Source organism: Uloborus diversus, chromosome 8 (assembly GCF_026930045.1).
Source record: "Uloborus diversus isolate 005 chromosome 8, Udiv.v.3.1, whole genome shotgun sequence".
NCBI classification, from domain to species: domain Eukaryota; kingdom Metazoa; phylum Arthropoda; class Arachnida; order Araneae; family Uloboridae; genus Uloborus; species Uloborus diversus.
Window position 1 is genome coordinate 85,570,645 of NC_072738.1, and position 60,948 is coordinate 85,631,592.

At 33.8% G+C, this 60,948-nt stretch overlaps 2 protein-coding genes across 2 annotated transcripts in view; both read left to right on the forward strand.

Annotated features, from left to right (window-relative positions):
• Positions 1–9,326, forward strand: part of LOC129227222 (bicaudal D-related protein homolog) — a 124,590-nt gene extending 115,264 nt beyond the window's left edge. The window contains exons 7-11 of the mRNA XM_054861730.1: positions 178–408; positions 1,864–1,989; positions 5,750–5,886; positions 6,593–6,713; positions 8,038–9,326. Of these exons, the coding sequence (XP_054717705.1) occupies positions 178–408; positions 1,864–1,989; positions 5,750–5,886; positions 6,593–6,713; positions 8,038–8,205 (783 nt within the window). The 3' untranslated portion in view covers positions 8,206–9,326. The remainder of the gene's footprint in view (positions 1–177; positions 409–1,863; positions 1,990–5,749; positions 5,887–6,592; positions 6,714–8,037) is intronic.
• A 21,243-nt stretch (positions 9,327–30,569) lies between these two features.
• Positions 30,570–47,428, forward strand: LOC129228306 (ras-related protein Rab-35-like). Its single transcript, XM_054862981.1, has 7 exons — positions 30,570–30,729; positions 32,819–32,869; positions 37,552–37,675; positions 39,167–39,291; positions 40,888–41,012; positions 41,789–41,918; positions 43,920–47,428. Exons 1-6 carry the CDS (start codon positions 30,678–30,680, stop codon positions 41,915–41,917), a joined length of 606 nt encoding a protein of 201 aa, XP_054718956.1. The 5' UTR covers positions 30,570–30,677; the 3' UTR covers position 41,918; positions 43,920–47,428.
• The last annotated feature ends 13,520 nt before the right edge of the window (positions 47,429–60,948 follow it).

Consider the following 60,948-nt stretch of genomic DNA (forward strand, 5'->3'; position numbering starts at 1 on the left):
GGGGTGTCTTCGCGAAATTTAGGAGGGTGCGCCCTTGCTCTTAGGGGGGTGGGCACCCCTGTTTTAACAAGTTATTTCCGTAGTTTTGTCCGACCCCTGTACATGAAGTACCTTTAACCATTAACTGACGAGCAATACTCATAGAAATTAAATGTACTTTGGCATTTATTTTGGCAGCACCTAGCACAGGAAGCCATCGATATTTATCACCAGCTACGCCGACTGTGTACGGAGCTCCGCCGGCGGCGTGACAACGTGTCCGTGGATAGTGGTATCTCAACAGGTGCCGCGGCCGTCTCTACACCAGAAGAATTGCAAGCCCAACAGGTGAGAGTGGGCATGTTCACCAACCTCCTGCAGGAATTCAGGGCCCTGGTGGAAGATCTCCTTTCCCAAGGCCCGGAAATGGTGAGTTAGTGGTTTGTCTTCATATTTATGGATAGTTATTGAGTAATTACAAGTTATTAAGTAACTGTTTATGAATTTTTATAAACGAGATACTGGAATTCACATGCTGTGGTTTTTTTTCCTACAAAAAGAATAGCCCGAACTGGAAATCATCTATAGATTTTATGTTGGGCTGTGGGTAGAGCATTGAACTCATAATCGGAGAGTCCTCAGCTCAACTCGACGTTAAATCCCGGTTATCACAAATTTGCCATTTCAACTGCGCTTGCGCGCGGACTTAGCTGATTTCAAAAATCTTGCTAAAATTAATTAAACATTTAAAATTTGTTAATAAATATGAGATGGCAACAGATAAAAATTAGAAATCACAAAGCTTTCTCTGATTCAGTTTTCAGGTCTTGGTAAAGATTGAGTTTTGTTATTAATGGATTCGGAGTTTGATTTTTCTATCAAAAGCATTTTCAGGGCCAAATTTTCAACCTCAGAAGAGCGTATTAGAATAGCAGCATCACTTCTAATACAAAGCCGAACCATCAAGCTGAAATAAAAATGTATAATACTGCAGTTTATGCCTAACGTAAAATATCCGCAAAAGACGCACATCTGTATTCATATTCCAGTACACAACATGTTTTACGTTTCCGTTAAGTAAATATTTTCAAACCAATAAATATTGAAGTGTCATTTTTCCTTTTACATTATAAAGATTATCAGGTATTCATATCCGTAGTTTCATATAATATATCACGAAATCGCTGTGAAAATATTCTAATCGCATTCATTAATTTGTTGGGACTCTAGCTCAGCCTAAATATAAACAAGCAACACAAAATCTTTAAACAGAAAGCCCAAAAAAGCTAAGTCTGCGCGCAAGCGCAGTTGAAATGGCAAATTTGTGATAACCGGGATTTAACGTCTACTCTAAGCTCTAGGACTGTTGTCCCCAAATACCCACAGAGTACAATTGCGGAGTACGTTCTAGTTAAATCCGTATATCCACAAAACTTGGGGTCGGTTGCTAAAATGGGTGAAGGGTTCCTAGAAAATTTTCTTTTACTTCAGACTAAGCTATGTTTAATTATACAGCTGGTGATAGATGGTACTCTCATAATCCAATCGAATCCAAAAGTAGTACTCTTCTTTTTACGGAGCCTCACTCTCATAAGAGCTGTTTCATTCAGCTTAATTCCTACTCCCTACGCAAGGGTAGATTATGTCCCCCAAGTGGCATTACTAAAGGAAACGTTTTAGACACCATTTTAAGTTAAATGCCTGTTAACTTTTCAAATGTCTAATTTGACGAAATCCAATCACACTACGTATACAATTTTCATTGCATTGTCACCAAGGTCATTAATTTCGATTGTTTTTAGTTTGAAATTAGAAGGTTGCTCTAAAATTTATTTTGTCCAATGCTTTGCCTCTTATTTTAACTTTTTTTTATTCTTTATTTAGCCGTGCATGTCATGTCAGTCCGTGGCTGACGACACGGAGAACTTGGAAAAACTACAAAAAGAACTGCAGGAAAAAACCACGACGCTTCAGCAGAAAAACGATGAGATATCGAAATTGAACACGAAGGTTTGTTACACACTTTTAACCCTCTTAAGTATACAGTTCAATGAAAGAAACTTGCTATTATCTTCTTTCATTGAACACAATGTGCAGGAAAATGATGCTCCATATTATACAGGGTGTTCCGTTTTAACCTGCAAGACCTTTATTTTCGCAACCATTTGTCCTAGATGTATTATTGGTCCTAGAAATTGAAAGTTTGAAGCAAAAATAAAAAGAAGCCAAAAAATACAAAATTCAACTTTTTATACGGGCTCCAGGTCCCCTAACTAATATTTAGAGAAATAATTTCCATTGAAAACAATTACTGACACAAAAAACTTGACATTTGTGCGATCAAAGTTCAAGGAGATATTCCAGTTCAAAAATTTAAAGGACCATACAAAAGATGAGATTGGTACTTATCGCCCTTTCAGAGGAATGTAGGTTGTCAAAGTAAAAAAAATAACTGTTGATATTTTTCAATGCTATTCAAAAATAAATGCAAATGTCATGCCATGATATGCAAAACCACACTACGAAACCTCGAACAATTTGAAAAATCACACTATATGCACACACATAATTTTAAACCCTTGTTAACCGCTATATTTCCCCCCAAAAGGTATTGATGGCTAGTGTAAAGTGGTGTAAGTCACAAAACGCTGCGTTTCATAGCTCGATGAATACTGGTCGTACTAATGTCAAACTTTTCTGTTCGAATGATTTTTCAATGAAGAAAATTTCCCTAAATATAAGTAAGGGGATTAGGAAGTTAAATTTTGTATTTTTTGACTTATTTTTATTTTTACTTCAAACTTTCGATATCTTCACTCTGCATCTGATTTTGAACATTTTTCCAACTGGAAGTATACATCTATTACTAACGGTTGCGAAAATGAAGCTCTTTCACCCTTTTAACCACCTTTGGTCCTCACCCTTTTAACACCTTTTTTAGGGTGTTATCACGGAACACCCTATATATATATATATATATATATATATATATATATATATATATATATATATATATATATATATATATATATATATATATATATATATATATATATATATATATATATATATATACCGCTCGACATTGAAAATGCAACACCAAGAAGGAGTGTTCAGAAATTTATGCAAATTTTAGAGTAGAAGTACATTACTGAGTTATGTAAATGATGTGAAATGCGTAGCTCTCCGACGCACGTGAAATAACATATAAGGGAAGGAACTTGCAGAATGGGCAATATTCGTGTCGTTATTTCTGACTGGAGAATTATCGAAGAAATTTTGTTTTTGTCTTGGAGGATACGTGTAACACGGGAGAATGCCATGCCGCCGTCAACGAAGGCACTTCCAGCAGATAGACGATTTTACGAGGGGTATGGTGAGGTTGGTCCGTACGTTAAATTGAAGCTGATACCCACATGGATGAGAGTACGGTGCATCGGCTGTGCCGAAGTTGGTTGGAACAACGAAATGTGGCAAGATTGAGGGGTGCAGGGACTGCCAGAGTGACGTCAGAACGCGTGGATCGAGCATTCACCGACAAGCTGTAGCAGACCCACAAGTCACTTGTTCCTCGATTCTGCAGCAGGTGCAAGATACCCTGAATATTCCCGTGTCAACCAGAAACATTTCCCGTCGTTTGGTCGCACGTGGTCTGCAATCACGGCGTCCGCTAAGAAGACTGCCATCGACCCCACAACATAGACAGCAACGTTTAGTATGGTGGACTAGAGCGACGTGGATGACAGAATGGCGAAATGTCGTGTTCTCAGATGAATCCCGCTTCTGTTTATCCAGTGATAGTCGCCGCATACGTGTGTTGCGTCGACGTGGATACAGATCTAATCCGGCAGTAACTGTGTCCCACCGCACGACAACGTGGCATAATGGCTTGGGGTGCAATTGCGTGCAATTCTATATCACCTCTAGTTCGTATTCAGGGCACTATGACGGCCCAACGATACTTGGATAATGTGCTGCGGCCGGTGGCAATCCCTTACCTTCAAGGGCCATCTAATGCAATTTTTCAGCAGGATAACGCCCGACCACACAGTGCTCGCATCTGCCAACATGCTCTCCAGGGCACACAAATGCTTCCCTGGCCACCATACTTTCCTGACCTGTCACCAATCGAACATGTGTGGGATGTGATTGGACGCCGTTTTCAGACTCTGTCCCTTACCTCGTTCAGAAGACGAACTGTGGCAAATGGTTGAAAGGGAATGGAGAACCATCCCTCTAGACACCATCCGCACCCTTACTGACTCTATGCCTAGACGTATTTCTTCGTGTATCGCTGTCCGCGGTGGTCCTACATCCTACTGAGCCGACGCCGTTCTCGTTCTGTATTCTGCCTATCATTTTGAAATTAAGATCATTTATAATTCCTTGCTGAGAGAAGTCTGACTATGATGGGGAGGTCCTGAGTTCGTTTCCTGGCCGCGCATGGATGTACTTTCTTTCTCCTGTTCTTGTCCTTTCTTTGTGTAGATGTGTTGTTATGCTGTGAATGGTTGCCTACCCTATAAACGGGTTCATATGGCATGCTTGTACTGTGGAAGTCGAACATCACACCAAATTACGATACAGTTTGAAAAGTGAAGCAGCGCACCTCAAATTGCCGATCTAGCTGGCACAAGACAATAACATGTGTTTGATGACTCAACCGAGAGACCAATGATACATGAGACTGAGCTGTAAGGCAACTTTTAGGTAGCTGTCCACATGAAAGTATTTCCAACCAAAATTATTTGACGTTTTGGCGAGTTGAAGAGTAACTTGCTGCTAGTGTGTTCCACTGACTTTTGATCCTGATATTGGTAAAAACGCCAAAGACAGTATTTTTGTGAGTTTCTTGGACCACAATTTTCCGCGTCATCTTGGCAGGTGATTTCTGTCTTTCTCACTATGGAAGACGCCGTCTACGTTAACGTTTGGTATGTGCATCTGCCCACTTAATCTCACTGGTAATAAGTTTCACCAATAAGATGATAATTGCATCTAAATTTAAATAGACTTTAACTTATTTCTTCATGAAATACTAAACTTTATAGAGTGTATAAACTTTTTTAAAAGTGTATTCGCTGTGACTTCAACCATTATTAACACATTATTATTGACCTCACTTTTCGTCTGTCGATCGGCACACTACTCTTTCTAGGTGCTGTAACAGAAGTCATCCATTTATTGTCCGTTTTTCACGAGAGATCACTTCGCCCCGCCTCCTTGAACGCAGAGTTCCATTTTACTCGGGAGTAATCTCTAAGCAATCCACGCGTTTCTAAAAGAGGCAACCAGACAGCCTGAACTTGAGCGTTCATTTTAATGTGCAAAAAAGTCTTAGTGTCCTTTACATCACTTGCTTCATTTATCTGTTGTCATTTTAGTTATTCTTACATTTTAAAAATTGTTGCTTTTACAACAAAATGCTGTGATCCGAATATACCTTCTACCGAAAACAGCGAAATAGAACCATCGGATACCACGTGACGAGGGAGGATTTAAGTGCCTTCTCGTTGGAAATAGACAATAAATACAATAAATACTTAGGGTAATCAGCTATTGACACCTGATGCTATTTTTGTATCAGCAGAAAGTTTGTTCAACTATCATTAAGCGTAATGGGCGAATGGGCATATTCACGTCAAAAGGACAGGAGCCTCATGTTCTTCAGAAGTTGTACTCATGCGTAATAAGTCTGAATTTTCGTCCAATCTATAAAAATTCGCATGGCATTTTAGCTTGAACCCATTTTCTTTGTCTCCTTTGCTAGCTGGCTCTTCAGGACACGGAGTTAGCCGCCCTAAGGGAAGAACGAGAGCACTTGCGGCAGGACGTGGATTGCAGCGACTGGGCAAAGGACGAGATCGTCAAACAGGCTTGGACCATGAGGGACAAGGCAGTTGCCAGGTGAGTACGAGAACTGTTGAAAAATATCGATGTGTAATTCTCCGTTCGATGCACTTAATAAACTGACGCTGTTTAAACTCAAATGAGCTATTAGATTTACGTGAAAGCCTACTTTTATTTATGTCTTCTAAATCCTTCTTGCCGCTGAAGAAACTGTCCATTGAAAAAGGTGTTCCTTGTAAAGCCTAAACACGTGTCTGCAATAATCTGCAATTTGTGCTTTTTGACGTTGTTATTTAGTTATTATTTTACTTTCTATCCACAAAGGTATTTATTTTACCAACCTTAAGAGAGTTGACTCTGACTTACGTTGCCAAAGTGAAGTCTCAGGATAGGAAACGTATTGTAAGATATGATTTGTAGCAAATAAAGAAGGGGGAGGGGGCAGATTATCACCACTTTTGGCGACTAAGATTTGATTTTTCGGTTGCCATTTTCAATGAAATGGTCGCCCGTTGGCAACTGGCGACCACTAACCTATTTCTTAACTTCAGTTTCTGGTTTTGTGTGCATGTAGTGTATCAACATTGCGCTTTCGACTATATGTATTCTTGCTTTTTTAGTTGTTTTCCGAGCAGTTTTCCGTTTAGTTCCTCGGAAGTATTCTCTTTAATGATCCAGTCATTGACTTTGTAATACCTTCCCCCTAATAGCCCCCTTTACCCTAGTAATTTTTTTGTGACGTGTTATTTCTTTGTTCTTTCAGGAAAAATACCGTAGAAATCGAGTTAGCCAAAACTCGCATCGAGTTGATGCATATTAATAGTCAACTGATGGAGGCCGTCCAACAAAAGGTTGAACTCTCACAACAGCTCGACCAGTGGCAGGTAAGATTCTAGAGCCCAGAAATAAAAATCCCAAAGTTATCATGGGAAAAGTTGCAAAGAATGTTTGGTGTATATATCTTGTTTTGATTCTAAAGTCTTTTCTACCCAATCCCCTCTGAAATCATCTGGAACAAAAGTTGAAGTTCTTTTGTCTTGTAAATAGCAAGCTTTAAGTTTTTTGTGCGAAACTAGTTGAAGAGAACAGCGTAATACGGGCACGATTCCTTGGGTGCTGTATTGATCGAACATCTTCAAAAATATTTATAGAGCTACTAGGCGAGACACCACAAACTTAAATTTTTGAGAAGGAGAAATTCAGAACGTACCGAATGGAACTCCGAATTTTATCAAATCATGAACGACTATTCAAGAAGTCATTTTTCAGGAATAAACTACATTATTATATTTCAATAACGAAAGATTCTCAAATAAATTTCCACAATTAAAACGAAGTGCTAATTTTACACAAATTATTTACTTACATGCTATAAATAATGAAATTATTTTCTCTAGGGACGGTGTTGAAATACTGAACGAGTAAATGGAAAGAGTCACAATCAGTATCCATACTAACAGCTTAGGGGGACTTAGTGGTGCTCACACATAATACTTCATATTTCTTCAAAGCACTCAAGAGCTTCAAGCATTTTTTTTTTTTTTTTTTGTGTGTTTATAGGAAGAGTATACGAAAAAAATAGAATAAAATAATAATTATTATTATAAACTTGAGATTAAAATACACAAAAGGTAAGAGCTTAGAGTTGCATATCGTTAGCGTTTGGATGTAGTTCAGTTATTTTGAAGCAATTTTGAAATGCATAGTGGCTCATTGAAAAATTTAGTCATCATATTCCATTATTCAAATCTACAGAAGCAAATGAATTTCACTTTTTTTCTTACCTCAAATTCAGCTAAAAGAAATATTACTTCAGAAACCAACGAGAAATTTTATCATAAGCCCTTTTGATGCATTTCAGTGCCTTCAGAAACCGAGAAAAGCAAAGAGATGTAAGTGCCAAAATTAAAAATTGTGAATAACCAATGAAAATGATAGGTGAACCTCTCCTCTGTTTTGGGGCAGGATATAGTACTAGTAGCCCTATTAGGTACTACTACACTGCATGATATAGAAAACTTTTCAATGAAACTCTACCTAGAACCGGAACTTTAAACGTTTTGCTCAAAACTTGAAAATGTCCACTTACATCCCTTTGCTTATCACTGTTTCAATTGTAAAATCTATATGCACAAGAAATTAATTTTACTGTTACGTACACTGACATATTTTTTTACTTAGGTTAACTTTTATGAATTTTCCTTTTAGCTGGATATGCAAGCTTTACTTGACGAACAGATGAAGAAGAAACTAAAAAACTATGAAGAAAGGGAAGAAAACGGCGGTAGTCGACGTTATAGCAGACAAGGGCAAGGTGCCCTCAAGCGCCCTGTCAGCACCTCCAAGAGTAAACTTTTCAATAAACTCTTCAGGTGATGGACACCGAAATCCAATAAAGATACACTGAATCGACCGCCTAGTTCCTTGCCCAGCTCGAAGTATTATATCCGGTACAGAACACTTTTGCTGCTTTAAGCAGAAACCTGATCCCGGTCTATTCTGAAATCTCAGCAGAACTTTTATGCCGGTGCTTTCTGATACTTAACGGAAGCTTTAAAAAAAGCATTGACAACATTAAGACCGTCCCTATTTTATTGTTACACGTTTGTTTTTGTTTTTTGATGTATCGATGCTTTTACATTCCCTGCTGAATTAGATCCGCTTTTATTAGAGATCTGACATCACGGATCTGCTCTGATTTTCTTTCTGGAATGAGACAATCAGAGAAATTTATGGTAAAGTTTGTTTTGTTGATCTGAACTGATTTCGGAGACTATCTTGTACAGCCTAAACTTTTTATCCAGAATCACAAAAACCGAAGTTTGTAGCTTTCAGGCGCGTTCACAAAGAAGATTCAATAAGGTTGCTTAAAGGAGGTTTGCAGGGGATTCAGAGAACACCCGTTTACATTGGAACCTGCAATGGACCAATACTGCCTCTAGATGGAATTGAGCTAACCAGCTTTCCGCCTGGTAGTTAGTAACTCAAAAATTCTACCCGCAATGAACCTCTTGATCAATTTATGTAAAGACATATTTTATACAGACGATAAATTTATGTCAACAATCCATAAAAATGGAATAATTTATTTATCATGCCCAAGAATTCTGGATAACTAGTACACTCTGTAAACCTGTTATTACTTGATAAAACTTTTCGGCTCACTTTTCACTCAACCATTATTTTTGGTTTCTCCTTATTGCTGAGATTTTCATTTTGTATGATCAACTTACTACGCAATTGACGATTTATTTTATAGTTGGCAAATAATTTTCAAAGATTATTATAAAGATTGATAGAGATATGAGAGAGATTGATAGATTTTATAAAGATCCATCATCTTCTAACGAAGTTCTGGGAGCATTTCTCAGATTTTTCAAACCCTACTTTTTTCTATGACAAACGTGAAAGTTGTTCTTCCAAATGAAGTTCGTTTTAATTGGTTGAGAGACACGATCTGATTGCCTTCCCAGGAAAACTTTTAAAATCAGGATTGTTCTTCGATTTGTACATTGACGTAATAGGGAGAAACTAGATAAATAAAAAGATGCATGAGAAGTTTTTTCAAGTGACTGTTTTGGACTCTGCGAGTCATTTTACGGTATGTTACATTCCTCCGTCGCGTTATTTCTTCGAGAGTTTCATCCCCTTTTTTGGGCGAGCTTTTGGAAATTAATACTATCTATTAGTGTCTGTTTAAACATCATAACTACGACGAAGAATGAAATTGTAAGTGCTGGAATATATTGCCACCTTGTTGTCTAACGTTTTTATCAAATAAATAATGGGACCACGTTTGCCTATTTAAGTGATAATTTATTACTATCTCAGCTAATGGGAAGTAGAAGAAATAGATAAATTATTTTAACAGGCGGACCATTTTAATATGAGTAGAGATAAACTATGATCTTTTGTGCAGGTAAGATTTTAAATATTTCCCTTTTAACGTTTTAGGTATCTTCTATCTGTTATGGCCCAAACTTTTTTTTGTAGCGTTTAAACGCGCTATTAATACTTTTGTACCCCCCTAAAAAAAGGGTTTTAAGTGCATTTTTGCATACAATTTCTCTCTCTTTTTTTAAAGTGCATATTATCCGAGGTCTAATTATCTTTACGAAATTAATAAGACTAATGAGGTTTCTGACTATTTGATTCCCTCATCATTTTGTTACATCTATTTGATCTATATATTATCATTTATTAAAGCTGTTTGGCTATTTATGACAAAAATAAATATGTATCCATAATTAATGCATACCTTTTTGTTATATCTAAAACATCTAATTTTGTTATATCTCGTCAACTGAGAACAATGGCAGGATATCTTACAGTTGTTTCTAGGCTTTGATGTTTTACAGTTGCTCTGGGGTGACGATACATTAAATTTGATTTCATTGTCATTATACCAAATGCAAATATCGTTTGATATGTGTGAATTGAGTCTATGAAGATTGTTAAGCAGTCTATAGAAACCACCTGAAACAAATTGATAATGTTAAATGAAAAACGTTTACAAAGTTTATAGGTAATAGCTATAGCGTGCTCTATTTCCATACAGAGTCTGGTAAAAGAATGTATTGTACTAACTTGAAGAAGAACGCATGCATTAAAATTTTATTTATCAATATTTTTACGGAATGCGTTGCGTATCAAAAAAACGTTGGTTTTGTCTTCAAAAATATGAAAATAATTAAATTATGGTTATAGGTAAAATAACGATGATAAATTTGTAGAGATGCAACTGAAGAACCCAATTCAATATCATTCCCAGTGTAGTCAAGACATACTCGCTAAGTTAGTTACATTTTCGAATAATAGTAATACTAAAATTTAAAAAACTCATCAAAATAGTGCTCTTTTTTTCTCAGTACACAAAAAGTTTAGGTGAGAACTAAATTTACAAGATAGTTTTGCAATTACTCTGTTTGCAATAAACTTAGTTCGCTAAAGTGGGAACAGAATGGGAGAGACACACATTTGTAGAACTTAACTGTTTTGTTCCGTCTTTCTACAACATAACTGTTTCAGTTGATCCATTCCTTTATGGTTCACAAACTTTGAATGAGTGTTTAATTATATAGGGTGTTTCAAAATGAATAGCGGGGTTTTAACATGTTATAATATTTATTACACCAAACTTACAGCCACAAGTGAGATATCAAATGAAAGAGAAACTCAAACAGTTTTACATAATAGCCTACAAGTGTTCAATGTGAGCACCATTCGTCACTCGGCACACGTCAAGACAATATACGAGTTCTTCCCAAACTTTGATGAGTGTCTCATTAGTAATTGCTGCAACAGCTGTTTCAATCCTATTCCTTAATTCGGGAAGGTCGACTGGCAGTGGAGGCACATACACACGGCGGAAACATTCCACGCGCATGCGCACTGGTGCCAACAAACAAAAAACTGTTTGAGTTTCTCTTTCATTTGATATATCACTTGTGGCTGTAAGTTTGGTGTAATAAATATTATAACATGTTAAAACCCCGCGCTATTCATTTTGAAACACCCTGTATTATCCACGTTATTAATAGTGATATACTGTATCTAAATCATATTTTGTGAAGAATAGCATATTTAGGCAGCAAATTTCAGGATGATTTATTACAGTTACTTCGAAATTCAAGGTTTTAAAAACATTTGTGAGTTGTTGACCTTTTTGCAGACCTAGTACGATTCCCTGATATAGCATCCACCTTTCACGTGGCAACACTATCGGTGGATGCTTTCTTACCACGAGAATTTTGACGCTCAGTTTTCCCACTAGATGGAGACACCCAGACTCTCTTCGATACGAAACTAAATGAAACTAATTTGAAAAGTTTGTTCGTGAAATATTGAAGACGAAACCCATCGAAGCAGCTGTATGTTTCTTGCGAACTTTAATCGTATATGCGTTTTCCTTCCAGAGTTAGTTAAACTGACTCTTGAGAATTCATCTTTGAAAAATGAAAAGAAATCGTTACTGTTAAAATTATTTGCAGCCTAAAAGCATTTCATGAGTATCTTTTTTTCTTTTTGAAAACAATTGTTATTTCTTATCAAAGGGGCCAATCTATTCTTCTATTTCTTTTATTATTTGTAACTAGTTCCAATATTTGTGATTGTTTTGATTCTGGTTGTGGACCAATGTAAAATAATGTTACAATAAAATGTTTATAAATTATTTCAAAATAATTTGTTATTTTGTTTCTTATTTCTACAAGACTGGCAGATGGCGGAGCGAGTTTTTAAATTCTGTTTTCAGGTCATTGACTAACTGGATTAACGAGAAAGGAAGAATTTCAGTACTCACGAGTTTTCATCTTAGTAAAGGCCAAGATGTTTTAAAAAAGACAAATCTTGAGAGTTGAAAGATGGGATTTGCATTCAAAACAGAAACTAAAGTTTGTGGCTCAAGGCACATTGATGTCTTGTACCTAGGACCATCTGTGATGTGTTTTTTTTTTTTTTTTTTTTTTTTTTTAACATTCTAGAAGATTGCTTCGTATTCCCTTTCCAACTATAGTCAGTTGTAAGCAAGGGCATAGCCAAGGGGGGTCCAACCCCCTTCCCCCCCTTTTACGAAAGACCACTGTCTGCTCTGTCAATTGCTGCACCTCACGTCAACAAAAATTTTTCAAAAGAGAAAAATTTTATGAAACCCGGTATTTTCCCCTTAAATATTCCCATTAATCGGCAATTTTCCCGCGTCCGAGTCGTTTCAGAACACGAGAACCTCGTGCAACTGCAGTTCCCTCTTGCCGCCTGTCTTTTGCTGTGTCGCGTACTCCGTCCAAAAATGTCGAATTGCCGTTTCTTCTTTCAACTCAGCTGGGTTGTGACCTTGAAATTCGGCCCCTTTCCCTTGGTCCAACAGATTGCCATCGGCAAAGTAATTGAAAACAAACATTCATTGTCACTTTCGCCGTACCCCAGTCTCATTGGCGTGGTTTTCTTTCTTTCTTTTTGTTTTGACTCTTTTTCCGTTTGGACTTGATTTCCTAGACACATGCTGCACGAAGGACAGCCAAAGTGGTGTGCATCCCTGGTGAATCAGTAATTGAAATTTCTATTATTTTCTGTTTTAACCCACAGTATTTTTCTACCACACACTTATAGGAAATATATCCAGAACAAATTTGTCATCAGAAGAAAATTAAATTTACACAAACTAGGTAAGCTGTAGTTCCCTTTTAAAGATTTCTTAGCAATACGAGCAATTTAATGTGTTAATGTGTTTTCCCATTTAAAAATTGAATTCAGACAGAAACGAAAAAAAAAAATTCTACACATTTCGTGTGTTTGAGGATGAGAAAAAATGAACATCAATTATTTATTAGTTTATTTTTGCTCTTTATATTTTTGGGATGATTCATTTCAGATTCATTTCATGTTTTGATTAATAATCTTATTTAAACTTTTACTTTATTTTTAACAATAATAGATTAGTTATGTCCCCAGAAGCTTACAACTTTTGAACTGTAATCCTGAAAAAAGTTCGTTTTCGTTTTGTTTTTTTGAGCAATCACGATTGCTTATTGCTTTCATTTGACTATTTTGATTTGCTATGATTTTATTTTCCCGCCAGCACCCTCTGCAGTATCACCGTTGACCGGATCCTCACGATGCTGCTCCTCCAGCGAAAACCGTCTCCAGCTTGCGTCCATATCCTACACCCACATACATACACAGCTACACACACACACACAAACACATACACACACATATATCTACACACATGCACAAACACATACATACTCGCATAAATACAGACACCTACACATACACACACAAACACATACGCACACAAACACATACGCACACACATACACACAACTACCCACACATTCATGCCTGCACACAGACACAAACACACATGCCTAACACACGTACACATCCCTTACACACAAACACACATACCCCCACACACAAGCACACGCCTACATACACACACAATCGTGATTGCGAAAAACGTAATTTGAATTCAAGATGACAAAATTCAATTTTTTTTTTTTTTTTTTTTTTTTTTTTTTGAACATTTTTGTCTTATTTTTAGCTCAAGATAACATTGAGAAACTTCAACTTCTCTCTCTTTTCTGAGAAAAAAACTAGATTTTTTACGGATGTTTTTCCACTCAATATTTAAACATTACCATAAAACATATTAAATGTCCAAAAAGAATTTGTATTTGAAGGTAAAATAAGTGAATAAATAAAATTTGAAGTTGATGCAACGAAATTACTTTTCGCTGTATCAAAATTTTACAAAACGAAGAATGAAATTGAAAATTACTCGAATATTTTACTGTGATCAGTTTGTGAAATTGCAAGTTCGGCTATATTGACACATGTAATTTAAAAGTAATTATTTGAAATTCGTACTTTTAAATCTTACTTAATTGTGAGTTTATGGTCCCAAGAGAAGAGCCGTTAGTCATTTTTAGCTAAAGAAAAAAATCTTTCTTCGATGTTCCGTTTTTCAAGTAAAGCATATTTGTATTTGCTTCATTGGAATAAATTTTCTGATTGTTATTTACCGTCTTTGTATTGAAGAATATTTAGTAAGCATTTATGCATCCATCATTAGTAAATTGCGAAAATAGCATTAAACGTAACAAAAGCAGAAATGTGCATTTAACCATAAATTACCAGGTGAAAATTTCTGCTTTTTTACTGCGTTACAAGCAAATAATTAAAAAAAGGTAAATGCGAGGTAAATTTTCTTGTGTTTATCACTTCTATATTAGTTTTTTTTTTTTTTTTGAGGAATCACGATTGCTTATTGCTTTCATTTGACTGTTTTTGGCGTGCTATCATTTTATTTTCCCACCGCCACCCTCCACACCATCACCGTCGACCGGCTCCTCACGATGCTGCTCCTATAGCGAAACCCGTCTCCAGGTTGCATCCATGTCCTACACGCACGCGCATACATACACAACTACACGCACACATACACACATACACCTACACACACATACATAAACACACACAAACACATACACACACGCATGCATACAGACACATACACACGCAAAAACATACACACACACCTACACACAACTACCCACACATTTATGCCTGCACACAGACACAAACACATATGCCTACACACACATTCATACACACAACTACCCACACGCTACTGCCAGAACACAGACACAAACACACATGCCTACACACACATACCCCCCACACACAAACACACATACTCCCCACACACAAACACACACTCGTGATTGCAAAAAACATAATTTGAATTCAAGATGTCAAGATTCAAATTAATTTTTTGAGCAATCGCGATTGCTTATTAATTTTATTTGACTGTTTTTGGCGTTCTTATGATTTTATTTTCCCGCCAGCACCCTCTGCAGCATCACCGTCGACCGGCTCCTCACGATGCTGCTCCTCTAGCGAAAGCCGTCTCGAGGTTGCGCCCATATCCTACATACACACGCATTCATACAGATACCTACACATACACACACACAAACACACAGGCACACATGTATACAGACGCACAAATACATACACACACCCACAGATATCCCCCCCACACACAGCTACCCATACACTCATGCCTGGAAACAAACACACATGCCTACATACACACACACTCGTGATTGCGAAAAACATAATTTGAATTCAAAATGTCAAACCTCAAATTAATTTTTTTCTTTTCTTTTTTTTTTTTTTTTTTTTACTCTTAATCTTTCTTCAAGTTAAAATTACTCGCTATTTCTTGCAATAGAATATATTTTACTAACATCACATAAAAGAACGAAAAAAAAGTCGATACCTACGTTATAAAATATGATATACTTTCGAGAATACAGGATGATTACAAAATTGCTCCTAGAATGGATGTTATATTAATTTGAAAATGACAGAATCACAAGTGTTGTTATTGTTATATTAATTTTGGAAGGTTGATTTAAATCATTACTGGATTTTTAACCACAATTATTCTAAGAGTTTTTATCAAAGGTTGTCTTTAGACTTTGGAACATCAGATGACTGAGGAGCAAAAAATTTTCAAACTGAGGCTATAAGAAACCTATAAGTTTTGTTTCCAAAAATTGGCTAGCTTTATGCACACATATTGTTGAAAATGTATCTAATTTGATGCTGCTGTATTATCGCGAAACGGGACAAAGATTACCTAAGTGATCAAAATTTGACGTTTGACTCCGAATTATGAAATTTTCGAATCTAACACTTACTTACTGCTAATAAAGACAGTAAAGTAACCAGGTTATAATCAAATATTGTCACGAAAATTCGTAACTGAACATATTGCCATTTTCCCTGTAGTTGTTTACAATTATTTTTTTTTTTTAAATTTGAAAGAGACTAATTTGTACAGAAGTTGTTTTGTGTCAGCAGAATAAACAAAACTCGTGTTTGGTGGTGAGATAGGTGGGCGCAATGCCTCCTCTGAGCAGGGGTGCCCATCCCCCCCAAGCTCAATGGCGCAAATTCCCCCCCCCCCCCCCAAAAAAATTTTCTCGCTTTCGAATTGGGTTAAACATAACAGTTTTTAGAGTGTATAATTTCCAGTCAAATTCACGGGGGGGGGGGGGGGGGGTAGCGCAAACAAATACCATTTGAATTGGAAGGTTGTTGGATTGCTGACCTGCCTTGCCTTCCCTAATTTTAAAACGTGGACCTTGACTAAACAAGTTTCGGGTACCCCTAAATTTAGCTACACCTTATTATTATTTTGTCAAACGTATTAATAATTACAGACACAACTTTCTGGCTTGGGATGGAGCCATTAATAGATGCATATACAATATGAACCGTGAAACGGAAATTTATTGTCCCTTAAATAGGGGGTGCGGGTAGTTTCTCCCCCGAAAAATTTTCGAAATTTTAATTTTAAAACCAGTTTTACACGATCTCTGGTGATGTTAGGGGAATAAAAGGTTTGGTGGTCCCTTCCCGGTAATTTTTCGATATTGAAACTTTAAAAGTGCAACTGTAAATAGTCTACCGTTGTGTTAAGGAGGACTTTCCTTTGTTTTCAAAATTGTAGTTCTAAAACCGCAGTTTTAGACTATCTGTGGTAAGGAAAGAAGAGATCATAGGGCTCGTCCCTGGAAAATTTTCAAAATTAAAGTCTTAAAAACGCTATCTATGGTTGGGGGACAAGCAGTTTTCTGAAACTGAAGTTCTAAAGTCGCAATTGTAGACGACCTTTGTGACGTTAAGAAAAAGAGTTTTCGGAAGCTCTCCCGGAAATTTCTCGATATTGAAGCCCTAAAAACCAAATTTAAGACGACTTTTTAATAATGTTGACGAGAGTGGGGAGGAGGGAGAGGGACGCTTCTCTTAAATTTCCGAACTGTAGCTTTAGAAACGCAGTTTTGATACATCTTGATAATGTTAGCGGAAGGTGAATTTCGGTGGCATTCCCCCGGCAATTTTTTGAAATTGATACTCCAAAAACGCAATTCTAGGCTTGTCTTTGATCGTGTTAAGGAAAGAGGGGGGAATCAGGGGTTATCTCCTATAAAGTTTTTAAAATTGCATTACTAGAAACGCTGTCTTAGATGACTCTTGATGATAAAGAGGGTGTCATTCTGGCGTTACAGTGGGGGCGCTCTTCTGGAAGTTTTCCAAAATTGAAGTCGCATAGCGAAAAAAGATGGATCACACACACCATGACAGATATTTTTCGGAAATCCTCAAAAATGAATTCAGCTCAACTATTCTGCACACATCGAAAATCAGAACTCAAGAATTTTAGCGAATCAAATATCCTTCTATACATATCAGCTATGGGAGAAAGTAAATATGATTTACGAAAAATAATTTAAACACCTTAAAACCAACATCACTGAAAGTTTTAATAAAAATCATCTAATGATAATTTGAAACGATCAGTTTAAAAATGGTAGAGAAGATGGGAGTAAAGTGAAATGAGAAAATTCTTTATAAGCTTAAGCTAGTTAATGAATAAAATATATAAATTGTCAATTGGAGGGATAAAAATGTGTAATTCGCAAACTTCAAAACTAGTTCTTAACGATTGAATCTATGAAAGACTAGAGCATACTGGTCAGACTTATAACAATCAATAAAACATTTTTGACCTCCCTCCCTCGCATCAATGTCACACGTATTCATCATGCAGAATAGTGCTACTTCCAGAAAATTTATCAGATACTGAAAACAAATCAAATCGTCTGATCAAACTTTGAAGCGGACACCAACTTTATGCGGTCTGTGATGCTCCTTTCATTGAAAAAGAGAAACGGTCATTAAATTTTGGAAAGGAGTACCAGGGCCGTCGCTAGTTCAAAAACTCGGGGGGGGGGGGGGCGCTTTTGGCGGCCCTTTAATTTTTTCAAACTTATGTTTAAAATGCAGAGAGAGAGAAGATTTGGCTTCTCGTTTAGCAGGGATAGTCATACTACTAGACTTTAGTACTAGTAATATAAATGATCGTAAGGATAATATTCAATCAGAATCAGGTGTCGGAGGGTTACCTTCTTGCATTATTTCGCAATTTGACGACATAAAAACGCAGCTTTAAACTATATTTTAAATTTGGGGGGGGGGGGAGAAGAGTTCCAGCATAGCCTCTCCCGATAATTTTTCCAAATTTAAGTTCCCAACACAATCGTACGTTATATTTATTATGTTCAGGAAGAGGGGTCCGGGAGCTCTCCCTCGGGAATTTTCAAGACTGCTATCTGAAAAACACAGTTTTAGACGATCTATGGCGCTGTTAAGGGAGGAAGAGACTCGGGGTCATCGTTCTATAATTTTTCAAAATGCAAACTGTAAGCACGCATTCCCAATTGTGAATAATTTGTGATTGTGACGAAAGGGGGGGGGGGGAGTTTGACGGGGCTCGCGACCAGAAATGTTTTCGTATTAAAGCACTAAAAGCGAGATTTAAGACATTTTTCGATGATGTTGTCGAGCACTCTCGAAAAAAATTTCGATCCGTAGAAACCGCAATTTTAGACAATTTTTGGTAATGTTAATGAGTGGAGAGATTCGCAGTCCTCCCTGGCAAATTTTCAAAATTGAATTCAATAAAGCTATCATAAAAGATTATTAATACTAGACGTTATGCTAAAAGATGGGGTCTGAGAACATTTTCCGGGATTTTTTTCAAATTTTAAAACTCATTTCTAGGCCAGCTTTGGTGACGTAAAAAGAAGGGTTAGGAGTTCCGCACTCTTCCTTTCAGTTTGGCTATGTCCTTCTTAGATTCGTTGCCAATTTAATTATTGATAAACCTATTGTGGTAATATTTTCTTCCAATTTTCCTTTGCCAAACACGATATTTGCTTGATTTTCCATAACAAAACTTTCAATTTCTCCCCTAATATTTTTGCTTTCTTGCAATACAAGCGTTTGCAGCCTTTAAAAAAAAAAAAAAAAAAAAATAGAACTTTTAATATTTTGAACAGATGTGGTAATTTTTTGCGATACCTTAGGTCTCTATTCCACTTTATTTTATTTTAAATATGCCACCTGCATCTCTTGATCAAGCTGTGATTTACATACGATTTTTACATTCAAAAATTAAGAACTTTTGGTGTGAGTTATTCATTTCAATACTTTGAATCTCTCTTTGCATTTAACTGTTATTATTATTTTTTTTTCCTCTCTATTTCAAATTTATTTCGGCAACCCATACATTTTTCTCCACTTAGCAATGATTTTCAGGACAATATTTTTCATTAAAAATAATAATAATAATAATAATTACATGTGGGGAATTTTTCTGCGAGCCCTGTTCTATGGGACTGTTCCACTGAAGCTGTCCTATTTATTTATGTTTTTTTTAAACTGAAGAACCATGAAGCATAGTTTTGTATAACCAAGGCCGCCGAGTGACAAGACGTGCATACCCATTCTGCGACCTAGTGAAAAGTGTATTTTACTGAATACTTTTTTTTTTTTTTTTTTTGCGTTAATAAAAATGTTTAAAGCGTACATTTCCGCGACTCTTAATAAAAGAAAATCGTGGATGTTCCTAAATGTGTATTTTAAAATTACATTTTCTATTCAAATTTTACAGAAAAAATACTTTTTGGCACTATTATTTCAATTGTTCATTTATAATTACTATTTTAATTTTTTAAAACAGCGAAGAGTTTTCCTTTCTTTTCGTTCGTTTTCATCGCTAAAATGAAATTGGCTGCCCCACCTCTGAAAAACTGGGGGGTGTAGCACCCCCGCCCCTTTTGGCGATGGCCCTGAAGAGTATGTGAAAAAAGTATTATTAATGCATCTATTTCTTGTTGAATAAGTTTAAATATTTTTTCTTTCCAAAATTCAAAAATTTCATGTTCTAAAGAAAAAAAAAGTTTAAAAAAAAATCCCCCCCCAAAAAATTTTGATGGCGCAACTTGCGCCATAATCCCCCCCTGTGGGCACCCCTGCCTCCTCTTGATCTTTTAAATGAAGCATCAAATTTGAAAACATCGGAGAAAAATTGCCAATAATGTTCAAATCATTTATGACCTTATAAAAAAGCATTTATAAAAAGCAATCATTTACATTTTTTCCAAAATGTTGTTAAAATAAAAATACATAGATACTTAATTTCATTCATTATAGATTCCATTACTCGCCAGGGTAAAAGATCTCTCAGATATTCGTTGGCTTGACAAAATTAAACTAGTGCAGTTTCGCATCGCAGAGAGCTCAAGTGTCTCCATCTGGTGGAAACTCGGCGTCAAAATTTCCTGTGCCAGTCACATCCGCGCCTAATGGTAACATATAAAAGACTAGATGCCATATCCGTGGTTCGCACCAGGTCCGAAAAAGGCTAAAGCCTCTAACGAAACCCCATTAGGAAAAAAAAATACCATAACGGATCCTAAGATAGCTTGTTTTACCAATTCGTTGCAAAAAAATAAAAACGATAAAAAAAATAAAAACGGGAAGGAATACGCCTTTTTTTTTTTTTTTTTTTTTTTTTTAATGATTGCAGCAAAGGAAGTCTCCGTCCCTCAAAGAGTTAATAGTTTGTTCAAGTTTTTAAATGATGGTTAGAAATGATAATTAGAAAACGGATAAAATTAGAAATTGCATCAATTTCGAATTATCAAGAGAATGTTATAAACGTAAATAAATAAGGAACTAGTTCAAGTTTTTTAAATGAAACTCTGATGATATTTTCGTCGAGAGGTTGGTTGAATTTTGCCAGAAATCTTGTTCGAATCGAATAAGGTGACGGAATTACGTTATATAGCATTCATACAGTTAGTTATACATTCGACTCGATAGATATAGATTTCTTTATTTTTTCAGATAAAACGACTTGTACATATTTTGTTGAAATATATTACAAAGCTTAAAAATATTGCATTAAATTATCACCTGCATTTTCAAAGTAATCCTGTAGAACAGTTTTCGTTTTCCGATTTTCTTTTATTGTGAACTTTTTATTAATAGGAATTATATCATTAATTTTCAAAGCATTAGAAACAGAGAAAACTTATGTGATGGAATTTTTCTATCCATGTTTGAAAACTTAGTGTGGGATAACTTTTAGTTTAATGTTAATTTTATAAACTGACAATTTCTTTGCCAATTAATATAAAATTTTTGTTAACTAATTCTAACTAATTGCTCTATCAATTTCAATTATTTAATTAATTTAGTAATTATCATATTTTCATAATTAGTTTTAATTGGATTTATTTTTTAACGTAAATATGAGCTACTAATTCTGCTTAAGCATGCCTCCTCTTTTGAAGTTCGTGGCAACCTTTGACCCCCCACCCCCCTTTAAAAAAGGTCTAGCTACGTGCCTGTTGTAAGGGTATTTGTTGTATGTCATTGGTCAGACCAGTCATATGATTTAATTTCGTTTGATATCAGATCCAAAAATAATCACACAACCTTGATTTTTATGTAAAAACTAGAGGGTCCGACAGAAATTGTTCTGTTCAACTTTGTAAATTGAAAAGTTAAAAAATTTCAATAAACTATCGAGTGTTTGAACGTTTTGTTGAAAAAAAAATAGGTAAAGAGAAAATGTGTGTGTGTGTGTGTGTGTGTGTGTGTGTGTGTTTTTAAGTCTGCTTGTATCAGAATGCGTATAGTATTTATTACAACTTGATTTATCTACTGCCCACTGAGCAGTTGTTTTAGTAACTATTTTTTCTTCCGTACTTGATGGTTTGTTCCTTCAGCCATACTCAAAGGATAAACGTCCTCAAGTATTAAGTGCGGAATTAAAACGGGAAATTCCGCTGCAAAGTCCGCCATATGAAAAGAACAAAACAATCGAAAGGATATAGTTTTAAAAAATGATAAAGGTAGAAACAGTTCTCTGAATAAGCGAAGCCCCCCCCCCCCCCCGATGTAAAATAAACACATTCTTCAACTAAAATGACTAAACACGCTCTAAAAATCATAAATAATTCTTTGCAATTCGAAATATTTCGCCAAATAAACAAAAATTCAATAAATTACATTAACAGTAGCTTTAAAATGTAAAAAATGATCACGCAACTCTATTGTTTATAGCCAAAGTCGCCAAGCCACCACGCTACTGTAATCCAGCCGATCAAGTGGAGCGAAGCTAATCCCGACCGATTAGCGGTCCGATCTTTTGAACGAAAACTTTTAAAACTTCATATATTGCCTAATTTGTTCTTTCCACCAAAGATAAAGATCTTCCCCACTGCACTGATCTTTTGTGGAGGATATTTTGATAATTGGGAATCTGTCGCGGTCGTCTCATTTTCAGTATAAATAATTTTATTTTGGTAACCCTGCTGATTTATAGTAACCCTATGTGAATGTGATTTATAGTAACCCTATGTGAATGTGATTTATAGTAACCCTATGTGAAATGGGGTTCATGTGTATTTTTTTGAAAAAGTTTAATGGAACGCAAATTCAGACGATCTTCGATGATGCTTCGCCAAAAGAGGTTAGGAGGTTAGTTTCTGCCCTGGAAATTTTGTCGAAATTGAAATTCTAAAGACTTAAATGTAGTATCCCTTTGATGACCGTTAAGCGTTAGTGGAAGGGTTTGGATTTGGAACTTTCTCCCGAACATTTTTCGAAATTGAAATTTCAAAAACGCAATTTTTGACGATAGTCGGTGATAGCAGAAAGGGGAGAGGTTCGCCTCTTCCCCCCGGACATTTTTAAAAACTAAAATTATGAATGAAAACACAATTGCAAGCCAGCTCTAACGATAGACGAAGAAATGGAATTCTGAAACTCTCCCCGGAAATTGTTCGAAATTGAAATCTCAAAATGCAATTTTTGACGATCTCCGATGATGTTAGGAGGATAAAGGAGGGCCGCCCCCGCTAGGAGGACCTTCCCCGCAGTTTTTGTATTACTGAATGTTAAAAAACGCAAATTTAGATGATCTTCGATAATAATCAGGGAAATGGGGTGGGAGGTCAGAGTTCTCATGCGGAACTGTTTCAGAATTGAAGACCTAAACATTCGTTATTAGCATGTGTGACCAGGATACGTATAAGATTAAAATCAATCGCTTCTCACTTGCAAATTTCTGTATCCGCTATTGAGAACGGGCAATTCTCATGATGTTGCACCCCTAGGGAGACGCAGACGCGCCCCATTCGTCGTTGGTTGAGGAACGGTGAATGAAGTTAAAAAATTTTTTTAATGTCTTTCTTCTGCACCCAGTTCCAAAACATTCCCTAAATTTAGAGGGACACTCATAAGATGCAGATATTGCGCCCGGTGAATGAACCAAATAAATTTTCCAAATGTCTTTCTTTTTACTTCTATACCAAATTACAAAACTTTTCCCCCTAAATTTAGAGCGAAAACTTATAAGTTGCGAATATTGAGCCCCCTACAATGGCGCGGAAGAGGCCCATTTCCCACTGGTTGAGAGCCGGTGAATGAGGCAAATAAATTTTCCAAGTATCTTTCTTTCTTTTATACCAAATTCCAAAACTTCCTCCCTAAATATCTTTCTAAATTTTCTAAATATTAATTTCTCCCTAATCTTCTCATATAAATTTCTCCCTAAATTTTCTAAGTATCTTTCTTTCTTTTATACCAAATTCCAAAACTTCCTCCCTAAATTTCAAAGGAAAACTTATTAGTTGCGGATATTGCGCAACCTAGGGGAACGCTCCCCACTCCCCACAGATTGAGAACAGGTGAATGAACCAAATAACTTTTCTGAATGTTTTTCTTCTGTACCCAATTTCAAAACTTTCCTCCAAAATTTAGAGGGAAAATTTATAAGTTGCGAATAGTGCGCCCCTAAGAGGGCGTAGAAGCGCTCTACTTGCTATTGGTTTAGAACCGGCAAATGAGACAAATAAATTTTCTAAGCATCTTTCTTTTGTACCTTATTCCAAAACTCCCCTCTTATATTTAGAAGGAACTCATTAGTTGCGGATATTACGCCCCTAGAGGACGCACCCTACTCCCCACACATCGAAGACTGGTGAATGAACCAAATAAATTTTCCAAATGTCTTTCTTCCTTTTGTGCCCAATTCCTAAATTTTCCTACCAAATTCAGAAAGAAAGCTCAAAACTTGCGGATATTGCGCCCCCTTGAGGGGCACGGAAGCGCCCCATTCCACACAGGTTGAGAAATGGTGAATGAGACAAAAAAAAATTCCAACTATCTTTCGTTGTTTCTTCTTGGTATTTAATTCTTCGTCCAGGGGGCTCCTCCGGCGCCCCTCATTTTTCCAGGGAAGGGCAATTGTCTCCATTACCCCTCCCCTTTGAATCCGCGCCTGCGTCCAATGTTCCCGGCGCCCAAAATGCTAGGCGCCCAATGTTCCCAACGCCCAATTGACTGCGCCCAATCGACGGCGCGCAATCTTCCTAGACAGGCACATATCAAGTCGATAGACCATCAGTTCTTCCCTTTAGATCATTGAGACATAGATAAAGCAAGTGGGAGTGGTTGTTGAGGCAGGAATCTTCATGAGGGGGGGGGGGAGTGAGGGAGACCACGTGACTGCTACCTTTCACGGAAGACGTTTCGCTAGAACTACACTAATTTTCGTAGGGATTTGAATAGTCGTTGATAGTCGTCGATTTTAATTTTTTACATTCTGTCTTAAATGTTTTGGCACATTTTTATTTTTTCTGTCACCCGCAAGCGCATAGTTTACTGATTCATGGATAAATGTTTTTTTTTTTTTTTTTCGATTTCTACAGTAAGGTTTTTGAGTTATGCCGATTTAAAAATGACTCTAAAAGTTGCACTCATTGAGAAATAGAGTTAGTATTTCACACACAATTTCGAAACGAAGTAAATAGCAGCAAAGTAGAGTTCTTTACAATGAATGGAAATTTCTTTATTCTTTTTAGCTTTCCTTTCATAGTGCAAGATAGTTTTTTTTTTTTTTTTTTTTTTTGAGTAATTCATTTACTATATCATGTCTAATAGAAATGAATAAAATATTAAATTTGTGAAAATGATGTTAAAAGTTTTAAATAGTAATGTATTTCAAACTACTTTTAGCCTATCTTCCGCGTAAAAGTTTTTTCTTTCTTTCTTTTTTTTTTCTTTTTTTTGTTTAAGAAAATTAATGAAAAGAATAAAGATTTTATCTATTGCAAAAGCAACCCCAAAAAAACAAAAAAATTTTCAAAAATAAATAAATTGAATGATGGAAGGAAAAAAAAAACTTTTAAAAGACGAACTGCATTTTTTCCTATTTAATTTGAATGTTTGAACCTTGTTTAAAGTTTTAATTTTCAGCAAAAGTGTTTTTTTTTTCTTAAAATTATATTGCTGAATGATAGAGGAAATTTTAGAAATTCTAAACATTTTCAATTCTTTGTGTTCAGAATTCGAAAAAAGTTCCTTGTGAATTCCGAAATGCAACTTTCCATAGATTTCATAAATCACAGGTTGGCTGATTTTAGGGAAGTGCATTCATTGCGCACATGATTTTATTGCGCGTAAAAGTGGTTGGTGAAATGAAAAAAGTGTTAATATTTGAAATACACCGTCAGCTAATTTGGTAAAAATCCTACGAAAAACGCCAAAATCCTAAAGGTCGTAGTCCCGTGGTACATGGCGGCGAAATTATTTGATGTTTTCCCCCGGAGATAAGACCTGTTGCCCTTACTCCTGCTTTAGCGTATACAATAGCGAATGAATTGGAGGCTTCGTCTATCTCCCAAAATGGTCCTACGCTGCTTAATGTTTGGTGTAATTGTTGCAACAGTTGTCTCAATACTATTTCTTAGGTCGGGTAGGTCACCTGGTAGTGATTGCACATACACCTAATCCTTTATGAACGCCCACAGGTAGAAATGACAGCAAGGGCGGATCCAGTTAAGGGGGGGGGGTCACCAAACGTGTACCCACAAACAACGGTATCTTGGTGGGGGGGGGGGGGTTACGACATGCTCGTCAAAAAAAGGGGGGTTTCTTCGATCTAAATCGTAGTTTTACCATATTTCGTTATGTATGAAGAATCTGAAAACGTTGATATTGAAATCTTGTGCTTGTTTCTTGAAAGCTTGTGCTTGTTACTTTCTAGTTGTTGTACAAATCGTTGTTGCATTTTTAGCATATATAAAACAAAAAATACAGTATGCTTCTAAGAAAACTATGTATATTCTAAATGTTACAATTTTTAAACTTTGTGGAGGCCTGATTTTTCTAATTTGAACTAGGAGCTGCAGCAGTCATTTATGTTGGTCAACGCACTAGATTATACTAAGATGAAAATTAAAAATTTATAAAACGAACAAGAATTTCAAATTATACAAATACCATACTGAATAGTCAGTAGCAGATTTTAAGGGAAGTCTAGGGGAGTCTAAGGGAAGTCTTTGGCCCCTCCCAAAGGAATAAAGTAATGCAGCTATTTCATTTAATTTTTAATTGACTTCTCTTTTACATAAATAAAAAACTTTCCGTCATGAAAAAGAACACAAAACACACAAAGCATATTTAATTAAAAGTATTTTGTTTGCTAAGGAAGTACAATATACTCTTTCTATTCTGAACACTCATTGGACAGAACGAAAGTCTTCAGTTTAAGAGGGTGTTCAGTATAGGGGGAGACGGAAGTAATGCATACGTGATTCCTGGACCATCAAAATCTGTTCAGAATATCTGGGTGTTCAGGTAAAAGAGTCAACTGTACTTCAGGAGTCAGAGGACAGAGCGGCACAATACATTTAATTCATCGAAGAACCTAATACCGCATTTCGTCTGTTAATTCCTCTTTGAAGGAATCAACTATTAACATTTTAAAATAATGTGTAGCCTAGAAGAGTCATTTCTATCCAAGAAGCTATTTTGCAAACAATAGATTTATTTTTTAGCTTATAAAAAATGTAGAATGAGAAAAATCGCATGGTAGTTTTCTTAGCTAAGCCATATAATATTAATAGAAACGGCATTTAGTATCAAAATGGTGTGTCATCTGTATCAGGGCATTAAGAACAAATCGACAACTACTTTGAAAGAAATAATTTCTACATGAAATAAAATATAATACAATACTACTAATGTAAATATACTATAAACTAAATACAATAAAACTTACACGTTATGAAGGTATGATTTTCTTAGTTACATAATATTTTATAGTTAACACATAAATTAATTTATAAAAACTCAAATGAAGTATGGGTATAATTAAAAACCTTAGCCTTGTGTTATAATCATTATGACAATGTTTCTAATTGAAAACGCTTATTTTATAGCATCTCGGTGAAATTATACAGGGTTTTTAGTAGGGGAATGTGGGGCAAAGTGAAATAGTTAACATGACAGAGCTTTTTCAAAATGAACAAATTGGAAGTTTGTTTTGAAAATTATAGTACATATAGAAAAAACATTGTATTTTATGACAAAACTTGCATTGAAACCTTATTTTTGAGCTTTGGCAGTAAAATTGTTTCTTCAAATAAAAAAGTGGAAAATGTTCACTTTTTTCCCCATGGGGTAAAGAGAAAATTGAAATATTTTTCGAATGAAATAGGTTCTATTCCATTGTAAAAAATATTTTTGATCAAATTACTAAGTAAATAAAACGCGGGTGATTTATTAGATGATTGAATGAGTGGCTTTGACTAATTGTGAGAAATATTAAAAACACAAGTAAACTAAATATTAACTAAATAAATACTGCACCGAATATTAGAAGGTCCCAATTCATCATTCGATAATATCAAAATAATTTTTGAGTTACAACAAAATATTACAATTTGAGTATCATTTTTTAAAAAATTGCTTGTATTATCATACGATTAGATTTTCGGAGGTAATTTTTTCTTGACTGGAATAGACTACACATGACACATCTTACTACATAATTGAAATATTACTAGTTAAGTAGCGCTAAAAAAGGAGTAGATATTTCACCATTTCTCTTTGCCCTGCTATTTCACTTCGCCCCACATTCCCCTACTAAATTGGCTTGAAATGTTAAACATATATAACTCCACATCAAAAGTGTGTTAGTGTGTAATATTTATGCATTAAAAAGTAGTTTAATTAACCTTAAGGGATCCTAAAAAACATTTGAAAATAAATTCATGAAAACTTTGTTATGAAAAATAACATTGGTGAAGGTGAGCACTTTTCAATTTCTGGGGTCCCCTCTAAACATTATTTTAGTATTTCTGAACGGTTTTCTTCCACACATTTTCTCACAAGACAAAGTTTAACTTCCTTTTCGACTTCTTTGCGAATCTAGTGATTATGTGGTCAATGTTTACATCAACGTCTCTGTGGATATTCAAGAGAGAAAGTCCCACAAGGCGTTTCTCACACATTGAGGCTCTTAACTAGGTTTTTAAACGCCGCAATGTCGAGAAGGTTTGCTCACTTGTGGCAATACTAACTGGCAATGTAGCTATGAGTCGAAGAAGGCAATTTATTCCAGGATACATGTCCTTGTCACATTCTTCGATAAGTTTTATGATACATGGAGGGAAATCATTAACTGGATTTTGATTCTTTTCCCAGGTCCACTTCGCGACCCACAGTTGATATTCAACTTGCAGCGATGATGTGTTAACTGGCAAAAGTCCTTTATAAAAATCCCCCACTTTGTGTAAAACTTCGTTATTAGTACCTGCTAGCAGAGTTTGCGGCAAAAATGCTTTAAGATTGAAAACTAACCACATTTCGCCAAAATTGTCGACGAGTGTCCCGTTTTAATGAGAGTAAAAAATCTTTTTACAAGAAAAGTTTTATCCGTGACCAAGTTTGAGAGTCTCCACTTTAATGAAGGGAAATTTAATGTTTTAATCCTAGAAAATGGAGGAAATAAAAAAAAAAAAAAACTGTCCGAAATGAGGGGTGTACGTTAAGCGAGGTTTCACTGTTTTACGCACACTTAAAGAAATTTATTTTCCGCAAAACAACTCTTTTGTGAATATTAATTGTTTATGTGCAAATATAGATGTAACCGCAATAGAGTTTTAGCAATGATCTGTTCAAACAATATATTCCTCTTAAAAAAAAAAATTTAAAAAAAATCCAATAAGTAATTCCAGGTTTTTAAAGAAAAACCTATTTGCCAGAATTTGTTTATAAATATCCAACAAAAATTACTTTAACCCCTGCCCCACCCCCCTCTTTACTTTTTTTTAAAGCAAAGCCTCTACATTGTCTCGTTTTTTAGAGGTACCAGGTATTTCGGGTTGAGATATGCATTGCAGTCTAGCAATATGCTGCTTCAAACTGCTTAAAGCCAGAGCTCTCAGTACGAAAATCATTCTAATTTAAATACAAAAACGCTTCCGACACTTCCTATTTTTGCGCTTGGATATAATTTAAATTTGTACACAAATTGGGTGATCCTCAATTTCTCCTTCGAAAAAAATCTGTAACTGGAAGATTAAAAAGGATCTGGTAGGTAATGTTTGGTTTGGTTAAGGGGGGTGGGGTCATGACCCTCATGATACCCCCCACCTGGACCCAGGCTTTTCCCCTTCGTAAATTTTGCGCTTGGATATAATTAAATTTTTTATACAAACTGGGTGATCCTCAATTTCTCCTTCGAAAAAATCTGTAACTGGAAGAATAAAAAGTATCTAATGGGTAATGTTTGGTCTGGTTAAGGGAAGTAGGCTCATGATCCCCATGACCCCCCCCCCTTGGATCCACACTTGCCCCCCCCCTTAATTTTGCACTTGGATATAATTTAAATTTGTTCATAAAGTGGGTGACCTTCAATTTCTCTTTCGAAAAATTCTGTAATTGGAAGATTAAAAAGGCTCTGTTGGGTTATGTTTGGTCTAGCTATGGGGGGGGGGGGTCATGACCCCATGACCTCCCCCTTGACCCACACTTGCTCCCCCCATAATTTTTGTGCTTGGATATAATTTAAATTTGCTCACAAACTGGGTGGTCCTCAATTTCTCCTTCGAAAAATTCAGTAACAGGAAGATTATAAAGGCCCTGTTGTGTAATGTTTGGTCTGGCTAAGGGGGGGTCATGACCCCCCCCCCCCCCATTGGATCCGCGCTTGAATGACAGGGCGTTCGTTGAGATCCGGTGAGTGGGAAAACTTGTTTCGCATGACGACCATGCTCACCGAAACTCACGGGGTTTTTCATGTGATTTCTACATGGGGTTTCATAAAGGATCGTGCGCCCGGGCCCCCCCTTTACATTGCTTACTACCCCCATATTTCACCCCTAATTTTAAAAAATATTGGGCCCAAATTACACCCAGACTGGCCCGAACCCACTGCTCAGACTGCACGGAAGCAAGCGAACAACTTGAAGTGAAATGATTTCTGATGTTGTATTACTTTTTCTTTCGGGTAAATATGGCAACATGTCTTGGTTGGATGATAACGATTTTTGATTAGTTTATATCGTGGTGATGTTTATAGAAGTGCATATAACAAGTGTTTAATTGTTTTCACTTTATGTAACATGGCACGGGAATATGATCATTTATTTAAGTTGCTTATCATAGGCGACAGTGGTTTGTGCACCTTTTCCTTTCTCAATTGCATGAATGTTTTTCCGTGCTGACCATACTTAGTAAATAAATAATGTTGCCGTATTGCTGTGTTTTGGAGTATGCAATCATGTATCGTGTCTTATGTTGACAGATAAATTTTGAGCAATGTTTATTTGTTTTTCGTTTATAAGTCCGAAAATGCATATTACATTGTTTGTACAATTTATCGTACTTTTTTCACTACTAATATAAAGTGACATTGAAAACATTAATTTTTATGATTGCTCTTGTTGAATTGAAAGTTGATTGCATATTATTATTTTTCTTTTTTTCTCTCGTACTATGCCTGTATTTTCTAGTTGCTCTGCTCGAATCACTTTTAATTGTTAGGTTCATTGAGTTTCTGATGTATGACTCAAGAGTGTTACACTCCAATGCTTTTTAGTGCCGTTTATGAAGTTTAATATCTCAAATAAGTTTGAAAATTATTATCCCCCCCCTAACTTCCTTTTTTTTTTGTTCTAAGAGAAAAAATCCTCTGGACAAATTTGTTTTGACAGTTCCTTTTCCCATTTGTAATAATTGACTCTCAAATTGCAGTTTGATTCAGCATATTTGTTTAACTCTGAAGACCATCTTGTTTGAAAGCCCTAGCTTTTCTTGTGAGTTAATGTAAGGTAAAAATTTTTAGTATCATAATAACAGCATTTTAAAAATTATAATTTTTTGTGGAAAAAAATTCAAGAAACCCATCATATTAACTAAAGGATTAGCTGCCTTTTGTGGTAAATTGGTGTATTTGATGCTAAATTAGTTTGAAGCTGGAAATATTTGTGTTCATGTTCATAATATGGTACAGGGTTACCACGCCACTGGGAAACCTGATAAAATAATAATAAAAAGAAAAAAAACGGAAAAATCCGCAGAGTTTTAAAAATTTCCTTAATAACTGGAAAAATGCAGGAAATTTTACTTTTTTTTTAAAGTTGTAAAAAGCAGTACCCAAATATATAAGCTACTAAAAAAAATAATAAAATGTCAAAAATAAAGAGCAATTCTAAAACCCTTCCTCATTTTTCTGAAACTTTTCTCTTTCAATTTCTATTGTCTGTTTTCCCTTGCTGATGATTGAAGATTCTGCATTTTGGGCTGTTTCTTTGAACAAGAAATAAATGTGAAATGTATTTTCTCTAAATTAATTTACGTTATGCATAAAATCATAGTGTATAATATGTCACAAAGATGATATAATTTGTAGAATTAACTGTTTTTAAAACTTGGTGAAAGATTTTTTTTTGTAATGTCTTAATTTATAATCATATGTTTTGTAATGAAAATATCACATTAAAATAATGGTAAATAAAGTAATTATCATTTCGATGCTTATTTTTTTACTTACTTTAAACAAACAAACATACATAATAATCAGATGCCACATAAAATTTTCCATTTTTTAAGGCATTTATTTCTTCTGCAGTGTTTTGCGTAATCTTGAGGATTTTACAAAGAAAGTGTGTGATGATGATCTGATAATAATAAAAGGATGAACTGGTAATAATAAATGAAGAAAATAAAAATAATAATTTTAATTTCAAGTTTTTTTTTTTTTTTTTTTTTTTGTTAAAGTAAATATTAAAGTCAATTATTATTAAAAAAAATATATTTTATCTGACATGCAGCCTGAATTTAAGACTAATTTAATTTAGAGAGCATGAGATCAGTCATTCAGTCATCATTTTTTATTGTTTTCCTTAACTGTTACATTTTTTCTTATCATGTAAGGTCCAAGTAATCAATGGTTAAAAGATATTTTTTAATGGAAAAGAAAATTATTTAGTCACCATACTATTACCAGTTTTAATGGATTCATCTTTTCTTCACCTTATTCTATTCTTGTGATGAAACTGTCAGGATATTAATGTTCTTATATCAATATCAGTGTTCTCTTATTGTTGATGCATATTCATGCTTGGGAATTCTCTCCCCCCCCCCCCCAAAAAAAAGGGACAGTCCTGTAGTTACTAATCCTAACCATTAATACTGCCAGTCAATTCATCTGTTTTATATTTATTAAGATACGTATGGTGCTAAGCATTTTCATTTTTGATAGGTGTTGGAAAAAGTAGTTTGCTACTAAGATTTGCTGACAATACATTTACAGGCAAGTATTAGAGTTTTTATTATTTATGCAGGAGGATTAGGAAAAACATGTTTCTTCATGTATAATAATAAATGTTTAAATAAATATTTTTTAAAGATTAATTTTGTAACACTCTTCAGGTCTGAGCTATTTCGACCTCATATCTCCCTCCAGACTGGGGTTTTTTGGCTCTTTGCATTATATTTTAAAAAATACTTGGAAGATGCGTGATTTAGTGATTTTTATTATATTACATGCTTTTCAAGATGTTTTCATTCTTTGGTGAAAGAACTATTTGAATGAAATAAGAATTGATTTTTGTAAGAACTTATTGGAAAAAGCTTGTTTGAAATTGAAAAAAAAAAAACAATACCGCATTTGAAAACATTTTTAACCATTACAGTTTATATAGATTAAAATAAATACTTAACTAAATATTGCTCAAGTATCTGAAAAAAGGTTTTATTTTGTAAATAAACAATATTTAATAAAATTTGCTTTTGTATGGTACATTTCAAAGCACGAACTCGAATTTAAACCCCAATTCTATCTTGTTTTATGTAGTTATTTCTGCTTGGTGCTGCTATCTATGGTTTTGTTTGAAAATGAAAGGTTTGCAGATAGTATCTAAAAAGGCTAAAAATGTATATAAATTGTACTTTTATAGCTAAAAGAGTAAAAATTTGTCCCCGAGAGAATCTCAGGCTTAGTTAACTTTGCCAAAAAAACGGCAACCTGAGTGACGCGTGGGCATAGATTTCAAAGTGTTAACTTACCCAATAAATTATTTAGTGGTTGTTAACTAACATATCGCACTCCAGGACCTGCCCTACCTGCTAGACCTATACCTGCTATTATTTGTGGTTTAACCAGTTGGATGGGCGATGGGACAGTGTAACACCTGGTTTTTTTTATTTATTTTTATCCATACCAGAAACTAGAATATCCCTGGTCGTACACTCCCACAGGTATTGATTCATTTGGAGGACTTAGTGATCATGACATATTTATTGAACACCGAAGGATCTTCGACCGGCTGGCATCAAACCTGGGACCCCCTTTGGATACGAGTCCTATACCTGACGGATCAGGCCACCACAGCCTCTTTATTAACTCACAGGCCCATAAAAGTATTTCATGTAAAGTTTGCACGAAATACTTTTAGTTAACAATCACTAAATACTTTATTGGATGAGATGAAATTTGGTCAACATGAAATAATGATCAGGATTCCATGAACTTCAGGTTATTGAGGATCGACTGTACTTGGCAAAACTACTGAATATAAGGTGGATGTTTTTGAGTTTTTATATTTTTGTCTATCTCATTGCTGACTATGTATATATAAAACATTTTAAGTAATAGCTAGTTGCCTGTGGTGGGTTGGTGTACCACCTCAGTTTTTCCCCAAATTTATTTCGAGAGCTCGGTCCCCCTACTTGCCACATGAGGCAGCTTAAGTTAGCTAAATTACTGTAATTCACCTTTTTGGGAGGTAAGCTACATTCCTTGAAAAGAAAAGATAAAAAACTCATCGCTTCCAAAAACGAGCCCCACTTTTGCTTTAAGTATGCATTACTGAAAGTCTACCGGCTGCTTGCATGGCCCCGGTACAAATGAAACATAGCTGAAAATTGCCATTTCAATTATTATCTCATCTCCACTAATTAAAATCCTACAAGAGTGACAGCACGCTTACAAGAGTCCCTGAGAAATTAATATTGCTTTTGATCTTGAAAGGTTTGTTTGAAATATATAAATAAATACAGTCGGATTTTAATATATAAGATACAGTTGACTCTCTGTTTAACGACTTTCAAGGACCACAAAAAATCGTCCTTAAGTAGAAATTATCCTTAAATAGAATGCTTTTAACACTATAGTGAGCCATCCGGGACTGAAAATCCATCGTTGAATAGAAATTCGTTAAATAAAGTGTCCTTAAACAGACAGCCAACTGTACTAGGTTTTTTTTTCTCTCATATTGCTCCATTTTTTGCACTGAAGAAAGGTAGCACCAAAACAGGTGTATTGTGTTCGCAATTTTAAATACAAATTAGCACTGAATTATGTGGATTTGCTAATGTGTCTTAACTGGCTCTAGCATATATATTAGGGTGGAGTGAAAAAAAATTAAAATCTGATAAACGCTTAGTAATAGCACGGAAAAGTCACCATTTGTAGAGATATTTGATCCTGCAAAATGATCTTGACCATCAAAAAATATCTTGAGGTTCCGCTCCGCGTAGAGTTTGACCTTTATTGCATATAAACTGGAAAAAGTTGCAATAATTTCATCAAAAATCAAACTTTGATGTAATATTACTTAAGAGTAGACTTTTTGTGTAGATTACAACCCGTATACAGTCATTTTAATAATAAATTGTAGTTTAAAGTTCCATATATGCTTTGAATTTGACCAATATAGCATCAAAATTGAATAACATTGCGATGCTCTGTACTTTTAGGAAAAGTATCAAAAGATACATATTTGTAAAAACTTGCTTTCCTATTAATTAATCCCAACATAGATACGGAAAGAATTATGTAACAAAAGCTTTTCTTACATAGCAAAAAGGAGAAAAAGGGTTTAATTTTTCACTTAGTGTAAAACTTTGGCGCAAAATATAAATTTTATATGTAACGAATGAAGGTAAAGCATAATAACTGGAAAATACAAATGTAGCTTGCAGCAGCTCACATAAGTCACACCTCGTAATAAAAGAAGTTACTAAATATATTTTAATGACTTCCGAGTCCATTTAAGGACTCATATCACATTGACTACAAGAAAACTTTATAATCATATTGACAAAAATACATAGTTTGCTTTCAAGTTGAGCTATTGTCTTGATTTCCGATACTTTTCGGTCTGGATATTTCTGGATTCTTATCTTAAGAATTTCAGATAATATTCTTAGTTTTTATTCCTCCATTCTTGTATATGCAGGGGTCTGGCCAGAGGATATTTGGGTCCGTTAACGGACCCTTCACAAAAATCCGATCAACCAAAACGGACCTTTCACAAAATCCCGATCAAACAAAACGGACCTTTCACAAAATCCCGATCAAACAAAACGGAACCTTCACCAAATTCTGATAAACAAGATTGGATCTGTCACAAATTGTTTATTGAAAGAGCAAATCTGAAAGAAAAATAACGCATATTTCTGTGTATAAACCGATAATTTTTGGAACCTTTTTTTAAGTCAAATTAGAGGGATCAGCTTATACAAAATCGGCTAATTTTGAAAAAAAAAAACGGCACTCTTGTGATGCTCCTGCAAGTGATAAATAATTGCTACTGCCAAATAAATATAATGGTTGTTTGTTTTATCACAGCTAATTAGCAGCGGTGTTGTTGTAAACTTTTCTGAAAAGGCATTGGTAAGCCTTTTCTCCGCTCATGATTTAATAAACAATAATAATATATATCTGCGAAATGGACTTAGAACTGCAAAGGGATAGTAAGGGTGAGGAAAAAATATGATTGCTTCAAATAGGGTTACCAACTTCAAAACTGTCACCATTTAGCATCTGGCGTTGAACCTTTATAATGACATGATTAGAAAATATTCTCATCATTTTGTTGGCTTGTCAATATTTGCATTTTTATGGTGCGGTGCGATGTTTAATTGTTATTTTGGGAGAAAATTATATGGGTTTTGATTTTTCGATGCTAACAAGGATGATTAACTTTAAATAAACTCTTTTAGTTACCATTTTTTTTCTTTAGATGTCTACATTTTGAAAAATGCAATCTTTTAACATCCGATATGAGAATCATATTTTGTTCTTTTTTCAAGCTAACTTTGCTTTATTAGGATTCAAATAAATGAAAAGCCTCTTTATTTTTGTTAGAACTCTCATTTCAAGTTTTTAAAGCAAAATTCCATTTTCTGTTATGAGTCAAAAATTAAAATGCTGAATAGATGGTTTATTTTATTTTATTATTATTTTTTTTGGGGGGGGGGGGGGGCAACTGTGTCCACAGATATTAATGATATGTTATCATTAACAGCTCTAAAATGCAATTTTACAATAATTTTATCAAAAATATTTCTTTTACAAGCCGTTTTTATACTTTTGATGCCTTCACTTTGAGAATTGCGATCTCTTTGCATCCGCTATGGGAATCCGATTTTTCGAATTTTTGATGATTATTACGCTTTGTTAAGAGGTAAACATTTGAAATATCTTTTTATTTTTGTTAAAATCACGGAATTTATAAGTTTTAAACGAAATTCTGTGCTTTTTAAGAGTATCTTGGGTCAAAAAGTTGAATGCTGAACCCCATTCTGAATTTTGTTTTATTTATTTATATTTTTGTTACAATTATTTTAAATATTGTACAGAAATATATCTAGTATAACTTAACATAATGCAGAATGGTAGATAAATATTGAAACTTTAAAGAGCGATGCCCCCCCCCCCCCCCCGGCAAATATCAGAAAAAAAATCCAGAATGATTTTCTCGTCATAGAAGAGGAAAACACTCAACTTTAACTTTTAATTGATGCAGTTTGTGCCATCTCTAAATTCTAAAATTTCGTTTTAACAAAAAAAAAAAAAAAATTGCGAAATTTTTTGATTTTTCACAAAATTATTTGATTTTTCACAAAAAACGGACCCTGTGAAAAATCCTGGACAGACCCCTGATATGATACTTATTCTCTTTACTTAATATATTGCTGTTATTTCAGGAAATTACATCACAACCATAGGTGTAGATTTTAAAATCAGAACAGTTGAAGTAGATGGGGAGAGAGTTAAGTTACAAATATGGGATACTGCTGGGCAGGAAAGATTTAGGACGATAACTTCTACGTAAGTATTGAATCCTTATATTTTATTTCTGTAGCCTGTTTTTTGTTTCTATGCGAGATCTTCTTCAATTCTTGATCTATTTCTTTGATTTACCCCTTATTTTAAAGGCTAATAACAAAAAATACACCCACGGTCTAAAAATTATTTTTTACGTCAAAAAAACTTTTTTTTGAGCACCGGACTGAGGTTTTCGGTTAAATTTATAAGTTCAACTTGCGCTGTGACCGACAGAGCTGAATAGCTCCATCGGCAGAGCGTTCGACTTTCAACCAGAAGAACGAGTGTTCGGACCCAAGCCCAGTCGATCTGCATCAAAAAATTATACAAATGTCACGCATTACATGAACACTTAAAAACAGTAACTAACACGAGTGAGGTGATAAAATAAATGAGATCGATACGCTCCTTGCTGTTACAAAAACTTGATTCAGCATGTAGCTAAACTGAATCTTAATTGTAAAGGTTTTTTTCTGTTTGTACTTCCTTTTATAAAAAAGTAAGTATTGTAACCTTTTATACCTATAGTAAAACCTTTTATAAAAAAGGAAGTATTGTATTTGCAAAAAAAATTTCACTCAAAAATCAACCTTGATTTCCATTTTACTTACCCCTGAATGAATGTCGAGTTTTTTTTTTCAACTTCATCACACGTGGATCACTGCCTAAGAACATATAGACAGGCGAAATATCCATTTTGAGGATTCCTGAGTTAATTACAACAAGTTTTCTCGTGACGTCTGTATACGTATGTATGTATGTGCGTAATTCAAGAACGGTATGTCCTAGAAAGTTGAAATTTGGTATGTAGACTCCTAGTGAGGTCTAGTTGTGCACCTCCCCTTTTAGTTGCATTCGTGTGTTTCTAAAGGGGTCTTTTGTCCCTTTTTGGGGGAAATCATTGTTAATTTCCTTTGCCTTGTTAATTGTGTTGCCTTCCTTTGTCACTCCAAAAGCTCTTCTTCCAGTGAGTTCTGAACTGTGTGAGTTTAATAACTTTACTTCTCTGTGAAAAGCTCTGGAACCAATCGCATAAAATGTCTCCAGTGTCCCAAGGTCAATTATTAGCATGCCAAAATGCAGTTGATTAAGCGTAATCTGATTTTAAAAGAGGGAAAATTTTTATCTGTTTCCATTTCCACATCTGCGTAAAATAAAATAAAGGTGTCAAATCTCAAACCGTGTATAATCGAAACTGCGCAAAATAAACCCGCGTAAAACGAGGGTCTACTGTATATCAAAAAAGTATTTAAATTTTTCACAATGAAAAATTTTAATTTGTGCGAGAAAGATCTTGAAATGCATACCCTGTGTAAGTCAAGCTTCTACTGTTTTCTAAATATTAAGTTTAACTGCATTTTTTTTTTCCGTCTTGCATAAATTTATCAAAGTTTTCTTTTAGTGTTGAATATTTTAAATAAACTTATCAATTTCATCACAAAATGCTTTATTAGTGATAATATGAATAGCTTAACAGCTGATTCTCTTTTGTAGGTATTATAGAGGAACACATGGTGTGATAGTTGTCTATGATGTAACGAATGGTGAGTCATTTGGAAATGTTAAAAGGTGGTTACATGAAATTGACCAAAACTGTGAAGTAGTCAATAGAATATTAGGTAAGTGACATTTTCTTTCTAAAACCATTTTTAATCCATAAGTTGAGTGTTAAAAATGATATAGTTATGAGGTAATATTTTGCCATGATATTAGCCTTTTTAGTTTTATGGTGTTTTTATTGCATTTGCCACTGATTTTCAAACGTAGTTCTACATTTTTATAGCATTTTGCATGTTCGTATGCTTTTAAATAGGCATTAGTAATTTATAACATAACCCACACTGAGCGCGTCCCCAGGTTTCGGATAAGGGGGTGCCCCCACAGGATCACCCTGTGGGTGGTAGGAGGGAAATAAAATACCTCCCGCGGTCCAAACAGGCATTCCCATTCAGGCCAAACCCATTCTGATGAGTAGTAGTTGCATAATGTTTATACTCATACTCTTTGCTGCCTGTTTATCTATTTAGATTTTTTTCCTATAAACCATCTTTCTATCTAATTGATGATTCATTGTGCTGATTCTTGCACTTGCAAGCCTCTGCTTTGTTTCTTGAATTCACATTTATATTTATGTAATATTAGCATTAAGAAAAAAAGTTCACAAAGGAGAAATGATGCATTATAAACATATGAAATATTTGCAGTTAAACCTGTGTATTTTGAGTCTTTTTTTCTCAAACCTCTCTATTTCAAAAAATAAGTTATTAAATAAAATCAATAATAATAATTTCCGTGCTCATATCGAAGCTTTTACCATACTTCTATACCTTGAGTTCAGGCCATACTCTCATTTTTGAATTTCAATCCCTAAGACCTCTTGCAACAATAAAAATTGTACACAAAAACTATTTTTTCTCATTTTAACAATCATTAATTCTAATTCTCCACTAATTTAGGAGGAGCAATGGAACCTAGGAAGAACTCTGTCCAGAAACTAAGTTTCTGTGAAGTCTACCCAAAATTCTAGTTTTCCGGCACACAATTGATACGGAAGAATTTTTATCTTGCGTATTTTTATCATTCTATCAAACCTTCTATGTCATACATTTTTCATTTTAAATTTGAGATAGACAAGTTCAACTGCAATTTAAATTATTGTTGATATACCTTTTGTTTGAGACACAAAAGAAGAAAACTGTTATTCGCCCAAACCTGCTTTTATGCTGAGAATAGGGACCGCATAAAAGAAAATTCGCATAGAAAAATATTGTTCGAAACTTCAAGAGTAGCTTTAAAAAGTTGTTTTTGCAACACAGATAAAAAATATTTTTTTTTGCGTTGGATAGGGACGGCATAAAAATAATCTTGCATAAAAAATAACCCAAAAGCTTACAAAATTGTAATCTTTAAACGGAATCAAAATAAACCAAGTGAATAATTTTTGCGGAGTACTCAGACAAAATTTCCCAAATAAGGAAATTTTTGAGAGGTCACAGTGGCTTCCAATTAGTGTGCCTAAGTCGTCACTTGAAGATGCTACCTCGCACTCGTTTTAAAAATAATTTTGTCAGTTGAATCCCAGTTGGATTAAGATTTTAATACACTGCACAAAAAAAAAAACGCACAAAAAATAGTTTAAAAACAGGTTTGGGTGTAATTTTTTTCATAAATTTGACCTTTTCTTTAAGTCTATGCAAATTTTTCTCTTTTGATAGTTGGGAATAAAAATGATGATCCAGATAAAAAAATAGTGTTAACTGAGGATGCTCAAAGATTTGCTGATCAAATGGGAATTCAACTATTTGAAACAAGTGCAAAAGAAAACATTAATGTTGAAGATGTAAGTGGAACTCTTTGAAACTCACTTAAATATCAATCTCTTACTGCGGTACCTATTTTAATGTCAGGCACTAATAAGTGTATTGGATAGCCTTTTGTTGTATTGTGTAAAACATACGCATTTTGTATGCAATAGAAGAGAAAGATTCATTTCCAATTTTAATTCATGTAAAACTCATGTTTTATTTGCATATTTTATAATTTAATGTTAAAATTTGACACCTGGTTAACTTTTCTTGTCTAAACTCTTAACAAATCAGTTTCGTATACGTTTTCAATTTCAGTACTTGCTGACTTTTCCTTCTTCTTGAGGAGCCACTTTGGGAGTGATCGCCCCTTGGTTGGGAACCATTGTTCTAGAATGTAGTGTAATTGAATGCATAAAACTAAATCATTTTTCTGAAAAATGTTATTTTAATGTTAAACATATCACTAAGAGCATTGTTAAGTAAAAGAATGTTTCCTGCTGCAAGAGGCAGGGATAAAATTCAGGAAGAGGAGGGGGGATTCTCACCCAAATGTAACAGATTCCCTCCGTAAAAATTGTCTTGGGACAAATACATAAAGTTTGTCTGTGAGAGTCTCCCCCTTCAAAAGCTAAGCATAAAATTTTTGTTGGTGTCATCATTGGAGGTTGTGTGGAGGGGGGTGGGGATTATTACCAGTTTTGTAATCGAAAATTCATAGACTCTATTTTATAAAATTGGGTTCAGAGAGGATTTTATGTCTTTAATGTTGTGTAATTGTAACAGAGTCTGCGTTTGGTTTGTGTTTTAGATGTTCAATGCAATTACAAGAATGGTTTTGAAAAGTAAAAAGGATCAAAAAGAGAGGCAACAACAGTCACATGAAAACACAGTCAAACTACAGAAGCAATCCCAGCGTGGGAAGAAAAAATGTTGCTAGTGTAAGTAGCTGAAAATCTATAATATACTGCAAATAACTTTCGTGACTTAGTTTGATGCTGGTTTTAACACGCAATAGAAGCAAGGAAATTATGAGTAAAAAAACTTGAATTATCAAGACATAAAAGTGTTAAAATTTGTGTGTTTATGTTTTAAATATTCTCATGTCAAAAAACTTCCTAATAAAATTTTTGCTCAAATTGTAGGAGGTTCATAAAAAACTTTTTTATGATAAGTTTTTTTGCTTTTGTAAGAAAGTATTTTTAATGTATCCTGTAATATATCGTACTAAATTTTCCTTTCTTATTGCCATTTTTGAATTGGTAAAATAAATTACAGATTTATATTTTCTTTGTTTCATGAATGGAACGGTGATCAATTTAACGCTCATAATTATTTGGAAATCAAGTTTTTGGTTTATCAATTGGATAAATTGCCAGCTTATATTAAAATTGAAAAGATATAATAAACAGTGATCAGCACTTTTTAGAGCAAGGATCATCAATCTGATGTTGAACATTGATGAATACCAATGCTGTTCAATCTCTAATTTATTAACAGCAATACAACCATCATGATTTTTGGTTGAAACAGGTTTTTAGTTTTGAGTTCCCTAGTGCAAGCAAAATAATTTTTTAATGTTGGAACTAATGATTTAACTTTAGACGAAAATAAATATTACTCAAAGATATTAATTACTTCGTTCTGCAGTATTTTCCTTTTTTAATTACACTGCCAAGCTCAGCTTGTATATAGTGTTATGACTTCAGTCATGTCACTATATACATGATTTCAGTCATGTTAGTTGTATTTTAACATAGCATTGAAATGAATGTTAAACTCAGAAATGAGAGGCTGACATGGGGAAGACCGTAAGTCAAATAGTAAAGTAAATTTTGCAGGGGAGGCAAAAAAACGCCAGGCCAAGTATCATGAGCTACAGGGTAGTGCCGTCTTTCATCTCTCGTAGAAACTAAAACATTTTGCGGATTGGCTTACTGTTTATTCCACACCAATGGCTTTAATTTGCTGTTTTTTTCCATACAGAAATGAATGTCTTCCTCGCTTCAGCTCCTCAATAATTGAGAATCACTCACCTCTTTTGTTTTGATTTATGTAAGAATATGATTTCTTTCAAAATAAAACACTATTCAAGTGACAAAGTTTTCTCTTAAAAACATTCTTCAGAGAGGGTTGTTAAAAGATCCAGCAAATTTTTTGGGGTCAGTTATCAAAAGAAATTTTGAAGCCTCTGTTCTATAGGAAAATACTTAAAAAACCTTGACTATCTAAAATTATGTCACTGATTCTTACATTTTTTCACATGCAGCTTGCAAAAAAAAAAAAAAAAATCCAGTCAATAAGAATAAGAGACTTTAAATTACTTTGTAATAGGTAACCTCTCATTAACATTGTGCTTGTTGAAAGATAATAAAAGAAGCATGATATTGATATAATAGAAAATAACAATGTGACCGAGGTCATGAAAAGTATAGATTCATTAAATGTACAAATAAATGATGTGTGTAGGCACAAAAAATTTTCATTTATCTTATTAGCATGACTTTCGAACAGCGTAAGATTAAATTAGTTAAACAATTGTTCAAGATAAATTTTTTTAAAAAAAGTTGCCATAAGTGGAGTGTTAAATTACAAGTATTTTAATGATTGTTGTTCAGAATATCAAAGCTATTCTTTTTTTAAGAATGAGAAATATCAGCGCATGATGACACAAAATTGCAGATTACTGCAGGCATGGGTTTCACGGTTACAAGGAAGCCCTTTTTCAATGCAAAATAAGTGAGCTTCTGGATGAGAAACATCCGATAACAGCTGCTTTTGGCTTTTGTCAGATGTCTTTTCATCATAGGCTCTCTTATTTTGCATTGAAAAAGGTGTTACTTGTAACTGGGAAACATGTGTCTACAGTAAATACGTTGTTATTTCTTATTTTTACTTTTCAAGTACAAAGGTATTTATTCAGCTCTTCTTTTTTGTTACAGATTGATTGTTTTAGGAAGAATTCTGCTGTATATTGTGGCTCAACTTTTGCAGTGTTCTGCTCTTTTTTATAAGTTCATGCAGGAAAAAGGAGAAGTGCCTGTGATCAGAAAACAATGAACATTTAAGATTGCAACTTCAGTTTCTGAAGCACAGACACAAATGTATGTATTTTAGATGCAAATGGCGTGCTTTTGAACATTGCACTCAAGTTGTTGGCGTAATTGTTTTCATTCTCAAAGTGGACATCTGGTCAAACTAAAACAAGAGTTAAATTTTCTTTCATAGCAGGTTAGATCCATTTTAATAGATTTTTAATTTGTTGCACAAAACACCATACAAACTTTCCAAACATGTTAGATTCTTGTTTCACTTCTACTTCTATATAATGCCATCAAACTTTATGTGTAATGGACGTTACTGAGAAAAATTATTCTAATATTGTTAATGGAAATCTTTAAAATTGTAACTGCATTACATAGAGATGGAGTCCATGTTCTTTATAAATTTCATGCAATGAAACAAGAATCCAACACATTTTTAGCTGCTTTGTTTGGTGTTTTGTACAACAAACTGAACGTCTGTTACTGTGGAATTGCCCTGCAGTAGGTAGTTTTTCTCCTCTATAAAGTAATTTTCATCAGCATGTAAAGCATAGGAATGCCATTATTGTTTGCAAAAACTGGTGGAACAAATTAAATTTTTCATTTCATGATTTTGATTCTACAGTGTGTGTTGAAATGATAGGTCCACCCATAAAATGAAAAGTTATGTTGGTAAAAAAGGATTTATATATATATATTGCATACAAAGTACTATTTTTTAAACTAAATTGCTTCATTAAATGTAAAATAATACATGAAGAGTATACAAATAATAGGAATAATAAGTTAAATAAAATTTACATGAAACAGCTGTTCCAAAAAGATAGGTCCATTGAGCCAAACATCAAATTAATGTTGAATTAATAAGAATTTTTTGTACCTTTTTTCTGAATAAGCTCATAAATCCTATTCAGCATGGTTTCTACAAGTTTTTGCATACAATATGTCTCAATTTTTGACCATTCGGTGGAAATAGCTTTTTTTCAAGTCTGCAATACGGTTGTACTGCATTCCGCTTGCATACAACGCTCTTGCGAGTATTCCCCACATGTTTTCTATCTGATTCAGGTTAGGGCTGCAAGGTGGCCAGTCGATAACATGTACACCGTTTTTCAGGAACCATTCAAAAGTGGACTTTGCAGTGTGCACAGGAGCATAATCTTGTTGGAACATGAAGAATGGGCCCCAATGTGAATGTTGATTGTGGAAGAAAATATTTTTCAAGCAACTGTTGATAGCCTGCAGCATTCAAACGATTGTCTACAAATACTATATCAGTTTTTCTAGCACCTCCGAATCCGGCTCATACCATAATGGAACCACCACCAGCTTGCCTCTTTGAGAATATCTGTCTATCATCAGCCATCTGGACCATCCAGGTTGAATTTCTTTTCATCACTGAATATCACACAATGCCAATCTTGTTTCCAGGTCATCACTTCCTTTGCGAAATTCAATCTCTTTTCTTTGTGCTTTTTAGTCAATTTTGGAGCCGCTTTCCTCTTGACCTAAACTAAATTGGCAAACTTATTTACTACTCTATAGACTAGATTTTGATATCAGAGGGTTTTGTTGTCTGCCTTAAGTGGATAAGCGTATAGTTCCTGATTTAAGGTCCTTTACGATAATCTTTCTTTGTCAGGGTGTCACTTTTGATGGGCGGCCAGACGAAGTCGAAAAAAATTGTTGACAACATTATGTGATCTATTTAAAAGCTTACCTATTTCTCCATTCGATTTTCCACACTTCTTAAATGCTTCAATTTTCCCTTGTTCAACCAGCGAAAAACTGCAATGACGATCCATTTTGTTTGCTTACAACATGATGCTGAAATCTATTTAAATACCTCCACAGCAGCCAGCATAGTCTCGCAGTAAGACTAAGCAACAAGATTTATGCAAGTTTTTTGGAAGTAAACATTGTTAGAGCAAAATTTCTGAAGGTGGACCTATCTTTTCAAAATGGTCTAAAAATGAAAATTAGCATAAAATAAAAAGGAATTATTCTTTTTTATGAAATTTCTTGATAAATAGTTATAACAAGTGCTGATTAACTATCTGTACCAAAAATGATTTTTATTCAGAATTAAGAGTCAAAACTTTGCGGGTGGACCTATCATTTCGATAAGCACTGTATAAGATAACTTTCTATTTTTAAAAATTTAGAGTTACTGTTACAAATGTATTTATTATGCCTATGTTTTCATTAAAAGAATTATAAATCATTTTATCAACAGATTAAATAGCTACATATCTATTGCTAAAGTTATCTTATTACCGTTCTTTTCATAAATTGTAAAAGTTTTATATAATCCTAAAACTTATTGTTGCTGCAAAATTATTTATCGTTTTTCAAATTTGTAAATTTTTCCTTTATGTAAATTAACCGGACCTTTAAAATATATTGTGTATAATATTCAAATTATAAGTAATATATCATTTATTTATTATCGGGGAAGAGGGGGAGGGCAAAGAGAGGTACTCCACACACTCTAGAAAAAGCAATACATACACACTTATAAGTATGTTATGTTTTTAAAAGCCAGGGGAAGCAATTACCCCTCTTGATCTACCAAATGATGGGTCTACTTGCATTTATTTGCCTTCAGACATGTCATTTGTGTGATAAAAGTTCATTTTTGTATAAAATCACAAAATTTGACTTTAATGTTAAAACAATTGTCATTTTTTTCCAAACTGGACTTCTACTTTATAGTTGAAAAAAAAGGTACAAGAGATATTTTTAGAATGAAACATTTTCAGCTTCTTCTTTTAATTCATGTGTTGGATAAATATGAGATATACAGTCGAACCTCCATCTATTGAACGTCCTGAAATTTTCTATGTATCAAACTTTTAGCAAATTACCATGTTCATTACATCAAAAAAAATCTCTATTAATAAAAAAAATAATAATAAAAATTGGACATAGTGGGAAATATTAATGGACTATAGATTTGGCTTTCCTCACAAAAATTAAAGTCAAGAGAAGAAGAAAGCTTGGTGACTGTCACTATAAACCCTGAGAGTCAGTTGAGGTTAAGGGGTTTACAAACAACTGGAGAAGTTTTTGAATTTTAGACTAAAAGAACCAAGTTGTTTTTAATTTCATGTTTCTACTTGTCCTGTAAAGCCAATTTCTAGCTATACTTTTTTTCCCTGATAGTTGTTTTTCATTCCTTAATCTGCTACGGTTGAGTGAAAAATCTAAAATTTTCCAAGTCATCGAAAAATAGTATGCTAGAGGCATTTAAAACAATACATCTTGGACTTCAGTTCACAAAAACATTCCTGATTAAGTATTTAATGGACTGAATAAATGCAAGCACTTTTTTGGTGAACTTTTCACAAAACTGACTATTGAGCAAGACTTTCATAGTCCTTTTTTTTCGTGTCAAAGAATGAAACTATGATCGTTCTAACCAATGTTTGGATTACTGTTTGCTAAAAAGGAATAAACAATAAATTGTTCTTATTAAGTTTTTTTTTTCAATTATTAAAATGTAATTCACAAATACAATAGAAATGGAGTTTTGTATTAAAAAAACAGTAATGATGATAAAATTAAGCTCACTTCTACATATCAAAATTTCTATATATTGATTTTTCTCCCTGCAAGTTGTTACTTTGATGTATGGAGGCCCGACTGTATTTAACTTGGCATAAAATTGATAAAATATTTCCCAGTTTTTCCATAGCCTGTATGTTTTGTACAACAGGGTGGGCCGAAAAACAACTTTCTTTTTATTTTGGTGATGGGTAGTGCCATTGGAAAAGGTGCCATTGGTAGAGCAAAGTGCACATAAAAAAATTTGAATTTTTTCTGACTATTTCTTGATCTGCCGCAATTGGGTTGAAGTTTCGAGAAAATGCCGTTTTTTCATGTTTTTTGCCAAAATTAGTAAAAATAGTATGTTTCTATTTTCAATGATGAGTGACGCAGAAAAGGTGCTATTGGTCTGGTGGCACTAAACCCCCATAAAAATTTTGGGGTGTGTGATACAGCTCTTTCCTTGCCACAAATGAATTGAAGTTATCGTAATTTTCCGCTTTTATAATGTTTTCAATAAAAATTCTCAAATAGTAAAAATTTTGTATTTGCCATATTTATCTGCCATAATTATATAGTTTTATCACATGTGTTGCATTTTTCAATGCATCGTGTGTCATAAATTAACCACTTATTCCATATAAAATTTTAAACTTGAAATGTGCTATTCGAAAACTTTGTGCAGTTATGTTAAAAATTTCGGTTAAACAGCACAGAACTCAACAAAGAACTAACGATGGTGTGGATGTACAAAAAATTTCTGCTTATACTTTCAACAGACAATTTTTATCTACACCGTGTCAGGTAATAAAGTTTTTTTCAAGTTGAATTTCTGTCTTTTAGCGCTTTTAACTTCTGTTACAGTATTGCTACAATGCTAGCATCTTTTCCTGCATGGCCATCTGCAAATTCCATGCTATTTTAGTAGTATTCTATTTACTACGCACAACTGGCGTAGGATTTCAGGTTCTAAAACACTATATTTATTCCAGCTTTTTGTGGCGAAAGACTTTCGTGATTCGAGGTTGGCTGATATTGGTTGAGAATTAAACCAAGCATATTGTCATATTCAGTTAACGTGAATTTTAATTTTGGAACTCAAAACACTCGAATTTCTTGATCTTTGTTTCTTCTTTTAACTGCTATCTATTTATTCAATTAATATTCATCACAATGTTTTAATACCTTGCTTTTTGTCAGTTTCCATTGCTGTGGTAAAATTGTTGTGAATTCTTAAGAAGGCCATGTTATTTACTTTTTAAAATCCATTTTGTGTACCCTTGTCGTTTCTTTAGGCGAATCATGTGGGCAAATCAATTCATATTACGAAAAGTGTGAGACATCCTAAGGCATCTTTAGGTTTTGAGGTACTTTAGTGCAAGCAAAGAGTTCTGTAAGCAGCTGTGAGCCACCTAGGCTACATAATAGGCCCTGGTTGGCTGTCTTGTAACTCTATACAGTCCAGTTGAAAGAGTTGCACAACTATAAATTTTGCTTTTTTGGGCTATGCTTTTTTCAGTATTTTCCTTTACTTTTGATAACATAGAAATACATGGCAGAGGTAGCATAGAATGATAGCATGAGTAGGTTTTCGCATGCCATCAGCTTGGGTAGGATTGGGGCAGAAAGTTCTTAGGTTCTGTACTTTCTCGATCTTATTTATCAGGTGTCAGATCAGGAGTTCGTTCATATAAAAAATGTACACCAAATGTTGCAGTTCTTTATTTATTTCCTTCTTTTTTTTAAACACCTGCAATGCTGCCGTTGTTTTTTGTTTTTTTTACGGGAGTGCCATTTCAAGCGACTGTTTTTAGTTAAGAGATAATAACTTTGTTCTTATTTAAAAAAATTACCAGTGATTAAGAACGAGTTCTGTGTTACTCTCGTTGGTTTTGAACGCTAGTCAAACAAAGCTGCATTAAATTTTCTATTAGCATATTTTAAATTTTAAATTTATGCTATAAGTAGAGTTAATTTGTAACACACCACGCATCTAAAAATGCATCATATGTGATAAAGCTATATAATTATGGCAGATAAATATGGCGAAAACAAAATTTAACTCTTTGAGAATTTTTATTGAAAACTTTATAAAAACTGAAAATTGCGAAAACTTCAACTCATTTGTGGCAAAGGAAAGAGCTGTACCAGACACTCCAAAATTTTTATGGGAGTTTAGTGCCACTAATGGCACTGAAGCTCCTTCAGTGCCTTTTTCTGCACAACTCATCATCGAAAATAGAAATATGCTATGTTCACTAATTTTGGCTAAAAACATGAAAAAACAGCATTTTTTTCGAAACTTCAACCCAATTGCGGCAGATCAAGAAATTGTCAGAAAAAAAATCAAATTTTTTATGTGCACTTTGCTTCACCAATGGCACCTTTTGTGCACTACCCATCATTGAAATTAAAAAAAAAGTTGTTTTTTGACCCACCCTATTGTACAATTCATTGAATTTTTCAAAAAATGAAAATTGGGACTAAAACTAATTAATCATAATAGCATAAAGTTTTATGTATAATATAAGAGTTATACAATTTAAGTTGGGGAAGGGAGAGATATATTTAAGTATTATGTAACAATATGGCCAAAGATATTTCAATAAATCTATTAAACTGTTACTTGATAGGTGTAACTTGCCATCAAGAAAATTCAAAACATAAGAAAGTAACAGTAGAGAACAAACCTTTTCTTGGATGCCTTTATATCCTCACCCATTTTTGCATTGAAATAGGGGTCCTTAAAACCCCAACTGGTTGGTTATATTGATTTTAATGATGCAATATGCATTACATTTTTTCCTTCCGGATCAAACGATAGTGTTGATTTGCATTAAAATTAATTTTACCGCTGTTCTATTTTTCTAACAAATATTTTGTTAAATTTTGTATTTACAATGTGAAATTTGAAATGAATATTGTTAATTTGATAATTCCTTTAGCAGAAATGAAATAATTAATCATAGTTAATTCAGTTGTAGTATCATAATGACACTTTCAGTGTTAATAGTAATGTGTAAATATTTGTAAAGCTTTGTGTATAGTGCAGCTCTGGTTAGTTGAGCTGTGACCTTGAGTATGTTTGCCTGTTTTAGGGAAGTTAAGTGAAAAATAGACGTTATTGGCTCGGATTTTAATTGGAATATTTTTTTAAAACCGCTAAGAAAGTTTCTCAACTCAACTGAGCGCCAATTACCCCTCCCTATTTACCGAAACAGAGGTGAACATTGTCAGAGTCAGAGCTCAACTTCTCAGAGCCTCAAAATAGTTTGCTGTAGCTTTGTTGCTACAGAAGCTTCCATGTATGCATTTTATTTTCAGTTTGTTTTTGGAAGTGCATTTAAGCCTCAGATCAATTATAATGTAGAGTGTGCCTTCTACTATACCAGGGGCGCCCACTTGGGGGGGGGGGGGGAGATCATGGTGCAGACTGTGCCATTGAAACTTTTTGGAGGGGGGGGGGCACCCCTGACTATGCCCAAGGTGGAAACCGCTCAGTCAGCTCACCAAGTGCTCACATGATTGTGGTCAAAAACGCTTTCATGTTGGCAGTTTGAAAGTATGGCGAATGCTCAGTCTACAGTCTTTTTTTTATCTCTGGTCTGAGATTTAAACATCAAAATATTTCCAATACATATACAGTTAACTTTCGATAACTCAATGTTATCACAGCTTTCTCAAGAGTTTGGGACCCAAAGAAAACTTTCAGATAAAGATTCTTTTAATTCCTTTGAAACCACTTCATCAAATCCTTCAACATGTAAGGTAATTGTATTAAGCATCTATTAAATTGAACTGTTTGCATTGAAACTTTAATGAAAAAAGAAAAAGCTATGGAAAGGAAATGCATTTATTTACAGAAGCTTTTATTGAAATGATACTTGTATGTTCACGATTAAATTATTATCTAAAACAGTTCTAGTTTGTTAACAGTTTCACTCATGTAGATCACTCGGTCTCTGGCAGTGGCGCACACAAGGGAGGGGTCCAGGGGGTCCGGACCCCTCCCATAGCTCTTGCTTTTTTTCCCGATTGATTATGTGCCTAAAGTAATTTCAAACAAAAGGTAACAATAATTTAAGTTCTAATAAGTGAAAAAATAAAATCCTCATGTTAAAAGATTAAAAAAAATATTGAGCATTTTTCCTATAACAAATTGTCTATAACAAGCAGAATGGTGATTATAAGTGAATACACTATAATAACCATGTTTTCAGTTTTGTAATAACAGATCACATCAAGTGACATTTTATGAACTTCTTTAATCATATGGTGCTTCTGCAACAATGAATTTGCTTTGCTGAATCATTTTTTTTAATTATGAGAAAAGTTAATGCGTAAATTATTTTGCTTTCTGGTAATGTATTTAAGTACAGTTCATTAGTTAATGCTAATTATTTATTCAATAGTTGATTTTTTACTGTTTTTCGTTCTTGAGAAATGATAAAATTAAGTCAATAGGTTTGACGGCGTACTGGGATACGATATGAGAATGAGGCTTTTGATCTTGGACCCTCCCCTTCCAAAATTTCTGTGTGCGCCACTGGTCTCCGGTCATGTACAAATATGCAATAAATATTTTAATCTGTTTACAGAAAAATAATTAATGCATCTTAGTATAGCATGAAAAATCCACTAAACGAAATTATTTTCTACTAAGTTAAAAAATTTACGTAAAAGACACTTCCTCTTTTTTTTTTTTTTTTTTTGTATGTGTAAAGCAAGAGAGGATATTATTGAAATTTGACTTTAAGAGATCATTAATTTGCTAAAAATCAAGTTGATTCTTTTTTAAATCAATTATTTATCTCTCCCTGGTTAAAACATGCATGTATAAAATTTCCCCAAAAGTGAGTTATGTTTAATTCTTGAAAGGAAAAAAAAACTTTAAATTATCCAGGGTTTCTGCCACAGTTTCATTTTTCACAAAAAACGAAAATACGCCCAAAATTACAAAAATGAAACATTATTGCTTTTTTGCTCAAAGAATAATTTTTAAAAAAATTATGCACAATCCGAAAGAGTTAACGGTACTCAGCTTAATCTTTTTAGAAATATTAGTTAAGATGTTTGAATTACTTTGAAGTTCAACAATACTTAGTCTTAATGGACATTGTGTCCCCCTAATAAATGCATTATTGGGGGGGGGGGACTTGAACCGCTGTAAAAACCAAACTTGTATTCTCGCAGTGGTGAGTTAAGTTCCTTTTTTTTAAAATACTTAATTTAGAATTTTTAATTTAATTTTCAACTGGAGATGAAACACCTCAATGCATTCAAAACAGCGATTCCCAAACTATTGGGTAAAGCCCTTAAGTGGGCCACAGGCAACCTGGTACTGGACATGAACACTGATTGAGAAACTTGAGCCAAGAGAAATCTCGAGACACAATATCCGTTTTTCGGGTCGATTTACTAGTGAGATGAGCTTTACTGAAAAGTTCTCAGTGGCTCATTGCTAACTAGGCAGACTTCATTATTAATATATTTTATGTGCCTTACGAACTTCTTTAAAATTGAAGATAAAATTAATTGAATCAGAAACTGCTTTGAAGAAAATTCTCTAAAAAAATTAAGTTTCAAGTGAAGGATACTTCTCAGTCAAACTGTCATAAACTAAAATCAGTTTTTAAAAATAACACATTTGATCCTATTCTGGATAAATAATCAGCAAGATATAAATAATTGCCAAAATTCAGAGACACTGGGTGATCTTTCCAACTACCTATCTACATGAACGATCATTATGAAATTTTATTTCTTTTTGACAAATAAATACATGAATGTTGAGAGTTACTTTCAGTTTCAATTTCAATATTGACTGCCTTGTGGAAAAGTTTAAAACTCCCATTAAGGTTTTTTTTCCCTACTTAGATCACATGTTTTTGCTTTTTCCTACAATTGTGAATACAAAATAATTATTTTCCTTGAAAAAAAAACTAATTTTTCTTGTACTATATCTCTTACAAGTTACTCAGATATGTAGGCATGACACGTACATGTACGTCTAATTGTCATTATAATTATTAATTGTATATTCAGTAGTTAGTGGGCATCAAACTTTTTTTTTTTTTACATACCTGGTGGTCTGCATAGCTAAAAAGGTTAGGAACCGCTGATTTAGAAAGATATGTGAACATATTAACTTTGAACATTTTGCTAAAGCTTTTTTTCAATTTCAGCTCTTTTGCTGTAGAACTTTTGAACTCGGCTTAAACCCTGGAATTATCTGATTTATATAACTAATTTCTTGCCAATGTGATCCACTAAACAGTCTCAAAGTAAACACTTTTTTCCTTCATTCATGTTTAATTTTAAGATGTTTTTTATTTATAGCTAAAACACAAAAACTAACATTTTCCGCCTTCAACATTTTTTCAAACTTTAAAAGATGTACCTGACATGCATTTTTTTTTCTTTTTTAGTTGCTCATTGTTTTTATATCCAAAGATATTAATTATAATGTGTTGAATATCATGTGTATAGTGTATTTTAATTTATTTGTGATGTGATTATACCTTATGTTAAATGTATTCATATAGATATATACACTATATAATATATGGGTGAATTGGTACCAGAATGCCATTACCGCTTTTCTGGGCCCCCTTACACATAAAATTGACCATGACTCTGGAATGAAAAATTTCCCATTTGTGTTCCAATACTGGAAAATTTTTGAATTCAGCCCTGAATACATACATACAGTAGGTGTTGCTTAATATGATTACTTTAAGACAGCTGCTAGCTAATAACTATAACCAATCAATAAAAAATAAACGAAACATAATCAAGAAACAAATTTTTACTTTTCCTTTCTGTTTGAAGGAAAAGTTACATATTCATAAGTCAAAGATTCATCACAGCGCTATTTGTCTGCCAGTTTTTTGTCGCTGCATATTATTGGTTAAACATTCATAACCGGTATTGTGCAGGAAATTGCAATGTCTGTTGCACCTCAAGTCCCAAAAAACAGAGAAAGCGGAAAAAAAAATTTTTTTTCATTGCTAAAATGAAAAAAATGTGCTCCTTTGCTGTTTTTCGGGACTTGAGGTGCAACACAGACATTGCACTTTCCTGCACAATATAGGTATGAACGTTTAACCATCTGCAATAAAGTTTTAGTTTTAAGTATAACTGAACACAGGAAAGAAAAAAAAACTACAGCTAATGACAATGCAGGCACCTTGCTTTCTAGGCTACTTTTCCCTCTGCCTAAACCAACCATCTCTTTCAAGGGGACCTGAAATTGACACTTGCTCAAAGTTAAGCTTATTGCAAGTTCCAATGAAAAGGAACCCTCTTTTAGAAATTTCCCCTGTGCTTACTGATTGGATTCTTTGTTAAAATATATGGAAAATAACATGCCAAAGTGATAACAATCAACAGAACTGCCATTTATCAAAAATAATTAAAAAAAAAAAAACGAGCTGATGTGTTCATCACATGACATCCTTTTACACCAATTTAAAGTTATTTCCCCATTATTGGCAATTTTAATATGATTCAATAGTTAACTCTCTATCACCAACAATGGCCAAATTGAAACCAAAATTAAAAAAAAAAAAAAAAAATCACCAAATTTGTCTCCAAGTTAGCGAGAAAACTTGCGACCAAAAGTTTGGCGATATATTGCCAAGTGTTTGCATAAATTATAACACCACTTGAGTTTGCATTAAAATTAACATTGATACCCCCCTCCCAAAAAAAAGGTGTAAAAGACCCCCTTTGGAATATCTGAATGCAACCAAAAAGGGAGGCACACAACTAGACCCCACTAGGAGTCTATATACCAAATTTCACCTTTCTAGGACATACCATTCTTGAGTTATACGACATACATACATACATATGGACCTCACCCGAAAAGTCGTTGTAATTATCTCGGGGAATGTCAAAATGGATATTTCAGGTGTCTATACGTTCTTAGGCACTTATTCGCGTGTGGTCGGGTTGAAAAAAAACTCAACATTAATTCAGGGGTGAGCAAAATGGAAATTAAGGCCGAATTTTGAGTGAAATTTTTTTCGTGAATACAATACTTCCTTTTTTGTAAAGGAAGTAAAAACAAGTGTTAAACAAGAACATGGGACTTATTGATTCTTATAACATTAAACCAGTAATTAACCCATTAAGCACCACTTACTGTATATAGCAAATGTATTAATTTTACGTTTCCACTGTGAAAGTATTAGCATATTTATACTGTTGCATGTCAAAAGTTATGCAAAAATTTCACTTTAAAGTTGAAATGTTCTTTTGCATCAGTGAAATTAGACATGAAATTAGTCATGTTGACTTATATGAAATGCATTCAAATTCATGTATATGATCATTTAAATATGATGATGCTTTTGATATATATAAAAAATTTAGTTTCTGTTGATTTAGGTAGATATTTATATTTTTAAAATTATATTTGAAAATAAAGTATTGGACATTGTGATGTTTCACAAAACAAAATGGCACTGATTTTTGTAATCATTTATAATGGTTTGGTTTCATTTCAAGAAACATGCCAAAAAACTGCTTCTAAGGGGGAAAAAATTGCATTGAATGTGCATAAGATAATGAAATTCTTATGTTCTGATATGGGAGAAATCTAGCTTTGTACATTTTTGTTCATATTAGTGAGCAAACTTAAAAAAATTTAATATTATGTGTAAATAAACAGAAATAAATCAACTTCCTTAAATTAGAAGTTTACTTCACCTAATTTTTATTACCACGGATTTAAATAAAATTTTAAAGCTTTTATTTTGCTGAACTTGATTAAACTCTGAGCCAGAATGCTTTTATAAATTCAATTAGTTTTACACAATAGTACAAGCAATGGCTAAATGTGTGTGATGCTACTATATTTTGAATACACAATCTTTAGTAAGATTTTGAGAAGGAAAAAGACATTATACTAAATCAAGAATTAGAGAATTATGAGGATCATTGTTCCGATGGAAACAAAAAGTGAAACTCATTGTAATTTAGCAATCTTGAAATCACCATCTGAAGCATACAATTCAATAAAGAAATATATTTTATTAGACAAAATAATCATTAAAAAATATTATTTCAGAGTTTCTTTAATTTAAACATTTTTTGCATTTTCTTTCAAGCAAGCAATTGTTGATTAAGATTAGTAGTCATGATTTTCCTAAAAGTTAGCTAGAACAAAAGTAGGCTTCACAAAAAAAAAAAAAAAAAGCTTCGCTCTGAAATGATTTAAAAAATTTTTTTTTTTGCCTTTCTTTTCCGCTGTTTTGTCAAGGAGCACTGAGTTTTTATGCAGTAGTTGAAATTCAACTTGCTATACAAATTCATTTAATCCTGATTATTTAACTTATCTTACTCAAACATTTTACAAATAAACTTTGATATTTTAACCTTTTTGACTATTTAAACATTTCTGAAATTCCTAGCACACTTTAGGAGCTAAAAAAGCTAAGCTTGTGCAAGGTTGCTACGCCACAGGGAAACCTGAAAAAACGGGAAAAAATTCAGGGAATTTTGAAAATTTCCTTAAAAGTCTGAAAACTGCAGTGAATTTTATTTTTTAAAATTGAAATTGCAAAAATCAATACCTAAATATGAAAGGTACCAAAAAAAAAAAAAAAAATAGTAATAAAATTCATAAATAAAATAAAATTTAAAAAATGGTAAAAGTATTTCTTCATTTATTTATTTTGTTGTAAAAGTAAACATTTTTTGTTTTATTTACATGCATGTTGAATTTTATGCTAATTTAATTTAGAGCACAAAATTAGTCATCTCTGTTCAGCCTGGGGGCAACCCCCCCCCCCCCCCCAAAAAAAAGAGAAAAATACGCCTCAAAATAAACTACCTTTGCTTGGCCAACAAAGTACAAAAATTCCATTAAAACGAAAACTCAGTCAAATAAATCAGACCACAAAAAACCATTAAATGTTCAAATAATTTTTTAAAAAGGCATTAAATAACCTTAAAACCCTTTCAAGGGCAGCGTCCCCCGCCTTGAGAACGCATATTTGACAATTTTTTTCCAAATATATATAGCTCTCTGCAAAAAAACTATCGATTTGTTAAAGAACCCTTATAGTTGCTTTTTCACTCAATAGATGTCAGCACCATTGAAGTCTTTTTTCCTTCTCTGAGAGAGGTTTGAAATGTGCGGATTTTTAGGGTCAGAGGATTTTTTTTTTTTTCAGTAGTAAGACCCAGAGTTAAAAAATATTAGTCACAAATTTTATTTTTATAGGCTCCTAAGACTTCATAAATGTCTTTACCAAATTTTAATAGTGCAAAAACATTGAGAAATATACATTTATTTTATACGTCCTCACTGTGAAGACTTTGCCCCGGTTCAGTATGTCATTTCTCATCAGTCAATAGATGGCAGCACTAGTTCCCTTAGATTTCTCTTTAGCTTTATAATTATAAATATTGCATATAGATACATGCATATTATTCTGCTTTTAACTTTATCTTCACTGATTGCGTGCAATTTTATTTATATATGCGATCTATTACAACCGTATTATATTCAAGTATCTGTTTATAATATTATATATATATATATACATATATATATATATATATATATATGTATGTATATATATATATATATATATATATATATATATATATATATATATATATATATATATATATATATATATATATATATATATAGTACATTTATATTTATATATAAATATATTTATATGTATATATTTATTTATACATTTATACTACTTAAAATGGAACCAAATTATAAGAATACAATTGTTTTCGAAAATGCTAAATTATTTTTGCGTTTGTATTTATGTATATATCAATTATTTCCATCGTATTGCATTAGAATATGTGTTTATCATAAGATTAAAAGTCAATAAATCAGTAAAAATGTAAATATCATAGTTGAATTAGTGCCTGTAAGAGCGCTTTTCCTATGCACAGCGTTTTGTGCTTTCTCTGTTCCAGACGGGCAGCGTCCTCGTCTTGAGAACGTATGGTTCCAATATTAAAAAAAAATTCTAATTTTTTTTTCCAATGAAAATCAGTTCAATGATGCTAAAACATTATGAAAAGTGAGTTTTTTTGTAGATTTTAATTTTTTTTTCAAGTACTCGCCCCTTAAAGGGTTAAACAATTCATTAAAATGTCAAGTAGTCTCCAACGCCATTGTTTGTTCTTGTGGAGCCAGCCATGTTATTGTATCCTCACCAGAAACTAGCCAAGCATCTGACGCTCCAAAATATTTCTGCAGTAAAAGCACTTATTTTCAAGAGGCTTTAAGTTTTGCAGACCTTCCGTAATCACTAAGTCTTGCGAAATATTTTGTATTTAGAAAGTTCACCTTGTATAGATAAAATGTGCGAAATTTTTAACTTTCAAATCATCGAAATCGTTATTTTTGAGAAAATAAGTGCTTCTACAGCCAGGGATTTCTTAACAGGGGGACAAGTGGGGCAATCACCCTGGGCGCTACGAAATGGGGGAGGGCGCCGCAAGACGCTCATTTCATCTATCATAGACACCCAAAACAGAGAATCATCCAATGACTCTATTTTTTTTACTAGTGTACAAAAATATGCCTTTCTCCCAGGCTGTAAGACATTAGTTATTTTTGTATCATTGAAGCAGATTAAATTCTGAGAAAGTACCTGTTTAGAACCTTCGTGGGTTTAGAACAAAACAAAAGACACATGTCCTTTGGGTAGTTCCTACCAAATTCCTTGGAATTAAGTCCATGCATGCATGGGCTTACAGTAAGGGGGTAATGCTTGGGAACAAGACCGGAGATGGTTTAGGTCAGGGCTTCGCAACCAGTGTGCCACTATATTTTTGTAGTTGTACAAAAAAAGAAATGGCCTTGGTGTATTTTAATTTAAAGTTAGGAACAAATAGCGTTTGTATCCTTCTGTAACTTCTCAATTCACCCTGTCAATTATGTGCAATCAGAAATACCCAACAAGGGGAGAGGCGGGATTTGCTGGCCCACCTCTTTAAAACTTCTTGTGATCCGATTACTTTGAGTTTTTGAAAACAGATTCTAATTTCCACAAAATCAACTGATTATACAGAATTTTTTCTAAATCTAATCTTTTACAAATTGGAGTATCGTTCTCTCCCCTTGGCAGGGATCGTGCCCTCCTGCCCAGAATTTTAGCCCCAGCTTAAGCTTTTGTTTTCCTCTTTTCCAGTTCTGATACTAATTTTATTTTATCGTAGTTTCTCAAAACTTGGTTCTGAGACTTAGCAAAATAGAAATTAAAATAAAGCAAAAAGAAAAACTGAAAAAATAAAATCTATGACGAATGAATATTTTCGGAGTCTGCTGTTTGAACAATTCTGAGAGTAAAGTGAAGAGTGCAACTGCCTTTACCTGTTGCATACGTTGGCGCCAACGATCAGACATGTATTACTTTCGAAGATTTTTTTGTTGATCAATAAAAAGCAAATCAGCAAAAAACATTTTTTTGTTTAACTTATGTTCGCTATTGCCTTTATTATTATCATTTATTTCGCTTATTTTAGACGCAAATTATTCACGTTCCATTCACCAGCAATGACATTCTGGCTTGTCTTCATATGTTCAGTGTGTTATTAAGATTGGCGCAAAACATCAGCTACAATTACGAATGTGATATGAAAAAATTCTTAGTTAGAGAAGGCTCATCAGCTGCTAAGTCTGTGACTAAATGTACTGATACAGATGGACCTCCAAGTAAAAAGGCTAACTCACTGAGTAGACAATGCAGAGAAGGATACCTGGAGTTTGGGCTTTCGTGGATCAAAGATGTCAAATCATCAAAACCTGAGTGAAGTGTCTCATTTGCAGGGAGTAACTTTCAAATGAAGCGATGGTCCCCAGCAAATTAAAACATCACCTGTCTACTAAACATCCTTTTTATCTAGGCAAAGACATCGGTTACTTCAAGCGATTGCAGGAAGAGAACTCGAAACAAAGTTCCTTCATGAAAGCCTGCGCAAAAGCTTCTGAAAGTGGTTAGCTATAATGTTGCACGGTTAAATGCCAAAACGAAAAATCCACACTATCAGTGAAACGCTAATTTACCAGCATGCAAACAAATTGTACGGGGAATGCTAGGACCCGGAGCAGAGAAGGAGGTGGTCTGAGTGCCACTTTCTGATGGCACTATCAGGAGACGAATGGATGACATGTCGGCAGACATAAAAGCAACATTGGTAGAGAAATTACGAGTAGCTGGAAAACTTGCATTTCAAGTTGATGAATCAACAGACATGGAAGCTGTGCACAACTCATAGCCATTGTGCACTTTGTTGACGCAAGAAGCATTTTAAAGACCATTATCTTTCCTGCAAAATACTTCCTTCAATCTGCAACCGGTGATGAGATATTCCGCTTTACAGATGA

Coding starts and splice junctions, on each gene's coding strand:
- LOC129228306 (XM_054862981.1), top strand. CDS start 30,678: ATGGCACGGGAATATGATCATTTATTTAAGTTGCTTATCATAGGCGAC. Junction 30,730..32,818: donor GCTTATCATAGGCGACAGTG/GTTTGTGCACCT, acceptor CATTTTTGATAG/GTGTTGGAAAAAGTAGTTTG. Junction 39,292..40,887: donor AGTAGTCAATAGAATATTAG/GTAAGTGACATT, acceptor CTCTTTTGATAG/TTGGGAATAAAAATGATGAT.